At 34.6% G+C, this 72089-nt stretch overlaps 4 protein-coding genes and 2 pseudogenes across 6 annotated transcripts in view; 4 read left to right on the top strand and 2 right to left on the bottom strand.

Moving 5' to 3' along the window:
* Positions 1-1855, bottom strand: part of LOC146930280 (E3 ubiquitin-protein ligase RZFP34-like) — a 4196-nt gene extending 2341 nt beyond the window's left edge. The window contains exons 1-9 of the mRNA XM_085701858.1: positions 1730-1855; positions 1523-1610; positions 1092-1151; positions 974-1006; positions 792-869; positions 645-688; positions 497-537; positions 171-253; positions 1-63 (exon numbers count right to left, since the gene is read on the bottom strand). The exon at positions 1-63 is cut by the window's left edge and continues 29 nt beyond it. Of these exons, the coding sequence (XP_085557984.1) occupies positions 1-63; positions 171-253; positions 497-537; positions 645-688; positions 792-869; positions 974-1006; positions 1092-1151; positions 1523-1610; positions 1730-1788 (549 nt within the window). The 5' untranslated portion in view covers positions 1789-1855. The remainder of the gene's footprint in view (positions 64-170; positions 254-496; positions 538-644; positions 689-791; positions 870-973; positions 1007-1091; positions 1152-1522; positions 1611-1729) is intronic.
* A 12867-nt stretch (positions 1856-14722) lies between these two features.
* Positions 14723-19448, bottom strand: LOC146930279 (increased DNA methylation 1-like). 2 transcript variants are annotated; one of them, XM_085708289.1, is made up of 16 exons: positions 18815-19448; positions 18613-18705; positions 18411-18492; positions 18266-18331; positions 18115-18167; positions 17534-17688; positions 17173-17383; positions 16979-17036; positions 16814-16870; positions 16478-16726; positions 16307-16371; positions 16148-16207; positions 15959-16052; positions 15687-15827; positions 15493-15609; positions 14723-15249 (listed from the first exon to the last, which is right to left on the bottom strand). In XM_085708289.1, exons 1-15 carry the CDS (start codon positions 19219-19221, stop codon positions 15520-15522), a joined length of 1881 nt encoding a protein of 626 aa, XP_085564415.1. In that variant the 5' UTR covers positions 19222-19448; the 3' UTR covers positions 14723-15249; positions 15493-15519. The 2 variants fall into 2 exon arrangements, with proteins under 2 accessions (XP_085564415.1, XP_085564416.1); XM_085708290.1 differs by having other exon boundaries at positions 15518-15609.
* An 18722-nt stretch (positions 19449-38170) lies between these two features.
* Positions 38171-40712, top strand: LOC146930278 (transcription factor FER-LIKE IRON DEFICIENCY-INDUCED TRANSCRIPTION FACTOR-like). The gene is made up of 4 exons (XM_085701855.1): positions 38171-38996; positions 39449-39646; positions 39756-39929; positions 40211-40712. Exons 1-4 carry the CDS (start codon positions 38493-38495, stop codon positions 40313-40315), a joined length of 981 nt encoding a protein of 326 aa, XP_085557981.1. The 5' UTR covers positions 38171-38492; the 3' UTR covers positions 40316-40712.
* Positions 40713-43583: 2871 nt separating this feature from the next.
* LOC146930277 (transcription factor FER-LIKE IRON DEFICIENCY-INDUCED TRANSCRIPTION FACTOR-like) lies at positions 43584-44204 on the top strand (annotated as a pseudogene).
* Positions 44205-44336: 132 nt separating this feature from the next.
* LOC146930276 (transcription factor FER-LIKE IRON DEFICIENCY-INDUCED TRANSCRIPTION FACTOR-like) lies at positions 44337-45843 on the top strand. Its single transcript, XM_085701854.1, has 3 exons — positions 44337-44699; positions 44809-44982; positions 45264-45843. Exons 1-3 carry the CDS (start codon positions 44502-44504, stop codon positions 45366-45368), a joined length of 477 nt encoding a protein of 158 aa, XP_085557980.1. The 5' UTR covers positions 44337-44501; the 3' UTR covers positions 45369-45843.
* A 4700-nt stretch (positions 45844-50543) lies between these two features.
* LOC146930275 (transcription factor FER-LIKE IRON DEFICIENCY-INDUCED TRANSCRIPTION FACTOR-like) lies at positions 50544-54471 on the top strand (annotated as a pseudogene). Its single transcript, XR_015006322.1, has 5 exons — positions 50544-50729; positions 50983-50991; positions 53158-53332; positions 53448-53621; positions 53906-54471. The product of XR_015006322.1 is annotated as a transcription factor FER-LIKE IRON DEFICIENCY-INDUCED TRANSCRIPTION FACTOR-like (transcript).
* The last annotated feature ends 17618 nt before the right edge of the window (positions 54472-72089 follow it).

Below are 72089 nucleotides of genomic sequence, written 5' to 3'. Positions count from 1 at the left end.
CTCAAAGTGTATAGTGTGGCCACAAGGTAAGACACTGATTTCTCTCAATGTATCAAACAGATACTGCAAGGGAGATAAAATGAAATCATCTCAATAAGAATAAGATAGAGTTTTTACAAAAAATTCAGACTAGAATATATATACTAATAGCAGTTGGTTTTGGTCTTTACCTCAAAGCAAATTGGACAGTTATGATGCATTGCCCTTTCTACACAATTATGCCCTTCTTTGATTTCCACAGAATAGCAACATCCTAAACAAAAATATACATGTTTACAACAATCAGGTGATAGTACTAACACTTCACGTTGAAGACGTGTCTAGTGTCTTGACACGTGTGAACTGTGAACTATTCAACAGATATATGTGATTACATTCAATTATATCATCTTCTCAAATTATTAACATTGTCGACATGTCAGATGTTTGTGCATTGCCAATGGTTTATAGCGAGAATCTAAAAGATGCACTTAGAACAATAAACTTAGTAACTCACCGCATTTTTTGCAATGGAAAAAGTTATCTCTGCCACCAGTTCTGTAAAAGCAATTACGTAGAAGAGAAAATCGATCAAAGTTCTATCAAGCAATGTCGAATAGAAAATATTCTGGAATTATCAAATTGATTGGTGAATTTTAATTTACCTGCAGATGCCACATTCATCACAGTGGTATTGCTGCTTCGAAATCTGAAAGATTGAACAAATTTTCAATACAATGTGCACAATTAAGGCCTGAACTAAAAGAAACAAAAATGCATAACTCAATTTCTAATCATTCTAGAGAACTTACATCATCGTCAAAGAATTTACATGTAGCACAAAAGTACTTTCCCAAGCATACTCCACAGTTTATGCAGTTTTGTTGAACCTGCAACATTGAAAAATATTCAACACATTAACACCTACATTCAATACCTATGTATAAAATATATACACATTGATTCTTATATGGTTCATATTTTAGGAACTCACATCTTGTTCTGTGTCACATAAGGAGCAGATAATCTGAAAAGTTACAAATGAAATAGGATTAAGTAAGACAGTGAACAAACAAGGTCTGAAATTATTACAACTCTAATCAAATGCAAACCTTTTTAACTTCATGACGCGGAATATCATGACGATCATCAGGCTTAATCTCATCGGAGTTCTGTTCACATAAGAAAATTTAGTTAAGAATCATATCGATCTATCTATATATGTATATAGACCACTTCTCCAAATTTTTACATGAATTATTTGATATTTCATCGAGATGCACAAAGATTAACATTGTTTAATGAAAGCGCTTAACACACTAATACACTGATGCATTGATCTCAATGACAAGTCAAATGATTTTAAATTTAATTGAAAATGTACGTAAATCATATGTACGACATAAACTTTCAATCCAATTGTGAATTTTGTAAAATATACATAACAAAAAATGTTATTGATCGGTGTAACACTATCCGAATGTTAAGTTAACGAGTCTTCCGCTAAAAGAAGACCAAAGAAACAAACAATATAAATTTGTACCTTAGCTTCATTGTGGCAGTGCCTACAGTCAAAAATTTCATTACAACATGGTGCTATGATCTTGCATCTCCTTCTGTAATGTGTGCATCTAAATTGAAAAAAAATAAGGAGAAAAATAACATAAGAATATTTCCTCCATTTTTCTATTATAAAACCATAAGACTATAGTTCATGAAAAATGAAAGTGATTAAAAAATGAAGACATACCCAAAATTTGAAGAAGAGTGTGTATTAGTGGATTCATATGACTCTGGCATGGTTTCCATAATCTAAGGAAAAAATGACTTTTATTTTTTTGAGGCAAAGATTGACTTATCCGTTTGTTTGTTGTTTGGAGAAGAAAAATGAATAGGAGTATTTATATGATGATTAATTTATGGCATTTAAATATAACAGCTCATAGCTAGCATGGTGACATTATTAGCACATAGTTTCGTGATCAGTCTCATTCAAATTGCTGACTTGGCGACAACTATTATCCTTGTAACAGGATAATATCAAATTCAGAAAGGAAAATATCTACCTTATAAGAAAAAATCAGATCGAGAGAGAATATCTTGATTTTATCTAGTACTTCTTTTTTCAATGCACTTTTTTTTTTTTTTATCGATTTAAATTCATATAAGTTCATCACATTAATGTTTAGTTATGCGATCAAAAGAATTGATTTTAAGAATTGACAAAAAAAAAATTTTTTTTTTAGGTGAATTGATCTTGTAAAACTACAAATGAGTTGAATGTATAATACATAGTTTATACATTTTTCTTTTTGAAGAGGCTAAAATGCGATATATTACCACAACAAAAATGACCTTCCTAGCACAAGGTGTGCCGCAGAAGAAACACCACAATACAAAAAGTATCCGAAACAATATTTACAAGGCACAAGCCTACCACCAACAAGCAAAGAAAGAAAAAAAGACAATTAGCCTATTCCGAGAATAGAAAACGGACTTAGCCACCAACCATGATAATTGAGGGGAAGACTGACGTGTTTCCCCTTCAACCACATGTAAGTTAGTGACTTGATTTTGTCCACCACCTGCGAAATAGAGCAATTTTTGTTGTTAAAAATCCGATTATTTCTTTCTTTCCAAATCTCCCATACTGTTGCAAACCAAATAACCTGAATAATAGAACGCCGAGACGCAGCCACACCACCAATATAACCGAATTGATAATAATGACTTTGCGCATCGAAAGGCAAAACCGCGGTGAACCCCATCCACCTGAGAACATGATTCCAAACTGATCCAAAAAGCATACAATGAAAAAGAAGATGAGAAGATGTTTACACCTCCCCACACCCTCCAATACATAACTGAGCATCAAAGTTAATAACATGACGCCGGAAAAGATTATCTTTAGTAGGTAACCTGTCTCGAAACAAATGCCACACAAATAATACAACCTTCAAAGGTACTTGCTTCAGCCATAGAGATGAAACAGATATCACAGGATCAACATGAACCAAAGCATTAATAAAATTATAAGAGCTCCGGACAATATAAACAAAAGAAGGATCCAATCGCCACGTCCACCTATCACTCCTATCCACCTGCAATGATACATTAAGAAGCAACAACCTAAGCTCCCCCACCAACTCCTCCTCCCACGCAAACAACCTACGACGCCAACTCCAAGCCGCCCCATCCACCCCCCCAACCTAGCAAATGCATATTACACACAGATTCTCCCTTGAACTCAGACAAGTCATATAATCTAGTAAACCGATCTCTAAAACACACTCCACCCAACCAAGTATCCGTCCAAAATAAAGTAGATTTACCATCACCCACTACCTGACTAATATTACCTTGGAACCACTCCTCAGACCGCAAGGCAGAGATAGCTCTCCACCATGCTGAAGCCTCACGACCTCCCTCTCGCACCCGATCGTCCTCCGCACCGTATCTAGACGCCAACACTCTAAACCACAACCTATCTCTATCCACCAACAATCTCCAACACCACTTTGTTATACCCTAATTTTGGACCTAAAAATACTTGTTTTCTTGCATTTCAAGCCATTTGATTTGTCTCTGATCAATTACATCTTTCTCTGCATTTTATTTCAATTTTGTTTGCAAAATTTACATGCAAGGGTATTTTAGTCATTTCCTATGTCAAATGCCTCTCAATCTTTAAAAATTTGTTTATGTCCTTTCAAATAGTTTGAATAAGTCTTCATTTCAATTCTATGTCAAAACCCATTTCAAAAAATTGCATTTGAAGTCATTTTGAGTCAGTTTTGCCCCTAGGGGGCATTTTAGTCTTTTCAAGTGTCAAAGCTCTGTTTAAACCCTTAAAATTGTCTCTAAGCCTGTCAATTTTGCTTGTATAAGTCTTTGCTTTAAACCCTTGTTAAAAATCCATTTTAAAATTCGCATCTGAGTCATTTTCAGTCGTTTTAGCCCCAGGGGCATTTTGGTCATTTCACACGAAATTTTGGCAGAGAGAGGTTACTTTAAAGTACCTCATTTAGGCCATTGGTTCGTTTTAGTCCGTTTTGTCAATTTTTAACCGTTTCACTTTACGTTTAGTCAAATTACCATTTTTTATTCCAATTTTATTTTTTAGTTTTTTTTTTAAGTCCAAAGTGTCCAAAATTACATCCAAGTCCTTTTTAATTTTTCTTTTTTAGGCCTTTTAATTTCGCATTTTTGCATATTAGTCCTTTTTTGTTTCAATTTTTTCTTAAGTCTTAAAAATTGCATATCAGTCCAGTCCCCTTTATTGCAGATTTGTCCTTTTAGTTCTTAATTTTGCAGAAAGGCCCTTGGGTCCAAAATTGGTCCAGTTTCGAATCAGAGCAAGTCCAGGGACACATGTCAACAAGCCATTGGCCACCAAGGCCACATGGCAGCCTATAAAAGGAGCCAGTTCATCAATGCAGGGGCAGAATGAATGATTCAACGCCAACTCATCAAAAAAGTCATAGAAACAGAATCACGTTTTCTCTCTCTAAACGGTTACGATCAAAACACAAACAATTCTCCAGAAAGTTCATCCCCAATCTCAAACCCTAGAATACCAGCATCACAAATTCAGCACGATTACAACAAATTTATTGCAATTCTCAGAGATTCGAGTTCGAATCTTCATCATCAAATTGAAAGAGCTGCAATTCAAGCACAATCCGAAGAAATTGTGCGATCACAGCTCGAAAAAGTGAGAAGAAGAGGGATCGAAGCAGAATCAGACCGGTGAAGAAGAAGAAGAGAATAACTGATTTATTTTCAGTTCAAGACTTACCAGAAGCTTGCGTGGATCTTTTTGTTCGAATCTCCAAATCAAATTCAGGTAAACACGTAAAAACCTCCTCGTTTTCGTTCACAATCATCATCGAAGGTTTGTATTGAAAAGTAAACGGTGAATCGAAGTGAAAACCTTGAAAAGATTTGAACAAATTGAAAACCGAAACCCTAACTCTTAAAATCCTGAAGATTCACCGTTTATCTTTCAAATCAGAGTTCGAATTCAACATCAGAGTAGAAAATAGAGTGGATTAGGGTTTCGTCTCAAGGAATTCCGAAAAAGTTTGAAACCCTAGAAACCGAAGGTTCAAGTTCCGATCTACATTGTTTCAGCCACAATTTCTTAAAAATAACCTTGGATCTGCAAACTGGAGAGGAAGACGAACGTTTCTGGACGTTTAATTTGAAAAGTTAGCATCAGTTCGTCGGAGAAGATGAAGATTCATCGGAATCTTCATCTTCCACCGCCGTCTTCCGCCGTCCTCTCCAGTTTCAGGTGAAGTTAGGGTTTAGAGAGAGAAGAGAGAAGAACGAGTGAAGAGAGAGAATGAGAAGTGAGAAATGAATTAGACCGGTCGCTTGGCATTTATATAAGGCCTTGGACCGGTCTGGTTCATTTGGTTCGCTTCCTTTCGTTTCCTGGCCGTTGGATCTAGGGTTGATCCATCTGGATCAATCCAACGGCCCCTGAGTTCCCTGGGAATCCAAGATCCATGCAGGTTTGGGTTGGGCTTAGTTCTTTCGTTTGTTCTGGATTTTTCTGCTATGTACACCACTAGACCTTGCTTTTCACACCTCCTGCATGTCAAAATTTTGTGCAAAAATTCCAAATAAATTTCTATGAGTTCTTGATATTTTTCTTGGTGTTTTTACAACATTGTTGCATAATAAAACTTGATAAAAAATATGTATGACCTTTTTACCATTCTTGATAAAACTAGTTTTTTTTCTTTTCTTGTGCTTTAGTCCAAAAACCTTTAAAAATTCCTAAAAATTCACATAGATTTCTCGATAATTTTGTAGCATTTTGTGATAATTTTTCATATTAAAATTGGTTAAAAAAAAATAGCGTGTTTAATTTTCCTACTATTTTGTGATATTTTGTGCTAAAAATAAATGAAATTTGTTTGATTTTAATCCCAATTGCTTGGTGAATATTTGTGACCTATACCACTTGATTCCGTAGAGTTTAGCCACTGTTTGTGTTTGATATTAATGCATGAATATGGATCTTGATTAGTTACTTAGCTTACAAGTTAGTTGTATAGTTAAATAATGCAAATATGCTTAAAGTTTGTTTAAAATGCCAAGTAAATCATGTTGCCTTAATTCCCATTCCAAGACTTGATTCTAAGCCTTTAAAAATATATTGAAATGTGAGAATTAAAGGTCATATGGTTCTTGCATTATATGGACAAATTTTAGCCATGTTTGCACTCATTTCCTATCCTTTATGTTCTAGTGTTTCTCTTGCTTTATTTCCTTTGATATTGTCATGTGCTACTAACTCCTTTCATTTCATGTTTCATCATTTCATAAGCATCTCCATTTCATCCCATATTCATCTCTATTCTTTCTTGCAATTTAATTTGTACCAAAGTTAGAATGTAAACACTTAGGAGTTTTGTAATATTTTCCTTTATGCACTTTCAATTTCTTGGCAAAGGGGCCATAGAATGTATCTAGGGTATGATGTAAAGGACAATGGACTCTATAATGTACACCGACACAAGCACCGACACATGCACACACATCACTATATAGTTAGAATATGCATGCTTAGATGTATGTTTAGGATTGTATGTTTAGATGAATGTTTAGGCTTTACACTTAAAAAATCAATTTTCCAAAAAAAACTTGAACAAACTTCACTCAAACCATTTTCAAAATAAACCTTGGGATCAAAATCCCATTGTATTCTCCCTTTTGTTTTCTTAATCAAAAATTCAATGAAGATAATCATATTTGACTTCTTTTGCGAATAACTAATTCAACCCCACTTTTTACAATCTCATGCCCTTGAGGCCTCTTTCTATTCTTCAAAATCCATTTTCAAACTTAAAATCAACCAACAAAAACAAAAAACATTTTTGGAAGAGAACTACGGTGGATTTGATCCCTTAAACGGGTACGTAGGCAAGGAACAAAATTCCTTCAATTCAAATAAAATAAAAATCCAAAAACATTCTTCTCCCTCCAATTCTTCATTTAGCAAACTTTAGGTGTAAATAACATTTCAAAATAGCATTTAAAAATAAAGCGCGCGCGTAGAAATTAAAGACGGTTCCTATAGGATACTATAGTCGTTATGGGTGCCTAACACCTTCCCGTAGCGAAAACAACTCCCGGACCTCGATTCTCAAGGGTTTTGCTTACTTTTTCCCTTCCCAAGAAAAATAAGATATCACCGGTTAAAAGGTTCAAACGTAATCAATGTTTGACACCCTAAAACCAAGATAAAACACACTTCCCTAAAAAAGCTAAATTAAAGTCCCTAATTCTCCTTACCCCCAATCCACCAGCCTCCTGACTCCGACAGATAGACTGCCAATCAATCCAAGAAATTTTCCTGTGGTCTACAATCCCCCCCCCCAAAAGAATTAAAAATAGATTCGATAGAGGATACAATACCTGACGGAGCCTTGAAGAAGGAAAGGGCATAAACAGGTAACGATGACAGGACAAACTTCAATAGGACCAGCCGGCCACCCAATGATAAAAATTTCGATCCCCACACTGACAGCCTAGATTTGATGCTCTTAATAAGTGGTTCCCAAAAAGCTAAACGACGCGCATCTCCACCAACTGGCAAACCAAGGTACACAAACGGAAAAGAACCAACCTTACAATTCAAAACCAATGCCGCTTCAGCTAACCAAGAACTTGGAATATTCACCCCAACTAGAAGACTCTTTGAAAAATTCACCTTTAACCCAGACAACCCTTGAAAAAGGATAAGAACAGCCCGCATAGCACGAATATTAGCCCACGATTTTTCACCCACTATAAGAGTGTCGTCTGCAAATTGAAGATGCGACACCAACACTGAATCGGTGTTGCCCACCTTGTGACCATTGAATAGATTATTAGCAGTCAAAGATTGCATTAAGACATTAAAACCTTCTGCCGCCAAAAGAAAGAGAAAAGGCGAAAGAGGGTCGCCCTGTCTCAATCCCCTTTGTAAAGAGAACTCATCTGTTGGAGACCCATTTCCCAGAACCGAAGCAGTTGCTGTCCCAATACACTCTTTAATCCACTTACGCCACAAAGTCGGAAACCCCATTTTAATCATCACCTCATCTAAATAATTCCAATCTATAGAATCATAAGCCTTTTCAAAGTCCACCTTAAAGAGAAGCAGCTCCTTCTTACATTTACGAGCTTCGTCAACAACCTCATTAGCAACCAAAATTCCGTCTAGGATCTGACGACCTTTAATAGTTTATACTTTATATTAAGAATTATGCTCTTTACCCAACACATTTTGCTCATTTTCAACTGAAATTCCAAAAATATCCCTACGTGAGTTAACTCACGCTAGTGTTAATTCTGCGTGACTTAACTCATGCAGAGAGATTTACACTAACATGAGTTAACTCACGCAAAGATTTACACTAGCGTGAGTTTACTCACGCAAGGGTATTATAGGACTTTCAGTTGAGAACGAGCAAAAACAGTTGGGTAAAGAGCAGAATTCTATATTTAAATGCATGAAAGGTTTGATGTCTCCAAGGCCCTTTTCTCAACCAAGCTGTCGGAAGGAAGTCCCGTAGGACCTCACGTACTCAAGATGATTGGGTATGCTGAGAACCTAGCTCGATAAGGTTTACCCCTTGAGCGGGAACTTGCTGTTGATCTTATCTTGCAATCATTGCCAGAAAGCTTCGACCAATTTGTCAAGAACTTCCTCATGAATGACATGGACAAAACTCTTCCACAGCTTGCAACTATGTTAAGAACTGCTGAAAAGAATATGAAGGGAAAAGGAAAGGCTATTTTGATGGTCAACAATGGAAAGTTCAAAAGACATCACAAGAAGCCTAATAAGTTTAAGGGAAATAACAAAGGCAAAGCTGTTGCTAAGCCATCAACAAAGGCTTTGAAGCCTCCTGGAGGCGTGGCTAAGGAGGGAAAATGCTTATACTACGATAAGACCGGGCATTGGAAGCGTAACTGCCCAAAATATTTGGAGGACAATAAGAATGGAACTGTTGTCTATAGGTATTTTTGTTATAGAAATTAATATGTCTACCTCTACATCATGGGTATTAGATACTGAAAGTGGTTCTCATATTTGTACTGATGTGCAGGGGCTGAGAACGAGTGGAGCATTGGCAAAAGGCAAGGTTGATCTTAGAGTTGGCAATGGAGCAAAGGTTGCTGCTTTGGCTGTTGGAACTTATGTATTGACCTTACCTAGTGGTCTTTTAACTAATTTAGAAAACTGCTATTATGTATTTGCCATTTGCAGGAATATTATTTCCGTTTCTTGTTTAGACAAGTCTGGTTTTTGTTTTACAATGAAAGACAAATGTTGTTCTGTTTATTTGGATAATATTCTTTATGCTAATGCGATTATGATTAATGGACTTTATATTCTTGATCTCGATATGCCTATCTATAACATTGATGCTAAAAGGATGAAACCTAATGAGTTGAATCCGACTTACCTTTGGCATTGTCGTTTAGGCCATATAAATGAGAATCACATTTCCAAACTCCATAAAGATGGAATTTTGGACTCTTTTGATTTTGAATCATACGAGACATGTCAATCTTGTTTATTAGGAAAGATGACAAAGACCCCATTTACCGGTCAAGGTGAAAGGGCTAGTGATATTTTAGGTATCATACATACTAATGTGTGTGGACCCCTAAACACACCTGTTAGAGGAGGTTTTCATTACTTCATTACATTCACTGATGACTTTAGTAGATTTGGATATGTGTATCTAGTAAAACACAGATCTGAATCATTTACTTTATTCCAGGAATTTCAAAATGAAGTAGAAAACCAATTAGGCAAGAAAATCAAAATGCTTCGATCTGATCGAGGTGGAGAGAATTTGAACTTAGAGTTTGACAATCATTTAAAAGAGTGTGGGATCTTATCCCAACTCACACCTCCTGGAACACCACAATGGAGTGGTGTTTCTGAAAGGAGAAATCGAACCTTGTTAGACATGGTCCGATCAATGATGAGTCATGTTGATCTTCCAAACTTCTTGTGGGGACACGCCTTATTAACTGCAGCTTATACACTTAACTGAGTTCCATTCAAAGCGGTAGAAAAGACACCACATGAGATATGAAATGGTCGAAAACCCAATATGAGACATTTGAAGATTTGGGGTTGTGAAGCTTATGTGAAACGACAAATGTCCACTAAGCTTGAACAAAGATCTGACAAATGTTTCTTTGTGGGATATCCTAAAGAAACTTGAGGAAACTACTTTTACAATCCTTCTGAGGGAAAAGTTGTTGTCGCTAGAAATGGAGTCTTCCTTGAAAAGGAATTTGTCTCCAAATGAATCTGCGGGAGAAAAGTAGATCTTGAAGAAATTCAAGACCTATAAAGTAGTGATATACCGATGGAGGAAGTTCCGTAGGACCTCACTTACTCAAGATGATTGGGTATGCAGAGAAACTAACTCGATTGGGTTTACACCTTGAACGGGAACTTGTTGCTGATCTTATCTTGCAATCGTTGCCAGAAAGCTTCAACCATTTGTCCATAACTTCCTCATGAATGACATGGACAAAACTCTTCCACAACTTGCAACTATGTTAAGAACTGCTGAAAAGAATATGAAGGGAAAAGGAAAGGCCATTTTGATGGTCAACAATGGAAAGTTCAAAAGACATCACAAGAAGCCTAATAAGTTTAAGGGAAATAACAAAGGCAAAGCTGTTGCTAAGCTATCAACCAAAGTTTTGAATCCTCCTGGAGGCGTGGCTAAGGAGGGCAAATGCTTCTACTGCGGTAAGACCGGGCATTAGAAGCGTAACTGCCCAAAATATCTGGACGACAAGAAGAATGGAACTGTTGTCTCTACTTATTCAGATATTTTTGTTATAGGAATTAATATGTCTACTTCTAAATCATGGATTGAGACCCTTTAAGTGTGACCCTTATTGCCTCAATACTTCACAAAACTATTCACTTGGGGTGTTCCCATCAAGTTTTGTGTCGTCTTGTCTAATTTCATTTGTTCTAATATCAAACTTCATCTTTCGATCCTTCGTTTGATATTTGAGATGATGAAATAACATCTATTAAACTTCACCTTTCGGTCCTTCGTTTAACACTTGTTACTGAGTTTGAAAAGAATGAAATTAGATTAGAAAATAGAAGTTAAACAAATAGATATTTAGACTTGGTTTGAATAGGATTAAGTCTTTAGATTATTCCAACAATCCCAAGACTAAAAGGGTCTACTCACTCATGGAAAGTAAATTGCTCAATGTGAAATTGCAGAATTGTAAAGAACAAGAAAGTAAAGAACAAGAAATTAGGGTTGCAGAAAATTAAAACCTAAAATAAAAATGCAAACTTCGATTCAATGGAAACAATTGTCACAAATATTCCATAATAATTCTACAAGTCTGATGTCCTCTCTCTATATATAGCAAAAGCCTAGCCTCTAAAAAGGAAATAGTTCCACATTATAAGGCACTAAAAGTGGCATAAAAACAACACTAAATCAGCACATAAGTCAGCACTAAATCAGCACATAAATCAGCGCTAAATTAGCACATAAATTAGCACCAAATCAGCACAGGTCAATGCTTCTTTACCCATGCTTTTGATCAAAGACTCGCTCTTACATCCTTTGTGATCTTGAGATTAAAAATAAAAATTTGAAGTAAAATAGTTCTAAAAAGAAACTAAAACACATAAAATTCTATTAAGATAAACACTTAAAAACCATCTAAATTACGACTTATCATCAACCTCAACCAACAACTCAAACCAGTAATTCATCTGTTATTGATGTGTTATCTAATCACTATAAAGTGAATTACCAGGTTATGAACCTAACTCAGAAATAGCATCTAAGACAACACCTGTCATAGCTGTTTCAGAGACTAACATCATCATCAACCTAACCTACAAAGGACCTCTGAAACATGTACTGAATTGATTATTCATCCTGAATTCAAGCCAGATTCTCCACTTCAATCCATACTTGAGTCATCATCATTTGATCAATCAGTCTCTGATGATCAAACTTATGTTATTCAACCTATCAGTGTAGCACAACCAGAGAACTCACTAAAAGCTACACTTGATAACTTAGCCAACAAAGAAACCATTCTTGAACCTGTCATTCAACCTGCTTTTCCCAAACCAATTTTTGATGGCATTATCACATCAGATTCCGATGAAGAAGATGAGCATGTTATGCATGTTGATAATGTCTTAGATTCTTTTGTTCCATTTGTTCTAGAGTCTGTAAATGACCCTCCTATAACTGCCTCTACCAGTCATGCAATTGAGGAAGTCAATAAAGTATCCATCCCTACACCTCAAACCATCAATGTCTCACCCCCAACTACCCTTTTACTAGATTCTATTGTATTAAGAGAGGTATGTGAGAACATTTTTTAGGATCTGCACAGATTGGTGAAAGCTACAAATGATCCAATTCACACTGAGAAGTATGAAGATAAGTGGACTGCTCTAAGAGAAAGAGTCGACACAATTATGTGTGATTTGCAAAGGCTATCCATTGAAGCTCAAAACCAGTCTCAATAACTGGTTTAAGGAAGTTGTCAAGAGTATGAAAGCAGTGGAAGTCAGAAGGAACATATTATACATTTAAGACTCTCCATTCTTTCTAGATGCCTCTTCAATCATCACTTCAGCTATCAAAGAGGATCTGAACATCTCTTGGTTAACTAAGCTTCATGTCAAGCCACAAATTCCAATCCTTGAGAATCTGAAGAAAACAGAGCCTGTAGAAGATAAAAGTGTTTAGAAATTAGAGCAAGAATTGTTTGAGTAGAAGATGCTTTGTGAAAATTTGAAGAGACAGATGGCTAAGATGTAAAAAGAATACAGAGCAAGAGAAGAAGCTCAAGCTAAAAGATCAGATGTTTTAGAGGAGACCTTGAAGAAGCAATCAGAAGACATGACAACAATGATGAAGGAAATAATGGAGTTGATGAAGAAACAAACCCAACCTTAGATTACACATCAATTTCTTTTGTTGTATTTGTTATATGTTTCGTTTGTTATGCTTCTGATACTTATGTTTCATATATTTTTCTCTGATACTTTAATATTTTTGCTCTCTGACAATATTTTGGTTATTATTCATTGATATATATTTTAACCACGCTCTGATTTGGTATTTAGAAATATCTCATGTTTTTCTTACTTCTCTTTTTGGTCTAATCTTGTTTAATTCTTTTTTGTTGATGACAAAAGCGGGAGTAGATATAGTATACATTTAGGCTCTGAGCCCACTAATTTAACTTACAATTAAATTAGGAGAACCTGTTTCTCATCTATTAGTCTTTAATTTCTTGTGAGATTATTTATGAGTGACGTTTTTAAGTTTAAAATGAATTTAATTAACAGGGATAGAACTCAGGGGGGAGCTTACAAACCCCACCTTAAGAACTATTAGACTCAGGGGGAGCTTACAAACCTCAGACCCTAAAGTTAACTTGTTAATTAGATTAACAACAATTGACCTTCAATACTAGTGTTTGTCATCATCAAAAAGGGGGAAATTGTTGGAACAAAATGTGTTTAACATTACCACCTTAAGTTTTGATGATAACAAGGTATTAAAATGTCAATTGGATATGCTAATATTTGTTCAAGTGTGCAGGACCATAGACAAAAAGTTATATATCTTTAATTCAAGTATAGGTTCTGAAAGAACAAATGAGAGCAGGAATTTACAAAAGAAGCTTGTGTTGCAAGAATGAAGAAAGCGTCTGAAGACACAAGAAGCTTGGTTCCTATGTGATCTTCTAATGATAAGAACTTGCTGTTTTGATTAATATAAGTGCTGGAATAGAATTGAAGTAAGTTTTTCTGAAATATTTGATGTTGTCATGCATGGACTACTGTAGTGATGAACATAGATGAAGCATAGATGAACATAGATGGTTTTGGTAAAAATGTGAAGATAGACAAACTTTGAAAATGTAGACGAACTTTGTGAAATGATGAAATATGGTTTGTTAGCTTACAAATAACTTTATGCTTATGATAATATGTTGAATTATGATTGAATTTATGCTTAATATGCATGAGATATGATGAATTATTTGAAAATGAAAAAGAGAAGAACTTTGAAGAAAAATAAACGGACTTTGACAAATGATGGTTTGTGCTAAGTTAACTTGTAAATGATGTTGGGTACTACTTACATGATGTTTCATGATTATTTTGATGATGAAATGTATTCCCGAAAAGTGGATTAACTTGGGGTAATCGATTGTTCGTCTAAAATGCTATAAATTGTTAATTGATGAGGTTTTACCTCTTTGTTGTGGAAAATATTTGATGATGATCATGATGATGATTTGATGATGAATTTGGTATTGATGAGTGTTTATTTAATGATGTATGAATGTAAATGCTTGATAATGCAAATTTTGTGATAATGATAGGATATATTATATAATGGTCTAAATTATATAATGATGGGTTGTGAGTTATGCATTGTTGAGTCTTTACTTGAAGTTTACGCATTCATAAACATGTTGTGACAATAATAAGATTTGACAATGATGGGGGATCATTTTATTATTTATCTTTTGGAAACATCAACTCATGTTAGATGACAGCTATGATATAATTGTCAATTACTAGATTTATTAGTTAACTTTCCGTGCATCGCACGAGTCCAAGTACTAGTAGGAAAAAATACCTCTTTTCAAGTTTTTTATAAGCAAAAGTTTATTGATGAAAGTATAAGAGTTACATAAAACCCATTATAAAAGAGTTGTATTACACCTAAAAGATAAGATAAAGGAAAATTCCACCAATCCAAGAATACATAATTTTTGTGTCTACCCTCTTAACTAATGAACCACACCAAAGACAATCTCCTAATGCTATCAATCAACTCTTTTGAATTTGTCATTTTCACATTGAGGAGAATGTCATTCTTTTCCAACCAAATGAACACCTACAAGTAGTTAACTATGAATTTGAGATACAATATACTTCTTTTTCTCCTTTACAAGAGAGTTTATGACACAAAATTTTCCATTTTTTCATCCCAAATTCATTTCGCACAAACCATAAAGAGTTGAATGACACAAAATTTTCGACTTCCTCATCCCAAATTTCTTTCGCACAAATCATTGTTGATGGATCTCTATTATTACTCCTCTTTACCATAAATCAACACATGTTTCTAGCCTCCCTTGAAGCAAACGACATCTGATAACGCACACTTTTGACAAAATTCAAGTTTCCCACGCAACATAGTTTTGAAAGCCCTGTGATTAATATCAACAACAATAGTGAATATTCATAAATTCAATACATGAAATGAATAAGGTTTTATAAAAATTAAATGATTTTAGCGCCAAAGTTTGCAACTTTCCAAAAAATCATGTGTGCGAGTTTCCTCTATCTTTAAATCTAATCCCCCTTTTTTCTCATTTTTGTATTGCAATTTTTTATGCTTACAACAAGAATCAATTGCTTTTCTATACATCAAATATAAATCATGTACATACGTCAAATGGGTATTTTGCTCAACACCTTTATTGAGATGGAAGGACCAACTTCTTTTGTAGTAACGACGTCCCTTCAAATATCATCAAATTATGGTAGAATTTCCTAAACTGGTTTATCTGCCATAATAATGATAGTCAGTTTTAATAAGTAATATCAAATGAAACTCCACAAAAAACTTAAAAAAGTTACTCACCAACTCTTGGCTGGGCTCTGTGAACTCGAATTTATCTGTCCACATTGACTTTACTTCATGAGCTGCTGGTAGGACTAAGCTTTCTACTTTTAATTGTCTAAGTACATTCTCTATGCAGGAAAGTAGGCATCGGAAGAAACCCTACAAGAAAACAGTAACATTTTCAGTAAATAAATATTTCACATAATCCTATTTGACTTCAAATAACTATTCAAATAAAAAGAAACACTAAGGAGAAATGTAAAATTCATTTCTAAAGTAAATAAAATAACCTGTTTTTGGTATTCAGCCTTAGTTGCAATTAAGGGAAGCTCCGCCACTTCTTTCCCAAAAACACGGAATATCCCAGCTGATACAACCACTTGGCTATAAAACGATGAAATTCACACCAAAATCAAGCATTGTTTTAAAAGAAATATGCAATTAACAACAAAACATATATACTTCAAACTCAGCCTTACTTGACAATGAGCACTGCACAATACATTCCACCAAAATAATATTTATCTTTGATCTTCCTCCTATAGAAACCCAACCAAACAAAGAAATAAATTACATTCACTTGTCCGACAATGTCCAAAAAGAAAATCAATAGTACAAAAAGAAGTAAAGACTCTTACCCTTTAAGCATTGCTGGAATTAAATCGATATTTGTTCCGGTATCAACTATGGAATCAAATTGTTCCTAGACAACATAGATTCCAGTCCTTAATAAAATTTCACATTCAATTGGACCAAATATGTCAAATATCTATAACTAAAGTAAAACACAAAAACAACAATATACTTACATGAAAGATAGCAACAACATCGGAAAGAAACGAACTAGTAATACTTTTAGAAACAATCAACTTCCGGTTGAAAACCTTCAATTTTATATCAAGACCTAATTCAGTGTTTAAACCTTTCTGTTCCTTCTTTTTAATCAAACTTAGGAGGGAATCTGAAAGAAGCTCATCCCCACGAGCCATTAATTTTTTTAGTTTCGTGTGAATATCATAACAATCCACGCCGCAAAACCAATTATGTTTAGGTACTTTCTGGAAAAAGAAAATTGTTTATCAAGAATGGAATATAATATTGAAGAAAAAAAGTACAAATCACGGTAAAAAGAGGAGATTTGGTACCTCTAGGTTATCCATGTTATGATCCTTCAAACACCCAACATGATAGTCCTTCTCACACTGCAAGAACATATAAACAAGTAATTTAATCTAAACATTTAGTAATATGAGAATTACAACAAATTTACGAATAAGGCAAGACAAACAATGATTTACATGAACCAATACCTGGTCACAAATCATTACTGTCCATGGACCAAACTCGCCATTGTTGAAATGTCGTTCGCTAAAACATTGAGCAAATTTAGGTTAAGCCACTTGAATTTTTTTAACGTTGATAAAGAACAACACAACAAATAGAAAAAAAAAACAATTAAAAATGACCATAACATAACTCACTCATAAAATAAAACAGGAATTACCTGCACAATGCACATGAACTATCCTCGACCTCTTTCTGTTTTACTGAAAGGGTGCATATCTCTGTTATTTGTTCCGAAGGATCACCCTCTACAATCCTTTGAGTTGTCACAACATTTGCTTTATGCTCTCCATTTTTGTCCTTCTGAAATTTATTACAACAATATTTACAGTACCACTTTTCTTTTGGTGGGGATTCAAGAGGAATACACGCTGCAAATGAAAAAGTCCAAACTTGTTATTCTAGATCTTGATGAAATAAAGTATAAACACATGCTATTTGCAAACATTATGATGAATGATGCAATAGAAACCTTAAGTTGCACTACTGCAAAAATATAAATAAAGTAATCAGGACTTCACCTAAGTGAAAAGCTCTTTGGCATCCATCACAACATAACAAATTCCCTCTTTGTTTACACTCACTGCAGTGTTCATCACTATTGGACATAGAAATTCTATGATTAATGGCCAACTTATGTAATGAGACTCCGTCAGATGTGCGTATGTGCAAGTAACTACAATAAAGAAAAAACTTGTTGCTTCCCAAAACACCATACTAGAATTCTTCGTGGCATAAACAAATAAGAGGTAAAACATGAAAATTAAGGAAAAAAAAGAAGATACAATATAATCTGATGAAGATAAAATCCAATATATAAATATAACTAGTCTTTGATTGCAATGACATGCATGTAGTGACAACCCAAGGCTTGTTGAGGAGGGTGTGATTTTCCTCATAATTTCAAGGAATCTACTAGACAAAACTCAAATATATATACAAATAAAACTAAAAAACTAAAAATAAAAATTATGTATGCGCGAGCAGACTTGCGTGACTGATCTATTACAAGTTAGGGCAACAAGTTCATAGGAACTCATATCTAGGGGAATATATGTACCAAGTATCCAACATCTAATATACAGGTTAAATAAAAACTCACGGTTTTCGTCGCGATGCATAGCCAGCATGTGCTTCAAACCTAGAAGGACTGACCTGTTCATCCAGTTTTTTAATTTTCCAAATAAATATCTTAATGTCTACTTGAAGCTAAAAGATGAGATAACATATTCTAAATAATAAGAAAAAATTACCACTTTGTTACAACAACCACACAAAATACCAAATTGGTTTATGTTTATTTCTCCCTGCAATATTTTCTACAAATACATGAAAAACATAATCAGGAAAGTCGAGGGTGAAAAAAATGTATGTAAGAAATTTTATCATCAAACCAACCTTTTCAAGAACAAAATATCCTACTGCAGCTCCATCTTCCAACACATTTTCTTGAAAGACCAACTTATGCAAGCATTGATCCCTTTAAAATTTTAAAAACGTAATAAGAGATAAAACTATAACATAGGAGATTAATACGTCCATAAAAGAATAATTTAATATGATGTAAATGTTTATATTCGACTAACAAAATCAAACGTACTTCCTTGTTAGTCTTCGAAGACTCTTATCATCATATGTGTTGCACTTCATTCCTTTATATAATGAAGTTTGAGGCACAATTGGTTCGGGAGATCTGAAATAATTAACGGACTGCGAATGTTATATCACCATCACAACAAATATATTTTGCAACGTACCATTATATAGTAAATAAAATTACGACTATGAAACAAACAAAATACCTATAATTACTGGTTGTTGGTGAGGCACAACTATTACTAGTCTGAGTTGTATGTTTTGGACTAGGTTGGTGATTCTTTGATTCCTCGCTTCTTAGATTTGACTCCTTCTTATTCTTATTCTTCTTCTTCTTCTTCTTCTTATTTTTCATTTTCTTCTCAACATCATCACCATCTTTTGCGACAGTTTCAAGAACAATATTGTCCTTTAGTTCTTCATGTGAACTGGACAATCTTGTCTTCTTAGGTTTAGGAGCAGAAACCATATTCTGGTTCTTACGAGGTCGGATTTTACTCAATGAGGTCCCGATCTCAAAGTGAGAGTTAAGTGCAAAGGAAAACTCTCTCTTGTGGCATGTACGTCCTTCAGACTTTATCACGAACTGTTCAGAATGAATAACATTCGTCATTTACACTATATTAATAGTTCAATTTAATGAAAAATAATTAATACAAAAAATAGATCGGATCAGAAATATTGAAGCACGCTCCCAATAAGATAATGAAATAAGAGGTTGGAGAAAGTAGAAAGGGGAATTAGGGATTGAAACGAATTTGGGAAATTTGAGAATTGGGTTGAAGAAGGGAGCTAAAGTGAATGAGACAGAGAGAAGAAAAGAATTAAAATGAGACAGAGTTTGTTGTTATGACATCCCGTTTGGTTTGAGCTTATTTTGAGCTTATGAAAAATAGTTTATGTAAATAAATAAGGGCTTAATTGGACTTTTGGTCGCCTAAGTAATTTGTTGTTTTCATTTTGGTCCCATAACTCGTAAAATCAATGTTTTGGTCCCTCAAAAATGTCTCCGTTAGTCAAATTAGTCCCTAACCGTTAACTTTAACTTCAAATGCCTTAAGTAGAATAAAAACAATGTGGTCCACCATAGACCTTATTAATTCTTTTAATTTTAACCATTCAATATATTGTTTTAATCAAAAAGTGATTGTTAGATCATGAACATCTATTGTATCTTACGGTATACCATCAATAGCTAATTTTTTTTTTCGGATTTCATCATCTCCTTCCCTCATCTTCTACCTCATCTTCATGCCCTCTTCATCAAAAATCCAAAATCCAGAAGAAGAAAAAAAAATTGATCTATCACAAATAAAAAACATAACAACACTCAAAATCATGAATGATTTCCAGATCTATCACATGTTTTAAACACAAACTCATACCCATAAATTTCAATATCTATCAACACAAACTTATAAATTCATTCCGGTCATCCATCATAAACAATCGTAACACCATCTTTTCGAATCCTGACTAGGCGTGACAGTTGGTTTGTATTGAGGTGAATTCATGCCAATTATTCATGAACATTTATAAAGGAATTAACAAACCGTTAAATTAACATAGCTAGTTTCATCCTGGATTTGTTAATTTAACGTTAGTTCAACATATTGAAAACTAACAAATCACTATAAATCATGGTTTTTTTATGCTGTTGTTTGGAGGTTTTTTTAAGCTTGTTGTTGTCGGGGTTCTGTCTTGTTGTCGTGAAAATGAAGGTGGAAGAGAAGAGAGAAGGTTTTGTTTTATGCTGTTCTTCTTTACCATTTTCATTTTCAGATCTCTCTTTTTTGTCCCCAAATTCATTCCTACTTCAACTTCTTCGATTTCAATTCCGTTTTCAACTTCTTTGATTTCAACAATAGCCAAGATAAGCCATTTTTTTTTCTTAATTGGGGATTGAATTTGTTGCTTATTAGTGCAGTGAATATGAAATCACACATATTCTTCTAGCACGCACTAGCTAGGTAGTTTCCATTTGTTGTTTTTATTTTTTTTACTTTTTAATTGCATTGGATTAGGGTAATTGAGATTAGGTTCAGATTTTGTTTCTACTTCTCAATTCCCTCACCCATTCGAAATGATTTGTTCCAGCTAGGTCTGAGGTTTTTTTTTTCCTACAATCAAAAATTCCAGAAATTAATCATATTTGTTTTTGGGTCTCACGTGGTGAAATGAATAGTGAAGAACAAGATTCAAGGAGATGATTTCTTGGTTTATTACAATCATGTTGTTTTATTTTGTGTGATGGTTGTTGTTTCTGGAATTTTTTTTATGAGTTTTGTATGAATGTTTATGAATGTGGTGTTGAAGAAGATGAAGAAGGGGAAGGAGGAAGATGAAGAATTGGAGAGAAGATGATGAAAAGTGAAAAAAATTAGGTGCTGACGATCCACTATTAAACACAATGGACATGCAATCAAATGGTTAAAATCAAATCAAAAATTTTAGACATTAAAAAACTAACGGAGGGGACCAAATTGACTAACGGAGCAAAACAAGAGGGACCAAAACGTTGATTTTACAAGTTATGAGACCAAAATGAAAACAACAAATTACTTAGGGGACCAAAAGTCCAATTAAGCCACAAATAAGCTTTTATTTTAATTTATAAGCTCTCACTAACGAAAATTGTACCCTCATAAACTGTTTTTTCATAAACTACCTTAAAAACTTATAAATAATACATAAAAATTTATTTATTTTCATAAGATGTTTTATATAAGCTCTAAAATAAGCTAATCCAAACGGGCCCATAGCACCTTTAAAGAAGATGAAATTTTGTTTTCCTCTGTATAATTTTTGTCATAAGAAATGTGCGTATTTATCAGCGAAAATCCTAAATAAAATAATATAAAATATAAGGAAACCTTAATTAATTAATTAATTTATATAAAAAAATTCAATAAATTATTTTATTATTATGAAATACATTTATATTGTATCATTTTAGAGAATTTAATTGCCAAATGTACTTTGTTTAAATTTTAAACCAAATACATTTGACTTTTTTCATCTCATTTTCTTATATTTTGTTACGAAATTGTAATTATACATAGAAAATTAAATATGTTTAACTACTATTCTTAATCAACATGATTTTTTCCTATTGTATTCTTAATCAAATAAAATAATCGGGATAACCAAATTTTAATTTATGGGTGAAACATTTTTTTTGTCATACTTTAGTTATCTCTCATATGTTCCAAATTATCAGGGTCTCTACTCCTATTTGAAATTTGTGTCAGTGAAAATATTATTATTTTACTTTTGAGCTTTGAAGATTTCTTTCAAATTATTATTTCATTGTGGACATAAGAACATTTCAATCACTTTAATTTAATACATGAAGTACTATTTTAAAAATTTATTATGTACCTAATAACAATATTATTTTTGAAACACTTTGTGTGTGTGAATTAGGTATCCTCTGCACGCAGACACTGTTTGTACGATCATGTCTAATCCTTACTAAAAATAAAATTGACGGAAGACAATTCCCATCGCAACCTTCTAGGCATCCCGCAACTAAATCTCCTCGTCCTAAGTATCTGGGGTACAGACACCATAAATACAACAACAAGAAAGGGGTGAGAAATCCTTCCATAACATAATCGTAGGGAAAAGCACACACAATAAATAAATATCAGAAGAATATAATCTCCATTATCTCATCATCTCAACAATCATTATGTATAATCTCTTTATTTCACATGTCACAACAACACATCATTTTCACACATAAACAATTAGCATAAACATCAACATATACATGCCTATGGACTCTCCTAACGACCTATATGAATGTGGTACCATTTCTACTCACCAATATTGTATGTCAGAGTTATATTACTGAACATGTACGTCATCAGAATCGTCACCAGAATCCTAATTGAAGTTATGACGCATGAAGAAACTCACTAAATACAACACCAAAGAATTTATATATTTACTCACCAACAACGTCACCAGAATTTATATAATTACTCACCAATAACGTCATCAAAATTTATATAATTACTCACACGTCACCAAAATTTATATAATTACTCAACAATAACATCACTAGAATTTATATGTTTACTCACCAATATCATCATCATTAATAATATATATCTCATCAATATTCAGCACCAATATACAATATCTAACTCGTTAATATTCAACATCATTACAATATTTAACCCATCAATTATCGACACGACCACATAACAATACCCTTGCCAATTAACGACATCATTATTACATTTATTCATCTCATTAAAACAACATCACAACCAATTACTTAAACTCATCTATGAAAACTTTATAACATTTTAATTGGTCTCATTATTAATAAACTCATTATTATAAAGGCTTAAATAGGGCCTTCGTCCCTGCAAATATAGATCATTTGAATTTTCGTCCCTAAAGTTACTAATCCTTCCAATCTGCCACTGCAAATATTAATCATTTGACTTTTGGTCCTAATTAGGTTTTTTCGTTGAGGTGGGTTGTCATTAGCGACGTGGTGCCCATGTGGCAAGTGATGATTGGGCGAGGTGGTTGGCTTAAATAGGTCTTTCGTCCCTGCAAATATAGGTCATTTGAATTTTTGTCCCTGAAGTTACTAATCAGATGTAATTAGGACCATTTTTCAAATGATTAATATTTGCAGTGGCAGATTGGAAGGATTAGTAACTTCAGGGACGAAAATTCAAATGACCTATATTTGCAGGGACGAAAGACCTATTTAAGCCTAGTACAAATCATGACCCCCATACAACTTATTCCTCGTCCCCCTATTATCGTCACCTATAACATCGACAGTTTCCATAACTATGGATTTATTCTAAATTAACTTTTTTTTTCTCACATTTATCATTACATATTGCCTCATCAACTTTCCCAACAAAACTTCATTATATTTTAAGGTTTCATTCCTCTCGATAGCGGTTGTTATTGTCCATTGTCTAACCTTATAACTAATATCTCTTATCCTCTTTCCTATACATCTTGCTCTCTTCTAATCGATTCCCGTCTTATTCATCACTATCACCATTCCTATTATCTTTCGTTACTAAGTACACAATTCCTTATCTTCCTTTGCATTTTGTCTTAATGACCCTCTCATCGCCTACGATCATCTAAATTCGACTTCTATAATCTTTATATGTTTCTACACCTTATACGTTCTTACCTAACATTCATCTTGAGTTATTTAACTACCTTTAATCATTTACTCTTCAACTTAGTAATATTCATAAACTCATTATTGGTCTAAGGAGTTTATGTTTAACTTCATTAGTTACCCGGAAAACACCTACTTCATATTCTCTCTCATCATCATCGTTTTCACTTATTTATCTCTTTCATATTTTATACCCACTTAATCGACATACCACCTTAGACCTTTTAAATATCCCAATGGATTACTCTCGTCGTTACCACTCTGTCGTGAACTACCTATCTATATCTCTCTTACTTCTTCTACTACTTGTATTACTCCACCGTTTTAGACTCGTTTCTAATTCGAGGGACCTATATTTACCTTAGTCGTCTATCTTAAATGTACCCCTTTCCCCCTTCCTATCATTGTTTTTCACTCCCTATTATCAGACCATCTTTAACAGTATCAGGTTCTCATAGGTTACTATCTTCATTTCATATTTAGACTTTCTTTCATATTGAGACAACCGCTTCTATTTATGCTCGAACACACTCCCCCATCTAAATATGTAGTTTAGGGATCCTTACTTTTACTTCTCACTCTAACGGCTCTCTTAATCTCCTTACAATTTTGAAAATTGTTTTGGAGTCCATTGAAAAGGTTGTACTGAAATCTTATGAAAAACACAGCATGACCCAAGTACAATAATTTAATCATAACCCAAGTTATAAAAATCTAAATGGAGTCCAACTAAAATAATATGAAATCTAACATTCATATCTACAACTTTCACGAAGACGCTCAAACCTAATTCGGAATATAAAGTGGTAGAAAAGTTGATTTTCCTAAGCTTGGGGAAAGAGCAAGACCTTGCTGACCCCTGTGTAGCATTTTGATTATATCTTGAGTTCTAGATGCTTAAATCGAGTCCCTTCAAAGTCCAGTGAAAACTAACATCCATATCTACAACTTTCGTGCAGACACCTTAAGCTAATTCATAACTTAAACTTGCAAAACTGAGACAGTAAGAAACATGTTGTGACAGCAAAATCACAGTTCTGCTGTGATTCCGTTTTGGGGAACCTTTTTCGACTCCGTTTTCAATCCTATACTCTCAAAACTCGACCTAATCTTTGCGCATTATTACCCTATCATTCAAACACCAATTCTTCGTTAACCTACTTGATTATGCACTTTTTTTAAGGCTAAAAAATCAATTAAAAAACTAAGGCAAAGTCCTAGAGCATAAGTCTTTAGGTAGAAAGTCCTAGAGCAATTTGCAATCAGTTGTGATTATAGTGAAATCCTTTGGAAGTGCAAGGGGACTAGACTAATCCTGAATTGTTGGAGGAACCAGTATAAAAAATTTGTTGTGTATATGCTTTCTCTCTACCTATCTCTTTATCTTTGTGATCCTATATTTACCCGCTGCACTTAGACTCTACATCAGATTCTGATCAGGCTGGTCAACCAAAGAAAAAGAAATCTGCGCGAAAAGCTCACACAGTTCATAGCGAGGATGATTGGGGGAACCATTATAAGCTTTAGTGTTTTCTTTTCCTTTCTCTTTAATTTATGCAATTTACAATTTGATATATGATAATTGTTGATTAGGTTAATTTGTTGAAAATTTAGGTCTTAATAGAAAAACAGATTTCATGAAACACGTTCAACAATTATGAATTGATAGCGGAAGCAAACAAACATCGAACATGGTTATGATCGGATCTACGACATGTTTAATTTATCAAGGATGTTAAGAATTAGGGTATTAGGAATACCTGGATAAAGCTTTCATGGAAGCTCTTTCAACAGCAATTGTAAAGAGGAGGTGATCTGAAACAAACAACAAGGGTTAGCGACGGCTGATTTGGCTCTTCCTCAACCGGTACCTTTATGCCTCAAGTTCTCTTCAGATGGGAAGAAGAGAGAGTTTTGCCGTGTACGGTGTATTGGGGACCATAGCCTCTTTTATATTGGATGACCATTAGGGTTTCCCATTATTCCGTTAATGGGTCATCCGGACATTCACTCATTGAGTCCATATCAACTAATAAATATTTAATTAATTATCTAATTAGAAATCTAATAGCCTTATTACTTAATTTGATCACTAATGCTCACAATTACTATATATGCCAACATAATTGCTATATATGATAAGCAATTGAATGTTTTAAATCTAATTTTCTAGGAATATTTTGTAAAGATAATTCAATCACTTCTCATAGTTGAAGTTAACTTGTCTATACTTTCATCATAGATCAAATCTTGTGGTTTTCTTTTTTAGCATATTAATTGTTTAATTTTAGGTTTAATTTGAGTTTGACATTGGTATTGTAATTGATTTGTGTATTAAGTTTGATTGATCTATAATAATTCAATTGAGAATCTCTTGTTCAACATTGAATTAATATAATAACACATTGTTCAATTAGTTTATCATCACTGAAATTGTACCATTTCAATAGACAAGCGAATACGCAAAAAGTTTTTCAAACCATGTCTCCGTGCAAAGTTTTCAAGAGGAAATCTATTCACCCCCTCTAGATTCATATTATTATCGTCATATCGACCAACAAGTTTGAATGATAAAACATTTGAGTAAAAATTCAAGAGATGGATCTTGAGTATTCTTTGGTGGAGTGCATCCTTTCAGGTTGCCATTGGTAGCGATTAGAAGTTATAGTTTCTAACAAATAATAACTTTCTTGGCTCTGTTTGGTAAACCCAAAAAAAGAGCTTTTAGCTCTTAGCTTTTAGCTTATAAGCTCATTTGACAAAAAAAACTCTGTTTGGTAACACTTTAGCTCTGTTTGGTACAACGAGCTTATAGCTTATTTCAGGAGCTTATAAGCTATTTTTCAGAAGCTACTTCAAGTAGCTTTTGAGCTTATAGCTTCTCATTTTTTCTTCCATATTTACCCTTATTATTCAAAGCAAAAACTATCAGCTAATTTTACCAAACACTTCAACTAGCTTATCAGCTAAAAGCTATCAGCTAGCTTATCAGCTAAAAGCTATCAGCTAGCTTATCAGCTATCAGCTAATTTTACCAAACAGAGCCATAGCATCAACCTTGTTAAGGGTAGTAATTCATTGTAAAAGGTCTTTGTTTAAATACAAACATGTATCCCATGATGAGACATTGTCTCAGTAGCTCTAGCGTTAGCCATATCGATAATGTTAACCAGTGCTACCTTCTATGAGTGAGCTTCTTTTGAGCTGGAAAATGATATGGAAGAAACATAATTTATTTCTCAAATTCATGGAATTCCCAACTAACAAATGAAGAAGAAGGATAAGATGTTCTTTGTGTCATATACACCACCTTAACGGTGGTTGAGGTTTCAAGATAATAACGTTAAAGAAGCGTTTCATGGGAGGCATCCCATCAGAGATAAATTAGCTTTTATTTTATTTTAATTTTAATTTTATTGAGTCTGAATATAATATTGTTGAATGAGTTGTTCACTTCCTAAAATTGATCTGTTTGAAACATCCATTAATGTGTGATTTGATTTTGAAGATCTTATTTGACTCGATTGTTAGTTTGTCAACATTATTCATACTTATTGGTCATATTAGTCTTAGTTAGCACTATTAAACTAATTATAATCTCATCATGTCTAAGGCACTAAAGGGGTTTAGCTCACGAAAACATAAAGAAATTCGAGAAACAATCATTATAGACAAAATGGAGAGACTGGAATGAAAGTAAAGAAGGGACGAATGAAAATATAATAGATGTATTAATAGAAGAGACTAGAGTTAAAGAAGATTACAATCCAAAACGGAGAGGTGAGCTCTTTGCATCACTCAATCGAGTAATCCTAACTCTAGCTTTCTAAGAACTAGACTCATGCTCATATATAAAAGAGATGAGATGGTGAAAAATCTATTGGCTATTAAGTATTAACCATAGCTAGAACTTGGCCATTCAATTCAAACACACAAATTTTAGACCCTTGGCATCACAATGTGGTTATCTTTTAAAGTAGAAGTTCAACCACTACAAGTTGTGACATTTGGTAATTTCTCCTATGATACGTCCTTGTATGATTATCTTGGGACTCAATATATTCTTTTTTATTTATCGTACTACAATCATTAGAGATAATTCATTGAACTTCATCCTCAAGTAAAGGTAAACGAGGGACCCAAGAATTCGTATGAGTGTATGACCCGTACTGGACATCTTTCAACGAAACATCTCCTAAATTCTAACGCAACATCTGCCTACATCGCGAGAATCCTTCCTAACGTTGTATCTTCTTCTATTGCCACGACATATATACAACATGTTCCACAAAACCAACCATAGCAAGCATTACTAGGTCAAAATGACTAAATAACAATTAAAACTAATTAAATTTTTAAATTCCTAAATAGACACTAATTATATGTTATAGGTCATGCAATTACTCAAAATCTCATAAAACATGGAGGAGAAGTGCAAGCAGGGACGAATCTACATGTAACTACCCCCACTAATGTTTTTGTTATATTTGTTGAGTATTTGGTATTTTAATTATTGTCCCCTCTTAAAATAATAGATTGCCCCCACTAAATGGAATCAATACTATATGGGAAATGTTAACTTGTGCCCTTATGGCACAAGATAAGGTACCCAACATAGTAACTTTTTGTTGGAATGTGTGCATTCAATTTAATTTTTGAATTTATAATAAATAGAATGCACAAAATTTGAGGGAATATTTCTACTTTTAGGTTCCTTATCTTATGCCCTAAGGGCACAAGTTAACATGACCCATACTATATATATAAAGTAAGGTTTTTTATGACACGTGTCGCTTCCACGTTTATTCTTAATATTTTTATTATTTTTATATATTTTATTTTAAAACAAATATTTTATTTGACAAAAATATCTCAACAATTATCCAGTAACTATTTTATTTAATTTTATATTGAAGTCCTTATATTTTATGTATCTAAAATATCTCAACAAACTGCATATAATACTTTCAATATTATTCATCAAATTTTCACTTTATTTATTTATTTAAGAAAATAAGCTTCAATTTGTTACTATCTAATATTTTAACACCATATTATTCAATTAGTTTTTCATTGAGAAAAAAAGGCTTCGGTTAGTTTTTTTTTTTTTTATATTATCTTTTAGCAACATATTCTAATGTAAATACTAACTATAAATAAAGGAGATTTTGTTAATCACATAATAACATATTTTGAGTAGAAACTGAAACTTTCTTTTGATCTAAGCTTTTTCTTTCTTCAGGTTTGACAAACACCTATACTATTATTTCTTTTACTTATACTTAGATTTTTATATACTATAAGCAGGAATAGGTCATTCTTGAACTTAAGTTTGAACTAACACCTACGAGTGAGTTTGTGGATTGTTTTTTCCGACTTCGCATGAAAACAGTACCACTTCTCTCCATTTTTATTCATAATCGAGTAGTTTAGCGATCGATATTTACTCTCTTTAGGGAGCAATCGGTATTTGCTTATGTTGATCTTTTCTGTTTTTTGTTTAATAGATGTTGATGTTTTATGTTGTTTTGTTTTATCTCTTATTACTTAAAGTTAACCCGTAAGCAATATTTTGCCCTAGATTTACCCTAATTTATCTGCTTAATTTTACTATATTAACCCTATTTAATTAAAACAAAATGTTAATTGTTATGGAAATCTCCTATTGTTATGCAAAACATCTCTTATATCTTATTACTTAAAGTTAACCCATACGTAATATTTTGCCCTAGATTTACCCTAATTTCTCTACTTAATTTTACTATATTAACCATATTTAATTTAAATAAAATGTTAATTGTTATGGAAATCTCCTATTGTTATGCAAAACATCTCTTATAACTTAAAGTTAACCCGTAAACGATATTTTGCCCTAGATTTACCCTAATTTATCTGCTTAATTTTACTTTATTAACCCTATTTAATTTAAACAAAATGTTTGATTTCTGTGTCAAAATAGACTATGTTTTATTTCATCACACTTATGTAGCACCAATAAAAAAAATTAAAAGCTAACGAGCAATAATGGTATGAATGCTTAGTTGTTTCATTTGTAATAAGTAATGACTCTCAATGAGAGTCAAGGTCAATCAGTGTAGGCGTTTTCGTCCCTCTATTTTTACTCAAACGCAAAATTGATCCCCCATTTCAAAAACACTTAGTTTTAGTCGTTCTTTTAGATTTTTAAACTTAAAAAAATGGTACGACTTATATGTGAACTATCTTTTATTTTGGACTAAACGTTTTTTTTTTTGCAAGTATTATAGACAGACGAATTGGTGTCTTTTTAGTCAATAAGACCCGTGGTTGGTCTAGTTTATTTATTTATTTATTTATGCCACTACATTGACCGATAGGTTTTGTATACATTTCGTTAGGGTTTGTGAATTCATTCGTACTTGATGTTGGTGCGTGCCATTATAGGGGACACCGTGTGCATCCAGTAGTCTGTAGGAACACACACAACTTTTCTAAATAACCAACCAATCACAATCAGTTTTAAAATTATTAAATTATATAATATAATTAAACAAACTTCTGATTTACCCCCCCCCCCCATTTTGATTGATTTGGTTTGCCTATTTTTAAAACTCGATTTTACCTATTTGATTCGAATCTGGATTTTACTATTTCAAAACTCGAATTTACCCCTCTATTTCAGTTTTCAGGATTTTCCCCTATTTTAAAAATAAAATTAAAATACTGAAAAATAGAAACGATGAAAAATATTAATTCAGTAAAAAATAAACAGAAGCGAAAAACAAAAGAAAACAATGAAAATACAGAAATAATTCAATTAAAAATATATGAAAAAACTAGTTTGCTACCTCTAAATATTTTACTATTTCATACTAGTTTTTCTTTGTTTTAGGACATACATGCATTTTCTGGGTATTTTTATTCACCTTACTGTATTATTTTCAGTTTTGTTGCATTTTTAATCAAAATAAATAATAAATACATTTAATATAAATAATTAATTATGTGGATAATAGAGGAGGAAAATCTTGAAAACGTAAAACGGAGGGTAAAATTCCGGGGTTTTAAAATGAAAGGGCAAAATCTAGATTGGATCAAAATTGGGAGGTAAAATTCGATTCAATCAAAATAGGGAGAGGGAGGGAGAGAGAATAGCTTGCATAACACTTGTTTTTTATTTATATTTTTTTAATTTTTAGAGGACAATTTTAAACAACATCTTGAAATTTTCCTAACGAACCAAATTTACCATACCTTCCTTCAAATTTGATTCCTAACAACCAATAAAATTTCTGTGTTTGGTTTTAAGTTTTCTTTAAATTGTTGCTGCATAATTTGACCTCATTGATATATAACCATCAATAATGAAATGTCTGGTCATGGAAATTCAAGTTAGGATCATTAGATGTGATTGTGAAACTTTAAAAATCCGGAGAATCATATTGATTTATCGATATGGTTTTCATGAATGAAAAATTGTGCATGGATTTTTTTCTAATTGCTTTGCAAACTAACATGGTTTATTGTTTAAAGTTATTTTTATATGATCATTAATATTCTGATTTTGTTGTATGTACGTTATTCAGAATTTTTGTTGACTTTTGTTGTTTCTAATATTTTAGAGGAGCAAAATTCAAAGCATTGTGTGGTGTGGAGTGACAAAGTTGAAGAATATCAATCTATGGTGGTTGAGGGAATGTGTTGCGAGATACTCCACAAATATCTCAGTTTCTAAGAACAACTATAAATTTAAACCAACTTGCCATGACTATAGACTATTTTTTAAAGATAAGACCACGTGGAGCCGGTTAATGACTCAATTGTTCCTTTTTATGCATTCAACTTCACATCATATGATGAAATTTTTAAAGATAAGGATGAAGATTCACACCGAATTAGTATTTTTTTAAGGAGTTAATTTTTTTTATATCTATTGCCTATTTATTTGTTATAGTTTTTTTTATAGCATTGGATATTAACTCCACCTTTCCTTTTTGTAAAGATATTATTAGAGTATTAGTTGGAAAGGGAGAACTCGCAAACTATAGAAGCGTTGTCCCATCTACCAGTTATATGCGTCTGGAGTTCGATGATCTTGAGAAAATATTATTTAATGTTTTTGTTCCACATTGATAAACTTATTTGATTTATTATTTAATTTATTTGTAGAGGAGAATAGAAACTCAGGTGCACGCTATGGGAAGAATATGCAAATCAACTTATTGACTTTATGTCTGAAAATCCAGATGTACCAGTCATTTGATATTGCAATTGGCTAAGTTTAAATTATATAGATGTATTTTTCTTAAGAAATTCTTACGTGTTTCAAATTAACGCTTATTGTGTATATTAGAAGTTGTTTGCAAATGTTTAATTATTTTATATTTTGGACTTTTAGGAAAAAATGAGAGTATCAAACACACCCTATAATAATTCAAAACTAATAATTAACGATGATATTCATGAAGTTCAACAACTCCAAAGCAACTATTCACAAATTACTAATCAAACAAATATGATTAATTAGGAGATTCATTTATATTTTATTTCATGAAGAGAAGATTATTTTTCATGTAACACAACAATTGTATAATTTTATTAATTTAATAACGGGTAGTGATTTATGCGAGTCCGAAAACTTAAAAAAAGTTTATTTTATTCTATAAGTATGTGTTAATATTTTATTTGTGGATACCATACATAATATTTTTTTTGTAAGAAGAGTTTATCTCATGAATTTTACAGAGAATCAACTGTGTAAATGAACAAATTCTACGGTAATTATTATAAAGACACCTAAAGAACAATTTTAATTTGTAGGTGTAAATCCTTATTTATTAATTTTGTTACGTCTGCAGCAACTTAACCTAATTTTTTCCCGCTCATTTGCTTTATTAGGTTTGCAATTATTTAACCTAACAAATTCCATCTAAAAAATGCATTCCAAAAGTCGAGTTAATATTTAACAGCATTGCTATTTGTCCCGAGAAATAATTTCCCGAAATCATCCCGAGAGAATTTAACCAATTAAAACTCATGCCTTCCACAATTCAAGGAAACCAGTAGTGTGTGTAGTGGGAAGGTCCATCTCAATTTCCACAATACACGGAACCTTTCCACAATACAGGGAACCGCTTTATAATAATTCAACATGAAATTTTTGTAAAAAAAAAAAAACAGCATAAATGTGTATTCGGGAAACTCTCGGGCAGTGTTTTGTCGTGAGAAATAGCATTTTTCAATATTTAATTTTTCTAATATATAATAGTAGTGTTTATAGGATTAGGGTTTTAGAATTCAATTCAATTGAAGGAATGTTAATCAAAGCTTCCTCCAGGATGAATCTCTCGTATGGCGTGATGCTTCCTTCATCCCCCAGAATGATCCCCTCCAATGGCGTGACGCTTCCTTCCTCCTCCAGAATGAGTCTCTCCAATGGCGTGAAGCTTCGCTCATCATCACATCTCTGCAAATCCATGCATCATAATCTGGATGACCAGGTGCTACCAATTCAACGCCTTAATCGAGTTAGGGATTTGAAGCCGCTGATACCAAAAATCCAAACAATCAATAGGACACCAGATTCTTATGAACTGAAGGAAACAATCAATTCGGTCTCTGATGCCGACTTCTATGAACACTTCGAAACTTGGTGCAAGAAATATGGCAAAACATACTCCTCAGAGGAACATAACCTAATTTTTTCCCGCTCATTTGCTTTATTAGGTTTGCAATTATTTAACCTAACAAATTCCATCTAAAAAATGCATTCCAAAAGTCGAGTTAATATTTAACAGCATTGCTATTTGTCCCGAGAAATAATTTCCCGAAATCATCCCGAGAGAATTTAACCAATTAAAACTCATGCCTTCCACAATTCAAGGAAACCAGTAGTGTGTGTAGTGGGAAGGTCCATCTCAATTTCCACAATACACGGAACCTTTTCACAATACAGGGAACCGCTTTATAATAATTCAACATGAAATTTTTGTAAAAAAAAAAAAAAACAGCATAAAAGTGTATTCGGGAAACTCTCGGGCAGTGTTTTGTCGTGAGAAATAGCATTTTTCAATATTTAATTTTTCTAATATATAATAGTAGTGTTTATAGGATTAGGGTTTTAGAATTCAATTCAATTGAAGGAATGTTAATCAACGCTTCCTCTCCAATGGCGTGACGCTTCCTTCCTCCTCCAGAATGAGTCTCTCCAATGGCGTGAGGCTTCGCTCATCATCTCATCTCTGCAAATCCATGCATGATAATCTCGATGACCGGGTGCTACCAATTCAACGCCTTATTCGAGTTAGTGATTTGAAGCCGCTGATACCAACAATCCAAATTGAAACAATCAATGGGATATTTAATTCTTATGAACTGAAGGAAACAATCAATGCGGTCTCTGATGCCGACTTCTATGAACACTTCGAAACTTGGTGCAAGAAATATGGCAAAACATACTCCCCAGAGGAACATAAACGCTACAGGTTCAATCTGTTCAAGGACAACTATCCCATTAATCCTCCTAACAAAAGTTACCTTTCTCTGCATTTTCTCGATGAATATGCTGCTGATGATCACCCAAATGACAACTCTCATCGTCTAGGCTGCAGCATGGATGAGCGCCACTATGGCGCAATGTATCTGCACAAGATTGGATGCCGACAACCTTTTATAGTTCCATTAGATTCTTCTGATTTCGGAAATATTTTAGATGATTCTGTGTTTTTTGAACGCTATGAGATTGATGCTACTAATTTGAATACTTGGAAAACGAAGGTAACTGAATCCATGACCATACTGAATTTCCCAAGGAGTATTTCAAGGAGGTTTTTGACCCACAAAAACAATCCTTGTTTCATTAAAGTCATTGATCGGGAGTCCGGTACACATTTTCCATGCTTGGTCAAGAATTCTGGTAGAGATGTTCATGATCAATTCATTTATAAAGGATGGTATGATTTTGTTAGATCGACAAGAGTTAAGGAGGGTGATAGTCTGATCTTCACCATGGCAAAGAACGGAATGATGATGTTGGTGCAAAGAATTCACAATGTTTGATCAAGGAAGCTTTCAAGGATTAGGTAATGATGGTTGAATTAAAACATGTTTAAGTTCTAATTTGCTGTTTTTTAATGTCTTTGGAAATTATAAGTGACAGTAGTATTTTTTTTGTGAAACAATGATAATGATGTTATTATTAATTGATCACTTATAGTACATTCCTAAATTTTTTGAATAAATATTTACTATATAAAATCTTGCCCCCATCTGTCTAAATTTACGAATCCGTCACTGAGTGCAATACAATAACCAAAATGTGTAGGTTATCAAGAACTGACTTAAACCTGCCTTTTTACATTTGAAGGCATATTTTGAGTATTATTTTTAAAAAGAGAGTTAGAATGCAAAACGTAATAACAGAGTATGACATATTTCTGTGAGCATAACTTAGTTAGTATATGAACAATGCATTGTTATGTGCAATGGTTGATGTTCGAGTCTCAAACACCTCATTTATTCACCTTAAAGATGAATTCTAGCTTAAGACTAATTGAGAAAAAAAATATGAATAAGTTCTACTTCTAGATGTCCCCGTGAGCATTCATTTCAAATCTAGAAGTAGAACTTGAACTAAAATACCCATTTTTACACTATAGCATTGATGTATGAATTGTGATTATTGTAAATGAGACTAATGGTCAATTAGTAGTAGAATAGGTCATTGAATTTGTTGGGTGTGGTTTGTGGCAAATGAAAAACGAATATGGGAACGAGCACGTGTAAGCTTCAGCCTCATGTTGTTTCCCACGTTCCATTCGTGTGGTCCATATTCTTTTTTAAGTATTGTGCAAAAATAGCTATTGTGACACTTCCTTATGATACTATTCCCTTATTTTGAGAGTAGACCACAAACTAGTTTCCAAAATTATTGATATTAAAAAATTCTCTAATTCTACTAAATTGATAAGTTGGTCTGTCCCCGTGAGTTTAGCTCAATTGGTAAGGATAATGCATAACATATGCAAGGTCCGAGGTTCGAACCTCATACACCACCCAAAAAAACTGATAAGTTGGTTTTTACATATAATCATTTACTACAATTAGATTTTTATATTTTAACAACTTATTATCAATTTGATCAATGTATTTCACCACTTACTTTCAATTTATTATATAACATATTTTTACAATGAACAATATGATAAAATTTTACCGAGTTAAAAACCTTTCTAAAATATTCCTAATCTTTAAGACCTATTTAAGAGCGCTATACAAAGTCATGGATGAATTTAATATTTACTCATTGTCTTGATTGCTAGAAATAAAAACCCAAAATTGTGATTAAAGCATGCTTGCTTACCTAAGTTTATATTGTTTTTATAAGCCAACAATAGTACTAGATGATCTAGAACTTTAGTTATTTGATTGAGTCAACGAGAGCAAAAAGAATAGAATTATTGCATACATGTTTTAAATTGTGGCTATGGTCAATAGCAATTATACAACAAATTAAACCGGATATTATAGCAAGTGAAGGTGAAGCTTGGGGACTTTTACGAGAGCTGCAATTTATTCTGTATTTGTAAGGTTCAATTAATTCTTTACTCTCAACTTGATAGTTTGATTTGGAGTTGGTATACACGCTTTGCATCTACACTTACATTAGTAAATTAAATGAATTAAAACAGCAAAAGGATCACTTGGCTAACTATATATATATAATATATACCTAAACGTTAGTTCCAGCTTGCATGTAGCTCAGCAATTACGTAGTATTAAATTATTAAGTAGTTATTTATTTATTTATTTTGTTACTTGAGTTGCTATCGGTTGCTTTCCTTCACAAGACTTCACAGTTATTTTTATTTGATAAAATGAAAAAAAAAAATGTGATGAATAACGTCATTATGTTCCCTATGATTCTCTTCACACACATACTTTTAATTAGTTTTATACAGGACCGTAAAATAGATAAGAGACCACGTGTCGACACTAGAGCATTGTTATGTGTTCTATATTGAGTTTGAATACTATATTTTAGTCATTAGAGTGTCCCACTTTATGGATTAGTCTTTTAAGTCGGAATTTCCTTGCGAACTTGAATCATTAAAATTAGTACTTTAATTTCATTGAGTTGGATTACGAAAATAGTTACCTATAAACTTTATAAAGGTATACCACAAAATTCAAGATGAGTGAAGTTGTTAAAGAGAAAAAGGTTATACCATCAGGTCGGTGATAAGTTGTGGGTGTAAAATATTAATATGTGTGGCAATGTTATTATTCTTTGTTGCTCTTGATGCTCATTCGAACTCCTCAACAAAATGTAATATTAGAAGTGTTTCCCATTGATTACATCAAATCATGAGACTTATTTACCAATTTAACTACCGGTATCGAGTTTGTATCTAATAATGTGAATGTAGCGCAACGTTATTTTATGGTTATGTATTTTTACTTCATACAATTGATAACTAAGATGTTTATGCCAAAAAAATATTAGAGACGATATTGTCCATCGCTTATATATATGGGGAAGTATATATGGGGAAGTATTATGTGCTTATAGATCAAATTAAGAGACAATTTTTACCAACTTAACAATAGGTATGAAGTTTGTATATGTTGTAATGTATTAAGTGTGAGATAAAGTCTCACATTGATCGGAAGAATTGAGGTTGAACAACATATAAGAAGCGGGAGAGTCTATAAATCCAATGTCTTAAGATTTTTGGTAATATGTGGTGTCTAATTCACTTGTGTCATTGCTCTTAGGCAATATATGATCCAATCCAGTGAGACTTCCCTCATAGCTCATCAATATCCAATAATGTGTGAATGCAACTTGAGTGTTAGTTATTTTATGGTTTATATATTTTTACTCTATCTTACCTGAAGGATTAGTCTTCATAGTTGTCAACCACAAATTTCTCGTTAAAAAAATATTAGAGACCATATTGTCCATCACTTATATATCCGGGGAAGTATTATGTGTTAATGATCTGAAAGTGACCATAAAAGCAGTCCAGGACATGCATGACACCTATTTTAATTAACCACAAAAATTGTGAAAGCAATTATGCACCGAGACATCAATCAGCAAAATAAAATAAGAGTATCAAAGCTAACCAGCATGATGTGAAAGTGAAATTTATGACTACATAAGCAGAATTGCATTTTGCCATTTTTTAAGGAGTTATATAATAATACAGTACTCAGTTTTTATTCAAAAAATAATACAGTACTCAGTTACTCACATTATTTAATCTGTTGAAAGGGTTTATTTATTTGGTTCTATAAAATTATTTGTTTCAGGAAAGAGAAAAGATTCTTTTAAAATCATATGGCCCAAAGAGAAAATTAAAATATTATTATGCTACAAATAGCACTTATCTGGTGTAGGGAGTCTATCTTATTCCATTCACACCAAAATTAATATCATATATAATTAGTCATTAGTTATTCATCATGTCAAATTTCAATAAATTATTTAATCAAGTGATTGAACTCAAGTGGTTAATAAGTTTATAAATTATTCGCGAGAAAAAGTCGAGTTAGAATCTTGACTGAAACAGTATTTAACTAGACGTTACTTGCTTTTCGGTCTAACTCCGGATTAGCAGGACTCCTTACCGAGAGTCGGAGGGTCAAGAACAAAAAAGTTACATATATATACAATATTTAGACCTCTCACTCACCATATTTTCTAACTTTCAACCAAAATAGACACAATGGATTTTTATCCAGTGACACTAGCAAACATTAACCATGACTATGAGTTACATCATTTCATTGATGATCCAAACTTTGATCAATTCATCAACTTGATTCGTGGGGAGGAAAATGAAGATACCACTATTTGTAACTTCAATTCTGACCTTATAATGAATCAAAGTTTTGTTGATAACTCACTCCTTTCATTTCCTCCAAACCCATTTGATCACAACATAGATAATACTATAACTGCTTTTGATCCTACTTCTTCACTTGGTTCTTTCTCTTGTTTTGATGGGGAAGCTAAGGGGGAATTAAGAGTAGAAAATGAAGGTGATAATTACTCCTCTCCTGCAACAACAACAACTACAAGCATTACTACAACAACTACAAGTGTTGATGCTAATAAGCCAAAGTCGAAAAATGATAGATCCAAAACTTTGGTTTCGGAGAGGAGGAGGCGAAGCCGAATGAAGGATAAGCTTTACGCATTGCGTTCTTTGGTTCCCAATATAACTAAGGTACACATTGTTGTTACGGTTACACTGCAAACCTTTATATTGCGCCAAAATGCCGTCAAAATTTCTCTTGTGATATCATTAGGGAGACTTCAAAATCTTTTATATTGCGGCCATGTTGCTGATCGCTATTTAAAATTATGAAAAATTTAGTATCATAAAATTTGTGTCGCGTCTAACTCAATCTTAAAAATATGTTTATAAGATGAAATCGCTTCACACTTTTTTTTTTCGAAGGAGAAATCGCTTCACACTATATGTTACTATCCCCTTCAAAAAAAATGATGTTACTATCCAAAATGGTTAAGATTCATTGTTGATTAGACTAGCCTTGTAAATTTGATACAAGCATAAATGTCTTATTATAATTAAAATGTGATTAATTAACCTTGACTTTGCTTTACATTTGAGAGTTAAGTATATATAATTGATATTATATTTAATTATATGTATAGATGGATAAGGCTTCTATCATTGGAGATGCTGTTTCATATATGCATGAACTTCAATCACAAGCAATGAAACTTAAAGCAGAGGTTGCAGGACTTGAAGCATCATTAGCAGTGTCCAAAACTCAACAAGGATCAATTGAAAACCACAAAAAGATTCAATTTACTAACAACAATGGTTCAATATGCAAGAAAATTGTCCAGGTTTGTTTGATAAATATCTAATTAGCTCATTAAAAAGTTTTATTTAGTTAATTAATCTCTATTGTAAGATATTGTAATTTGTAACATCTTTGAATGTGACTTTGTGTAGATTGATATGTTTCAAGTGGATGAAAGAGGGTTTTATGTTAAAATAGTATGCAATAAGGGAGAAAGGGTGGCTGCTTCATTGTACAAGTCTCTTGAATCTTTGAGAGATTTCAATGTTCAGAATTCAAATTTGGCCACTGTTTCTGATGGTTTTCTATTTACATTTTCATTGAATGTAAGCTATATTCCCTCTATTTAAGGTTAAATATATTTCTATTCGTTATAATTATCTTAGATTTTGTTTTTAGTCTCTGTATCCACTTTTCCGACTCTACAAAACAAAATTACATGCTTTTAGGACTAAAAACATGTAATTTCATAATTCGTAGAGACTAAAATGTGGATCTGAGACTAAAAAAACCTAAATGTTATGGTAATAAAAATATATTTAATCCATTATTCTATTTCATTATCTGTTTACTGATATATTAATTCATGCTTATTATGTGAAAATAGGTGAAAGACTCTGGACCAGAAATCAACCTGCCAAATTTAAAGCTATGGGTGATTAGTGCTTTTCTAAACCAAGGCTTTGAATTCATACCTTCTTTTCACGCTTGACACATCTAATCTATATGGACAAGATACGAACACTGTCACGTCGATATTGCTAATAATTTGAGAGAATTCAGTGTAATTATATGTGTCGTGTCGGTGTCAGACACGACACATTTCCAACACCGAAACACGCATAATCTGAGGAGTGTTCGTGCTTCATAGATTCATGTCTCTTAATGCTAGTTAGCTATGAGCATGAGTGACATAACTCTCCAATTTGAGCCATTATTATCGGCCAATAGCAATGTCAGTGTTTTTCTAAACAATAGGCAAGTGGTAGTATGTGTAAAAAGAGGAATCAAACCCTATATGTAACTCTATTGATAACTATCTTTATCTATTAATGGATCATTTATAAGGTTAATTCAATTTAACTCCGTAATGATTCTCTTTCTTGAGACGATTGTATTGAGACTCTCAATCATAAGTTACTTAATGACTCTAAAAAATGTCAAATGAAATGAACTAATTTAACTAAGCTAAGAAAACATACAATGAAGATACAAACTTGCAACCAGAAGTAAATTGTATTGAAAAATAGAGTTGTATTTGACTTATGTGTGTAAAAAATTTGTACAACTTAATATTATAGACAACAAATTAAAGCACATCTGCCACATTTTTTATACGCAAATTTTGTTGTAGCTGCTCATACTTTGTTTAACGCATAGTAACATTATTCGAGTACATTGTTGAGAACTGCGAGTTCACGGTACTTTGGAGAACGGTTCACATAAATTCCCACGTAAATTTGTCAAATGTTGTGTACCAACATACCACAACACAATAACACAAATTTAAATATTTTTTTGTTTTAACTTATAGCCAATGGAAGCAACTCTTATCACTCCATTTTTGCTCTTTACACACCGCAAAAATACCAAATGTCCCCTACCAAAATACCCCAAGTGGTATTTTGGTATTTTCACAATATACAAGAGCAAGAGGAAGCAGTAAAAGCAATTTCCCCGGCCAACTGAACATGTCAGACATGGCTTTTGTTTTCTCATGAAGAATGTAGTAAGCTCCTTTATTTATAACTCCCTCTTCCCTTCAACATGATGTGAATTACCGATATGGGACATACAAAATATCTTATGTTAATACTATTTGATAATATCTTTTCATTATCATTGTTCACGTTCATATTATAATTTAATTAAAACTACCACAAACCCATAACGTACCGACTATGTATACCCCACATATCCAATTATTTGGAAGTTACGAACCGTAAACCCGAACACGTACCAAAACGAATTGAGAACCGTGTGACTATAGTTTAACGATCATTCGATGGCTAAGACACAACCAACCACAATCCTATTTCTTGGGAGCAAAGTTTCTCTTTTGACCGTTTAAATTTGTGACCGCATCGTCCCTGTTGTTAGTGGTTGGCTGTGATGACGTTTTATGTTAGTGTCGATCCCAGGTTTCAACCCTTTGTACTCCCCATGTGAGTGTATGTGTCGTCACTAGGTCAATCATCTATAATAAAAAATAGTGGTCACATCATCTTGATGAATGACAATGATTAGAAGACTACCTTTGTAATAGTCCTTGAATTTTAGCATAATCGAAGTGAACTGCGATGCAAAAATTTCTCAAGCTGGGAATGGTGTTGCATGCAGTAGAAACTTCTGCTGGGCTTTCTCAACAAATTTTGATGGGGAAGCTGAGGGGGAAATAAGAGCAGCAAATGACGGTGATAATTATTACTCCTTTCCTACAACAACAAGCATTACCACAACAACTACAAGTGTTGATTGATACTAAGCCAAAGTCGAAAAATGATGGATCCTAGACTTTGGTTTATGAGCTGAGGAGGAAAGGCCGAATGAGGGATAAACAGTTCAACTTAGTGCTTATAGAAATCAACTGAAAAAAGCTTATGGACAGGTAGACTATCTCAAACACCTTGCATGTACTTATGTCAGTGATGGTAGATATGTTCAAATAAATCAATCCAAAGAAGTTGTAATTCAATCATAAAAAACTTGTTTATAAGATGAAGACCAACTATTTAGGGCTATATATTATTGAAGATCAAGAAAGTTAAGATTCATTGTAAATAAGGCTAGCCTTGTAAATTTCATACAAGCATAAGAGGCTTATTATAATTATTATGTGATTAATTAAGCTTGACTTTCTTTACATTACACTTGAGAGTGTCCTATATATAATTGATATTCTATTTAGTTATATGTATAGATGGATTAAGCCAAGAGATTCTATTGAAAGTGTTTCCCATTGATTAAATCAAATTAAGGGACATTTTTAACTAACTTAACTGCTGATATCGAGTTCGTATCCAATAATATGATTGCAATGGAGCTTTATTTTATGGTTTATATATTTTTACTCTGTCTTACTTGAAGGATTAGTCTTCATAGTTGTCAACGATAAAGTTCTCGTGAAAAAAAGGTTAGAGTCCATATTGTCCATCACTTATATATCCGGGGAAGTATTATGTGTTAATGATCTGAAAGTGACCATAAAGCAGTCAAGGACATGCATGACACCGATTTTAATTAACTACAAAAGTTGTGAAAGCAATTATGCACTAAGACATCAATCAGCAAAATAAAATAACAGTATCAAAGCTAACCAGCATGATGTGAAAGTGAAATTTATGACTACATAAGTAGAATTGCATTTTGCCATTTTTTTAAGGAGTTATATAATAATACAGTACTCAGTTTTTATTCTAAAAATAATACAGTACTCGGTAACTCACATTATTTAATCTGTTGAAAGGTTTATTTATTTGTTTCTATAAAACTATGTGTTTCCCTTTTTTTTTTTATCTATCATGGACATTTCAGGAAAGAGAAAAGATTCTTTTAAAATCATATGGCCCAAAGAGAAAAATAAAATATACATGCTTCAAATAGCAATATTTTCAAACTTATTTGGTGTAGGGAGTCTATCTTATTCCCTTTACACCAAAATTAATATCATATTAATAATTAATTAATTAATAATTAGCCATTATTCATCATGTCAAAGTTCAATGAATTATTTAATCAAGTGATTGAACTCAAATGGTTAATAAGTTTTAGTTAAAGATAAATTATTCATGAGAAAAAGCCGAGTTAGAACCTTGACTGAAACAATATTTAACTAGACGTTACTTGCTTTTCCGTCTAACTCCAGATTAGCAGGGCTCCTTACGAGAGTCGGAGGGTCAAGAACAAAAAAGTTACATATATATACAATATTTAGATCTCTCACTCACCATATTTTCTAACTTTCAACCAAAATAGACACAATGGATTTTTATCCAGAGACACTAGCAAAGATTAACAATGACTATGAGTTACACGATTTCATTGATGATCCAAACTTTGATCAATTCATCAATTTGATTCGTGGGGACGAAAATGAAGATACTACTATTTGTAACTTCAATTCTGACCTTATAATGAATCAAAGTTTTGTTGATAACTCACTCCTTTCATTTCCTTCAACCCATTTGATCACAACATAGATAATACTGTCACTGCTTTTGATCCTACTTCTTCACTTGGTTCTTTCTCGTTTTGATGGAGAAGCTAAGGGGGGATTAAGAGTAGAAAATGATGGTGATAATTACTCCTCTCCTGCAACAACAACAACAACTAGCATTACCACAACAACTACAAGTTGTGATACTAAGCCAAAGTCGAAAAATGATAGATCCAAGACTTTGGTTTCTGAGAGGAGGAGGCGAAGCCGAATGAAGGATAAGCTTTACGCATTGCGTTCTTTGGTTCCGAATATAACTAAGGTACACTTCATGGTTTTAAATTGTTGTTACGGTTACACTGCAAACCTTTATATTGCGCCAAAATGTCATCAAAATTTCTCTTGTGAAACCATTAGGGAGACTTCAAAATCTTTTATATCGTAGTTGTTGACCGCTGCTTCAAATTATGATAAATTTAGTATCATAAAATTTGTGTCGTGTCTAACTCAATCTTAAAAATCCGTTTATAAGATGAAAATCGCTTCGGACTTATTACCACTATTCAGCCTATATGTTACTATCCAAAATAGTTAAGATTCATTGTTGACTAGAATAGCCTTGTAAATTTCATACAAGCACAAGTGTCTTATTATAATTAAAATGTGATTAATTAAGCTTGACTTGCTTTACATTTGAGAGCTAAGTATATATAATTGATATTATATTTAATTACATGTATATATGGATAAGGCTTCTATAATTGGAGATGCTGTTTCATATATGCATGAGCTTCAATCACAAGCCAAGAAACTTAAAGCAGAGGTTGCAGGACTTGAAGCATCATTAGTAGTGTCCAAAACTCATCAAGGATCAATTGATAACCCCAAAAAAATTCAATTCACTAACAACAATGGTTCAATATGCAAGAAAATTGTCCAGGTTTGTTTGATAAATATCTAATTAGCTCAATAAAAAGTTTTATTTAGTTAATTAGTCTCTATGTAAGATATTTGTAGTTTGTAACATCTTTGAATGTGGTTTTGTGTAGATTGATATGTTTCAAGTGGATGAAAGAGGGTTTTATGTTAAAATAGTATGCAATAAGGGAGAAAGGGTGGCTGCTTCATTGTACAAGTCTCTTGAATCTTTGAAAGATTTCAATGTTCAGAATTCAAATTTGGCCACTGTTTCTGATGGTTTTCTATTTACATTTTCATTGAATGTAAGCTATATTCCCTCTATTTAAGGTTAAATATATTTCTATTCGTTATAATTATCTTAGATTTTGTTTTTAGTCTCTGTATCCACTTTTCCGTCTCTACAAAACAAAATTACATGCTTTTAGGACTAAAGACATGTAATTTCATAATTCGTAGAGACTAAACAGTGGATCTGAGACTAAAAAAACCTAAATGTTATGGTAATAAAAATATATTTAATCCATTATTCTATTTCATTATCTGTTTACTGATATATTAATTCATGCTTATTATGTGAAAATAGGTGAAAGACTCTGGACCAGAAATCAACCTGCCAAATTTAAAGCTATGGGTGATCAGTGCTTTTCTAAACCAAGGCTTTGAATTCATACCTTCTTTTCACGCTTGACACATCTAATCTATATACTTTAATGTTGTAATTCTAATTAATGTTGTATTAGATGGATTTTGATGAGACGTGAACTTTGAAGTACGGATACGGACACCGGACACGATACGAACACTGTCATACTGCTAATAATTTGAGAGAATTCAGTGTAATTATATGTGTCGTGTCGGTGTCAAACACGGCACATTTCCAACACCGAAACACGCATAATCTGAGGAGTGTTTGTGCTTCATAGATTCATGTCTCTTAATGCTAGTTAGCTATGAGCATGAGTGACATAACTCTCCAATTTGAGCCATTATTATCGGCCAATAGCAATGTCAGTGTTTTTCTAAACAATAGGCAAGTGGTAGTATGTGTAAAAAGAGGAATCAAACCCTATATGTTACTCTATTGATAACTATCTTTATCTATTAATGGTTCATCAAATTATAAGGTTAATTCAATTTAACTCCGTAATGATTCTCTTTCTTGAGACGATTGTATTGAGACTCTCAATTATAAGTTACTTAATGACTCTAAAAAGTGTCAAATGAAATGAACTAATTTAACTAAGCTAAGAAAACATACAATTAAGATACAAACTTGCGACCAGAAGTAAATTGTATTGAAAAATAGAGTTGTATTTGACTTATGTGTGTAAAAAATTTGTACAACTTAATATTATAGACAACAAATTAAAGCACATCTGCCACATTTTTTATGAGCAAATTTTGTTGTAGCTGCTCATACTTTGTTTAACGCATAATAACATTATTCGAGTACATTGTTGAGAACTGCGAGTTCACGGTACTTTGGAGGACGGTTCACATAAATTCCCACGTAAATTTGTCAAATGTTGTGTACCAACATACCACAACAAAATAACACAAATTTAAATAATAATTTTTTTTAACTTATAGCCAATGGAAGCAACTCTTATCACTTCATTTTTGCTCTTTACACACCGCAAAAATACCAAATGTCCCCTACCAAAATACCCCAATTGCTGAGGAATTTTGGTATTTTCACAATATACAAGAGCAAAAGGAAGCCAATAAGAGCAATTTCCCCGGCCAACTGAACATGTCAGACATGGCTTTTGTTTTCTCATGAAGAATGTAGTAAGCTCCTTTATTTATAACTCCCTCTTCCCTTCAACATGATGTGAATTACCGATATGGGACATACAAAATACCTTATGTTAATACTATTTGATAATATCTTTTCATTATCATTGTTCACGTTCATATTATAATTTAATTAAAACTACCACAAACCCATAACGTACCGACTATGTATACCCCACATATCCAATTATTTGAAGGTTACGAACCGTAAACCCGAACATGTACCACGTACCAAAACGAATTGAGAACCGTGTGACTATAGTTTAACGATCATTCGATGGCTAAGACACAACCAACCACAATCCTATTTCTTGGGAGCAAAGTTTCTCTTTTGACCGTTTAAATTTGTGACCGCATCGTCCCTGTTGTTACAGCCTAGTGGTTGGCTGTGATGACGTTTTATGTTAGTGTCGATCCCAGGTTCCAACCCTTTGTACTCCCCATGTGAGTGTATGTGTCGTCACTAGGCCAATCATTTATAAACAAAATTGTGGTCACATACATCATCTTGATAAATGACAATGATTAGAAGACTACCTTTGTGATAGTCCTTGAATTTTAGCATAATCAAAGTGAACTGCGATGCAAAAATTTCTCAAGCTGGGAATGGTGTTGCATGCAGTAGAAACTTCTGCTGGGCTTTCTCAACAAATTTTGATGGGGAAGCTGAGGGGGAAATAAGAGCAGCAAATGATGGTGATAATTACTCCTCTCCTACAACAAGCATTACCACAACAACTGCAAGTGTTGATTGATACTAAGCCAAAGTCGAAAAATGATGGATCCTAGACTTTGGTTTATGAGCTGAGGAGGAAAGGCCGAATGAGGGATAAAATTTATGCATTGCGTTCTTTGGTTCCCAACATAACAAGCTTACGGTCATGTTTGTGTTGAGTTTAAGGTCATGTTTTGATAAATAGTTCAATTAAGTGCTTATAGAAATAAACTGAAAAAAGCTTACGGACATGTCATACATAAGTTATTTTCATAAACTATCCCAAACAACCTCACATTGCCGGTAGATATGGTCAAATAAATTAATCCAAAGAGGTTGTAACTCAATCTTAAGAAATCTATTTATAAGATGAAGACGGAATATAAAGGTTTTATAAATCGATATTGAAGATCAAGAAAGATGAGATTCATCGCAAATAAAGGTTAGCCTTGTAAATTTCATACAAGCATAAGAGCAGAGACGGAACCAGAAATTTAGTTTAGGAGGGACCGAATTTAAGAGTATAACTTACTAAAGAAAACACAATTTTTTATATGCATAATATATTCAAGAAATTTAAAAAATCATATGATATATCCAAAAATTATAAGAAATTTCAAATATATATGAAAGATGAGTTTCTTGAGGATCGCTTTAATATGACGAGACTACAGAAGATTTTTGAATAGTAAAGAAAGAAAAAAATGAAACAACAAAATGCAAAGTTAAGAGGATAATTAATTCAAGATAAAATCAAGACACTGAATCGTTCATATGAGATTGCGTAAATAACCCTTCATGCAATAAGTAAAAAAAAAAATCGCGAAATTGATATTCATTGAGGATTATTGTTCTTTTGTAAATTGCAGACAAAATTTTACTTTATTTTTCATTGTTATGCATTCCAAATAGTAGTTACTGTAATTAACTTTAGAAACTTGAATGTTCAAGGCTAAATTGAGTAAAAAAAATTCATTCTATAATATCATATTAAATTCACAGAAAAGAAATATAGTGACAAAAAATATAATAGCATATTAATATGAAAAAAAATTATAAAAATCTAGAGGGATTTGTGGCCTCTATTGGTCCTTCTAGCTTCATCCCTACATAAGAGGCTTATTATAATTAATATGTGATTAATTAATTAAGCTTGACTACATTTGAGAGTTTCCTATATATAATTGATATTCTATTTAGTTATATGTATAGATGGATTAGGCTTCTATAATTGCAGATGTTGTTTCATATATGTATGAACTTCAATCACAAGCCTAGAAGCTTAAGGCTGAGGTTGGCTTGAAGCATCTTTATAATTTAAAGTTATCAGGACTAGAAACTAGATTGACCTAACAAGAAAACAAAGGGATTCAGAAAATCCTAATCACCTTCATTATTTTGTTAACAATTCTCTGGACCAGAAATCAACCTACCAGATTTAAAGCTATGGGTGATTAGTGCTTTTCTAAACCAAGGATTTGAATTCATACCTTCTTTTCACGCTTGACACATCTAATTTATACTTTAATGTTGTAATTCTAATTAAGGTTGTATTAGATGGATTATGATGAGACATGAAACTTTATAATATTCATTTCTCTTGATGCTAGTTAGCTATGAGCATGAGTGACATAACTCTCTAATTTGAGTCATTATTATCGGCCAATAGCAATGAAATCATGTATGAGACCATGTATTGATAACACTGTTATCTATTACCGGATCTTAAAATTATAATATTAAATCAATTTAATTCTCTAATGATTCTCTTTTTTTTCATACCATTGTACTGAGACTCTAAATAGTGTCAAGTGAAATGAACTAATTTAAATACGTAAATTTTGTTGTACTTGCTCACACTAGTAACATTATTCGAGTACCAGTATTTTGGAGAATCGGTTCACCATGAACTCTCGTATAAATTCGTCAAATGTTGTGTACAAACATACTACAACACAATAACACAAATTTAAATAATCTTTTTTTTTTTTTTTGTAACTTATAGCCAGGGCCGTCTTAACAAATTCATAGGCCCCGTTTTAGTTTTATAAGGGAAGCAAAAAAAATTAAATTATGGGCCCGAAAAAAAAATTACACAAGTCATTTAAAAAAAAAAAATTAAAAATTACACTTTGGTGGGACTTGAACACATGACCTCTCATTCACCAAAAGCTACCCGTGCCACAGAAGCACACTTAGTAGATTGATATTATTTGCTTTTAATACATATATAACCATTATTTAGTGTCTTAAATATTTTTAAAAAAAAAAATTTGGGCCCCAAAAAATTGGAGGCCCGGTGCCGTAGCCCAGCCTCGACGGGCTATGGGCCGGCCCTGCTTATAGCCAACGGAAGTAACTCTTGTCACTCATTTTTGCTCTTCACACACCGCGAAAATACCAAATTGTCTAGTATTTTCACAACATGCAAGAGCAAAATGAAGGCGACAAGAGCAATTTCCATAGCCAATTGAACATGTCAAATGTGGCTTTTGGTTTCTCATATAAAGCAAGTAGTAAGCTTCTTTATATATAACCCCCTCTTCCTTTCAACATGATGTGAATGATCGATATGGGACATACAAAATACCTTTTGTTAATATTTGATAATATGTTTTCATTATCACTAATCACGTCCATGTTCTAATTCAATTAAAACTACCACAAAACGTACTGACTATGTATACTTCCACGCACCGAATTATTTGAAAGTTACGAACCGTGAACCCGAACGTGTACCACGTACCGAATTGAGAAGCGTGTGACTATGGTTTAACGATCATTTGATGGCTAGACACTCTTTTGACCGTTTAAATTGACTGCATCGTCCCGATTGTTGCAGCCTAATATGGTTGGCTGTTATGACATTTTATGTTAGTACCGATCCCAAGTTTCAACCTTTTTCCTTCCCATGTGAGTGTATGTGTGGTCACTAGGCCAATCATCTATAAAAAGAAAATTTGTGCTCACATCATCTTGATAAATGACAATGATTGGAAGACTGCCTTTGTGATTATTCTGGACCATTTATGAGGCACTTGAAATTATTCGTTTTCGACAATATTCCTCACTAGTGCGAACAAATTGTAGTGCAAATAAAGCTTCCGCGTGAAGACATTCGAATAGATAGGAGGGACGAAGTCATTCGTACTGCATCCAGTCCCTGCAATAGTAGCTTTAGTATGGATTGCCACTGATCTAGGCCAGATGCTGGCATAATCAAAGTGAATTGTGGTGCAAAATTTCTCAAGCCCGGAACGTTGCTGCCTGCAGTGAAAATTTCTGTTGGGCTTTCTCAACAAATTTTGATGGAGAAGCTAAGAGGGAAATAAGAGCAGAAAATGATGGTGAATTGGTGATAATTACTTCTGTTCTGCAACAACAACAACAATTGTTACCGCAACAGCTACAAGTGTTGATATTAAGCCAAAGCCGAAAAATGATATATCCGAGACTTTGGTTTATGCGCGGAGGAGGCAAGGCCGAATGAATCGTAAGATTTATGCATTGCATTCTTTGGTTCCCAGCGTAACTAAGGTACACGCCACTATCTTCAAATTTGTGTTGAGTTTAAGGTCATGTTTGGATAAACAGTTCAATTTAGTGCTTATAGAAATCAACTGAAAAAAGCTTATGGACAGGTAGACTATCTCAAACACCTTGCATGTACTTATGTCAGTGATGGTAGATATGTTCAAATAAATCAATCCAAAGAAGTTGTAATTCAATCATAAAAAACTTGTTTATAAGATGAAGACCAACTATTTAGGGCTATATATCGATATTCAAGATCAAGAAAGTTAAGATTCATTGTAAATAAGGCTAGCCTTGTAAATTTCATACAAGCATAAGAGGCTTATTATAATTATTATGTGATTAATTAAGCTTGACTTTCTTTACATTACATTTGAGAGTGTCCTATATATAATTGATATTCTATTTAGTTATATGTATAGATGGATTAAGCTTCTATAATTTGAGATGATGTTTCGTATATGTATGAACTTCAATCACAAGCCTAGAAACTTAAGGCTGAGGTTGCAGGACTTGAAGCATCTTTAACATAAAGGGATTCAGAAAATCTTAATCACCTTCATTATTTTGTTAACAATTCTCTTTTATTTTCTTTGCAATAAGCTCTTATGCAAATTCCTCCATTTAACAGTTTTTAATTAAGCAAAATCAAGTGCCGCGTAGAAACAACAATCATTATAGAGACGATTTTACTTATGCGATTTGATACATTTGCCGAATTTATGTCATCATATAGCATAATACATACATGAATATTTTGACACAAAATTTATGAAACAGCAATTAAATAATGACAATGTACGACATAAAAACCAACATAGTTGTTTGTAATATGTCAAATATAACACAAAATTTATAATGTGAATTTTCGCTAGCTATAACACATTACAAAGTAGGAAGCAGTGGTGTTGCAATTTGGATGGGGCTCTCTGCAATGGAAATTTTATCATTGAGCGAGGATCCATTCTCTATTCCAATCTTCTGGGTTCTTTGCATGCTTGCTTATTCATATGAGATCAAATTTTGCTTATAAAATAAAACATACATATCTTGCTGTGAAGCCCCGATACTCCAAAACACGTATCCGATACCGATACGCCCCGATACGTCCCGATACGTGTATCGGTGAAGTATCGGCCAATTAGTATTTATTTTTTTGAAAAAAAAATGACCGATACGTGTCAGATACGGCTAACTTATACCCCGGTACGGCTAACTTATACTCCGACACCGATACTTCTCTCTTACATATTTCCTTTTAAAAAAAATAATAAAAGATTAAGAAATAAAAATACATAAGACTAGCAGTGCTATCCAAAACATTTGTCTCTTCTAACCCCAAAAAATTAGAACCACTGAGAGCGATAAATATCTCATCTTCCATCCATTGCCTCCATCAACACCTCTGGTGAGTTCTACTTTGTTTCTCTTCTCTCTAATGCTATATTTCTTCTGTTCTTCTCTTTTTAATATCTTATTCTCTTCTTTTGTTTTTCTCTCTAATTGGGAAAAAATTGTTTGTTTTCAATCTCAATTAGTGTTAATTATTAAGTAGTCAACATTAAAACATGGTGTTCTTTTTTGATAGTACTAATGATGTTCTCTTTGGATTGTATTAATGATGTTCTCTTTTGATAGTACTAATTATCACTTGTTTTGATCATTTTTCATTAATGTGAATGTTTGTTTATTATCATTTTTAGTTATGTTTATACATTGTGCACTTATACTATTAGTTTTAAATTTAATTTTTTAATAACATATCGAGGCCGTATCGTATCGGGAGTTTTGAAAATTTTCTCGTATCGCCATATCGGTATCGTATTCGTATCGTGTCAGGTATCGGGGCTTCATAGATATCTTGTATGTCAATATTCATCACTCTTTTTATCTATTATCAGATTATAAAATTCTAAGATTTCACACTTATGCAATGCAAGTAATCTAACAAAGGTATTGACAATAGATGTCAGCTAAGCCCACACTTAATGGACAACTCAACAGTTAGTTAGAGGCTTCTTAGAAGTGTTGCGGTTACACTGCAAACCTTTATATTGCGCCAAAATGTCGTCAAAATTTCTCTTGTGAAACCATTAGGGAGGCTTCAAAATCTTTTATATCGCAGTTGTTGACCGCTGCTTCAAATTATGATAAATTTAGTATCATAAAATTTGTGTCGTGTCTAACTCAATCTTAAAAATCCATTTATAAGATGAAAATCGCTTCGGACTTATTACCACTATTCAGCCTATATGTTACTATCCAAAATAGTTAAGATTCATTGTTGACTAGAATAGCCTTGTAAATTTCATACAAGCATAAGTGTCTTATTATAATTAAAATGTGATTAATTAACCTTGACTTGCTTTACATTTGAGAGTTAAGTATATATAATTGATATTTTATTTAATTATATGTATATATTTATAAGGCTTCTATCATTGGAGATGCTGTTTCATATATGCATGAACTTCAATCACAAGCCAATAAACTTAAGGCTGAGGTTGCAGGACTTGAAGCCCAAAACTCAACAAGGATCAATTGAAAACCCCAAAAAGATTCAATTTACTAACAACAATGGTTCAATATGCAAGAAAACTGTCCAGGTTTGTTTGATAAATATCTAATTAGCTCAATAAAAAGTTTTATTTAGTTAATTAGTTACTAGTCTCTTTGTAAGATATTGTAATTTGTAACATCTTTGAATGTGGCTTTGTGTAGATTGATATGTTTCAAGTGGATGAAAGAGGGTTTTATGTTAAAATAGTATGCAATAAAGGAGAAAGGGTGGCTGCTTCATTGTACAAGTCTCTTGAATCTTTGAAAGATTTCAATGTTCAGAATTCAAATTTGGCCACTGTTTCTGACGGTTTTCTATTTACATTTTCATTGAATGTAAGTTATATTATTCCCTCTATTTAGAGTTAAATATATTTCTAATCATTATAATTATCTCAGATTTTGTTTTTAGTCTCTGTATCCACTTTTCCGTCTCTACAAAACAAAATTACATGCTTTTAGGACTAAAAACATGTAATTTCATAATTCATAGGGACTAAAAAATGGATCTGAGACTAAAAAAACCTAAATGTTAGGGTAATAAAAATATATTTAATCCATTATTCTATTTCATTATCTGTTTACTGATATATTAATTCATGCTTATCATGTGAAAATAGGTGAAAGACTCTGGACCAGAAATCAACCTGCCAAATTTAAAGCTATGGGTGATCAGTGCTTTTCTAAACCAAGGCTTTGAATTCATACCTTCTTTTCACGCTTGACACATCTAATCTATATACTTTAATGTTGTAATTCAAATTAAGGTTGTATTAGATGGATTTTGATGAGACGTGAACTTTGAAGTACGGATACGGACACCGGACACGATACGAACACTGTCACGTCGATGCTGCTAATAATTTGAGAGAATTCAGTGTAATTATATGTGTCGTGTCGGTGTCAGACACGGCACATTTCCAACACCGAAACACGCATAATCTGAGGAGTGTTCGTGCTTCATAGATTCATGTCTCTTAATGCTAGTTAGCTATGAGCATGAGTGACATAACTCTCCGATTCGAGCCATTATTATCGGCCAATAGCAATGTCAGTGTTTTTCTAAACAATAGGCAAGTGGTAGTATGTGTAAAAAGAGGAATCAAACCCTATATGTAACTCTATTGATAACTATCTTTATCTATTAATGGATCATTTATAAGGTTAATTCAATTTAACTCCGTAATGATTCTCTTTCTTGAGACGATTGTATTGAGACTCTCAATCATAAGTTACTTAATGACTCTAAAAAGTGTCAAATGAAATGAACTAATTTAACTAATTTAAGAAAACATATAATTAAGATACAAACTTGCGACCAGAAGTAAATTGTATTGAAAAATAGAGTTGTATTTGACTTATGTGTGTAAAAAATTTGTACAGCTTAATATTTTGTTGTAGCTGCTCATACTTTATTTAACGCATAGTAACATTATTCAAGTACATTGTTGAGTACTGCGAGTTCACGGTACTTTGGAGAACGGTTTACTTTGGAGAACGGTTCACATAAATTCCCACATAAATTTGTCAAATGTTGTGTTCCAACATACCACAACACAATAACACAAATTTTAATTTTTTTTTTTTTTTAACTTATAGCCAAGGGAAGCAACTCTTATCACTTCAATTTTGCTCTTTACACACCGCAAAAATACCAAAGGTCCCCTACCAAAATACATACCCCAATTGCTGAGGAATTTTGGTATTTTCACAATATACAAGAGCAAAAGGAAGCCAATAAGAGCAATTTCCCCGGCCAACTGAACATGTCAGACATGGCTTTTGTTTTCTCATGAAGAATGTAGTAAGCTCCTTTATTTATAACTCCCTCTTCCCTTCAACATGATGTGAATTACCGATATGGGACATACAAAATACCTTATGTTAATACTATTTGATAATATCTTTTCATTATCATTGTTCACGTTCATATTATAATTTAATTAAAACTACCACAAACTCATAACGTACCGACTATGTATACCTCACATATCGAATTATTTGAAAGTTACGAACCGTAAACCCGAACACGTACCACGTCCCAAAACGAATTGAGAACCGTGTGACTATAGTTTAACGATCATTCGATGGCTAAGACACAACCAACCACAATCCTATTTCTTGGGAGCATACTTCTGCTGGGCTTTCTCAACAAATTTTGATGGGGAAGCTGAGGGGGAAATAAGAGCAGCAAATGATGGTGATAATTAATCATCTCCTACAACAACAAGAAGCATTACCACAACAACTACAAGTGTTGATTGATGATACTAAGCCAAAGTCGAAAAATGATGGCCAAGACTTTGGTTTATGAGTAGAGGAAAGGCCGAATGAAGGATAAGATTTATGCATTGCGTTCTTTGGTTCCCAACATAACAAGCTTACGGTCATGTTTGTGTTGAGTTTAAGGTCATGTTTTGATAAATAGTTCAATTAAGTGCTTATAGAAATAAACTGAAAAAAGCTTACGGACATGTCATACATAAGTTATTTTCATAAACTATCCCAAACAACCTCACATTGCCGGTAGATATGGTCAAATAAATTAATCCAAAGAGGTTGTAACTCAATCATAAGAAATTTGTTTATAAGATAAAGACCGACTATACAGGTTATATAAATCGATAATGAAGATCAAGAAAGATGAGTAAAGGTTAGCCTTGTAAATTTCATACAAGCATAGGAGCAGAGACGGAACCAGAAATTTAGTTTAGGAGGGACCGAATTTAAGAGTATAACTTAGTAAAGAAAACACAATTTTTTATATGCGTAATATATTCAAGAAATTTAAAAAATCATATGATATATCCAAAAATTATAAGAAATTTCAAATATATATGAAAGATGAGTTTCTTGAGGATCGCTTTAATATGACGAGACTACAGAAGATTTTTGAATAGTAAAGAAAGAAAAAAATGAAACAACAAAATGCAAAGTTAAGAGGATAATTAATTCAAGATAAAATCAAGACACTGAATCGTTCATATGAGATTGCGTAAATAACCCTGCATGCAATAAGTAAAAAAAAAATCGCAAAATTGATATTCATTGAGGATTATTGTTCTTTTGTAAATTGCAGACAAAATTTTATTTTATTTTTCATTGTTATGCATTCTAAATAGTAGTTAGTGTAATTAACCTTAGAAACTTGAATGTTCAAGGCTAAATTGAGTAAAAAAAATTCATTCTATAATATCATATTAAATTCACAGAAAAGAAATATAGTGACAAAAAATATAATAGCATATTAATATGAAAAAAAATTATAAAAATCTAGAGGGATTTGTGGCCTCTATTGGTCCTTCTAGCTTCATCCCTACATAAGAGGCTTATTATAATTAATATGTGAATTAATTAAGCTTGACTACATTTGAGAGTTTCCTATATATAATTGATATTCTATTTAGTTATATGTATAGATGGATTAGGCTTCTATAATTGCAGATGTTGTTTCATATATGTATGAACTTCAATCACAAGCCTAGAAGCTTAAGGCTGAGGTTGCAGGACGTAAAGCTATCAAGACTAGAAACTAGATTGACCCAACTAGAAAACAAAGGGATTCAGAAAATCCTAATCACCTTCATTATTTTGTTAACAATTCTCTGGACCAGAAATCAACCTACCAGATTTAAAGCTATGGGTGATTAGTGCTTTTCTAAACCAAGGATTTGAATTCATACCTTCTTTTCACGCTTGACACATCTAATTTATATACTTTAATCTTGTAATACTAATTAAGGTTGTATTAGATGGATTATGATGAGGCATGAAACTTTATAATATTCATGTCTCTAATTTGAGTCATTATTATTGGCCAATAGCAATGAAATCATGTATGAGACCATGTATTGATAACACTGTTATCTATTACCGGATCTTAAAATTATAATATTAAATCAATTTAATTCTCTAATGATTCTCTTTTTTCATACCATTGTATTGAGACTCTAAATAGTGTCAAGTGAAATTAACTAATTTAAATACGTAAATTTTGTTGTAGTTGCTCACACTTTGTTTAACGCATAGTAACATTATTCAAGTACACTGTTGAGAACTGCGAGTACCAGTACTTTGGAGAATCGGTTCACCATGAACTCTCGTATAAATTCGTCAAATGTTGTGTACAAACATACTACAACACAATAACACAAATTTAAATAATCTATTTCTTTTAACTTATAGCAAAAGAAGTAACTTTTGTCGCTCATCTTTGCTCTTCACACACCGCGAAAATACCAAATTGTCTGGTATTTTCATAATATGCAAGGGAGAAAAATGCAGCCGACAAGAGCAATTTCCCTGGCCAATTGAACATGTCAGATGTGGCTTTTTGTTTCTCATATAAAGCAAGTAGTAAGCTTCTTTATATATAACTCCCTCTTCCTTTTAACATGATGTGAAATGACCGATATGGGACATACAAAATACCTTCTGTTAATATTTGTTAATATGTTTTCAAATATTCTAATTTGAAAACTATACCACAAATCCGTAACGTTCCAACTATGTATACCTCTACGTACCGAATTATTTGAAAGTTACGAACCGTGAACCCGAACACGTACCACATACTGATGTGAATTGAGAACCGTGCGACTGTGGTTTAACGATCTTTAATGGCTAGACACGCTTTCTCCCACCACAATCCTATTTCTAGGGAGCAAAATTTTTCTTTTGACCGTTTAAATTTGTGACCGCATCACCCTGATAAATGACAATAATTGGAAGACTGCCTTTGTGATTGTTCGGGACCATTTATGAGGCGCTTGAAATTATTCGTTTTCGACAATATCCCTCACTCGTGCAAACAAATTGTAGTGCAAACAAAGCTTCTGCGTGAAGACATTCGAAATGATAGAGACGAGGTTATTCCTACTGCGTCCAGTCCCTGCAACAGTAGCTCTAGTAAGGATTACTACTGAACATGGCCAGATACTAAGCCAGGAACGGTGCTGCCTGCAGTGGACATTTCTTATGGGCTTTATCAACAAATTCTGGGGAATCTAAGGGGGAAATAAGAGCAGAATATGATGGCAATAATTACTTCTGTCCTACAACAACAACAAGATTACTTCTGTCCTACAACAACAACAACAAGTGTTACCACAACAGCTACAAGTGTTGCTACCAAGCCAAAGCCAAAAAATGATAGATCCAAGACTTTGGTTAATGCGAGGAGGAGGCAAGGCCGAATGAAGTGTTGAGTTTATGGTCATGTTTCGATAAACAGTTCAATTTAATGCTTACAAAATAAATTGTAAAAAGCTTAAGGACGTGTCATACATAAGTTGTTTTCATCAACTATGTTGTGAATTCGGACAAAATCACACCAATGAATAACAAAGATGTGTGGAGCAAAGGAAGTGGTAATCAATAGATAAAGTGTCTCCAAGCAACAACAACAAAAACAGATCTAAATCTAAGTGTAGAGCAACACCACAAGCATAATCAAAGCAATAAAGATAAGCAATGAAAGAAAGGAACAAACACACCAAGATGGTAACCCAGTTCGGTCCAATATGACCTACTCTGGGGGAGAGAGCAGCCCTCCAATCCACTAAGATGAAAGTGATACAAATGGGTTACAAGAAATTAGCTTAAAAGCTCACAAAAGAACAAGACCTAATTTCTACCCATTTTCATGTCACCCACACTCACAATGAATCCTAAGAGAAAACACAAAAGGAAGCATTTGATCCTTCCAATGGTGAAATCTCACTACCCAAGGTGTTTACAATGTTTCCCAACCCAAGAGATCCTCACTACAAAGACACTCAACCCTAAAGTTACCTCCTTTGTAATCCAAGTTTCTCTCTCTTCCAGCTCTCCTTCAAAATCTGCAAAGAAACACTTATATAGCAGTCTTCAGCTGTCCAAATCGTGTCACGTTTGTCCAAATCGTGACACGTTTGATACGTACGACCCAAGGTACGACCAACCTTATCCTGAAAACGTGCCCAGCAAGCCGAAAATCGTGTCACGTTTTCCCAAAATCGTGCCACGATTATACACCAGCAAAACATGCTTTCGGCATAGCCAAAATCGTGACACGTTGATGAAAACGTGTCACGATTTCTCTGTTTCTCAAAACCACAAATTTGAAGCCAAAACAACATTCTCCACCTTGACTTCTAATTTGGTGATGATGTCAGTTTAACCATCAACCACCATGCTGCTCTCTCCAAAAGGGAATTACTCTTCAACAAACTTGATCAAGTCCAAGCAATGCTTGAACCTTGATCTAGGCAATGACTTGGTAAACACATCCGCCGGATTCTCTTCCGATGCCACTTTTTCCACCACAATCTCTTTTGATTCAATCATGTCTCTAACAAAGTGCAAGCGAATGTCAATGTGCTTTGTCCTCTCATGATACACTTGATGATTCGCCAAGTGAATGGCGCTTTGGCTATCACAATGTATCTTCACACATTCTTGAGTAATTCCTAACTCACCAATCATCCCTTTCAACCATATGGCCTCTTTCACCCCTTCAACAAGGGCAATGTACTCCGCTTGAGTGGTAGATAATGCCACCACGGATTGTTGATTTGCCTTCCAACTAATAGCCGTGCCATAAAGAGTAAACACAAAACCCGATAAAGATTTTCTTGTGTCCACATTGCCCGCATAGTCCGCATCAACATACCCCTCCAAAGCATATTCATCTTGAGCTGCTCTTGTGTATTTCAAACCGCACTTCAAAGACCCGTTTAAATACCTCAACACCCACTTCAAAGCTTGCCAATGCACAATACCCGGATTTGCCATAAACCGACTCACAATGCTAACCGCATAAGCTAAGTCCGGCCTACTACAAACCATTCCATACATGATGCTTCCAACCCCACTTGCATAGGGAGTACTTTCCATCGCTTGCTTCTCATCCTCGGATTGAGGACATTGTTTTATGGACAACTTTGTGTGGTGACCCAAGGGAGTGCTCACGGTTTTAGAGTTTGTCATTCTAAAACGCTCCACCACCTTCTTCAAATAACTAAGTTGAGATAAGAAAAGTTCACCTTTGTCACGATTCCTCAAGATATCAATTCCAAGAACTCTCTTTGCCGGACCAAGATCTTTCATCTCAAATTCACCATTTAACTTTTCTTTGAGCTTCACAATCTCATCCTTGCTAGAGCTTGCCATCAAGATATCATCCACATATAGAAGAAGGTAGAGAATGACTTTCTCACCCCTCTTCAACATGTACACACAAGAATCATACCCGCTTCTCACAAAGCCGGTCTTCAAAAGAAATTCATCAAACCGACGATACCATTGCCTTGGGCTTTGCTTCAACCCATACAAAGATTTCTTCAAAAGACATACCTTAGACTTATCCTCCACAAAACCTTCCGGTTGCTCCATGTAGATTGTCTCTTCAAGGTCACCATGTAAGAAAGCGGTCTTTACATCCATTTGTTCCAACTCAAGATTGAATTGATTCACAATAGCCATAAGTATCCTTATGGAACAATGTTTCACCACCGGTGAGAAGATCTCATTGTAGTCGATCCCCTCCACTTGAGTAAAACCCTTGGCCACAAGTCTTGCTTTGTACCTAGGACCTTCAACTCCCGGAATACCTTCCTTTTTCTTGAAGATCCACTTGCATCCAACTACCCTTTGGTGTTTAGGTAGCTTCACAAGTTTCCAAGTTTGGTTCTTTTCCAATGAATCCATCTCTTCATTCACCGCCTTCAACCAATACTTGCTTTCTTTGCTCTCAAATGCCTCCTTGAAGTTTCTAGGCTCCGAGTCTTGCACATCTTCAGCCGCATTTAGAGCAAAACACACCAAGTCCGCATAACCATATCTTCTAGGTGCCGTAATGGTCCTCCTCTCTCTATCTCTAGCCAAAAGATAATCGGGATCCACTACCGGTTGAGTTCCACTTGTATCCGATGTTGAAGCTTCATCTTCCACATCATCTTTCTCTTCATTTGGAAGCTCCACCTCAAACTGAGTTTCCTCCACCATTGTTTCCGGTTCTAAAGTCTCTAGGTCTTTACACTTCATCCCCATACGGGTCTCATCAAAGGTAACATCCCTACTAATCAAGACTTTTGATCCTCCACAAGAGTCCAATTTCCACAACTTGTAACCCTTCACACCTTCCGGATAACCAATGAAGACACATTTCAAAGCTCTAGGCTCAAGCTTGTCTTGCTTGATATGCGCATATGCCAAAGCTCCGAAAACCTTCAAAGAGGAGTAATCTGCCGGTTTCCCACTCCATACCTCCATAGGTGTCTTGAAGTCTATTCCCGTTGATGGACATCTATTGATCAAATAAGCAGCAGTTGTCACTGCTTCACCCCAGAAACTCTTAGGTAACCCAGCTCCTAGAAGCATGCACCTCACCCGCTCCAAAAGGGTCCTATTCATCCGTTCAGCAAGACCATTTTGTTGCGGTGTTCTCGGTACGGTTCTATGCCTCTTGATTCCTTTTAACCTGCAAAACTCATTAAATTGCTCTGAAACAAACTCCAGGCCATTGTCAGTTCTCAAACCTTTTAGTTTAGTTCCCATTTGATTTTCTATGAGAGTGTGCCATTCCTTAAACTTCTCAAATGTGTCACTTTTGTTTTTCAAAACAAAGACCCACACTCTCCTAGAATAATCATCAATGATGGAAAGAAAATAGGAACCCCCTCCATGAGTAAGAGTCTTGGAAGGACCCCAAAGGTCCGAATGCACATACTCAAAAGGTCTACTAGAATGATGCATACCACTACCAAACTTCACTCTATGTTGCTTGCCTAGTATGCAATGCTCACAAAATTCTAGCTTGTCCAATTTATCTTTTCCTAGCAAACCTTGTTTAGCTAGTTCAACTAAACCTCTTTCACTAACATGCCCCAATCTCAAATGCCACAATTCAGAATTATTATGAGGTACAACACTAGCTACCGATGCATTACCAATTACTATGGAACCATCTAAAATGTATAAACCATTCATTTTAGACCCTTTAACCGTAATCAATGCACCATGCGAAATTTTACAAACCCCATGCTCAATTCTAGTGCTATAACCTAGACTATCAAACATGCTAAGGGAAATTAAATTTCGCTTAAGTTCGGGAACAAACCTCACATCCTTTAAAAGGAATTCACGGCCATCAAACATCTTTAGACGAACGGTGCCCATGCCTTGGACTTTGCACGCTTTATTATTTCCGAGTCGAACAACTCCTCCTTCTTTTAGAGCCAAAGTCTCAAAATATTCCTTCCTAGGACACATGTGATAAGAGCATCCCGAGTCCAAAACCCAACTCTTCTCCGGTTCCCAACTTGTGACCACTAGTGCACCCGCACTCTCATAACCATCTTCATCGGACGCCACCGCAACTTGAACGGAAGAACTACCATTGCCCCCTTTATCCGGGCAATCCTTCTTGTAGTGGCCTTGCTTATGACAAAGAAAGCATTTATACTTTGATTTGTCAAAGCCCTTGGACTTAGACTTGGACCTCGACTTCCCCTTGCCTTTTCCTCTTTGCTCACTTCTCCCTCTTGTAACATTCAAGCCTTCACCACCATCATCAATCTTCAAGTCCTTGAACTTGGTCAATTCCTTGGTTCTCAAAGCCGATTGGACCTCCTCCAAAGTAGTGGTGCCCTCCTTACCATAAAGGATTGTATCCTTGAAATGCTCAAAAGACTTTGGTAATGAACAAAGTAACAACAAAGCCTTATCCTCATCTTCCATATTAACTTCAATGTTGGCCAAATCATCAAGAATTTTGTTAAATTCCGCCAATTGCTCCGAGATTGTTTTAGACTCCACCATCCTAAATGAATAGAGTTGTTGTTTCAAGAGTTGCCTATGAGCCAACGATTTCGTCATGTACAATGACTCCAACTTAGCCCACATCGACGCCGCGGTAGCCTCCCTCGCGAAATCCCTTAAAACCTTATCTCCGAGACATAAAACAATGGCACTCTTTGCCTTGTCTATCATCTCACGCTTCTCCGCTTGTGTCAAATGTGCCGGCATCGCCGCTTCACCCTTCAATGCTTCTACACACTTTTGTTGTGTCAAAACCGCTTGCATCTTAACCTTCCACAACCCGAAATCATTACTTCTGGTGAACTTCTCGATGTCCCACTTTGAACCCATGATACCAACTTTACCAATTCACGCCTATGCCCCACGGTGGGCGCCAATTGTTGTGAATTCGGACAAAATCACACCAATGAATAACAAAGATGTGTGGAGCAAAGGAAGTGGTAATCAATAGATAAAGTGTCTCCAAGCAACAACAACAAAAACAGATCTAAATCTAAGTGTAGAGCAACACCACAAGCATAATCAAAGCAATAAAGATAAGCAATGAAAGAAAGGAACAAACACACCAAGATGGTAACCCAGTTCGGTCCAATATGACCTACTCTGGGGGAGAGAGCAGCCCTCCAATCCACTAAGATGAAAGTGATACAAATGGGTTACAAGAAATTAGCTTAAAAGCTCACAAAAGAACAAGACCTAATTTCTACCCATTTTCATGTCACCCACACTCACAATGAATCCTAAGAGAAAACACAAAAGGAAGCCTTTGATCCTTCCAATGGTGAAATCTCACTACCCAAGGTGTTTACAATGTTTCCCAACCCAAGAGATCCTCACTACAAAGACACTCAACCCTAAAGTTACCTCCTTTGTAATCCAAGTTTCTCTCTCTTCCAGCTCTCCTTCAAAATCTGCAAAGAAACACTTATATAGCAGTCTTCAGCTGTCCAAATCGTGTCACGTTTGTCCAAATCGTGACACGTTTGATACGTACGACCCAAGGTACGACCAACCTTATCCTGAAAACGTGCCCAGCAAGCCGAAAATCGTGTCACGTTTTCCCAAAATCGTGCCACGATTATACACCAGCAAAACATGCTTTCGGCATAGCCAAAATCGTGACACGTTGATGAAAACGTGTCACGATTTCTCTGTTTCTCAAAACCACAAATTTGAAGCCAAAACAACATTCTCCACCTTGACTTCTAATTTGGTGATGATGTCAGTTTAACCATCAACCACCATGCTGCTCTCTCCAAAAGGGAATTACTCTTCAACAAACTTGATCAAGTCCAAGCAATGCTTGAACCTTGATCTAGGCAATGACTTGGTAAACACATCCGCCGGATTCTCTTCCGATGCCACTTTTTCCACCACAATCTCTTTTGATTCAATCATGTCTCTAACAAAGTGCAAGCGAATGTCAATGTGCTTTGTCCTCTCATGATACACTTGATGATTCGCCAAGTGAATGGCGCTTTGGCTATCACAATGTATCTTCACACATTCTTGAGTAATTCCTAACTCACCAATCATCCCTTTCAACCATATGGCCTCTTTCACCCCTTCAACAAGGGCAATGTACTCCGCTTGAGTGGTAGATAATGCCACCACGGATTGTTGATTTGCCTTCCAACTAATAGCCGTGCCATAAAGAGTAAACACAAAACCCGATAAAGATTTTCTTGTGTCCACATTGCCCGCATAGTCCGCATCAACATACCCCTCCAAAGCATATTCATCTTGAGCTGCTCTTGTGTATTTCAAACCGCACTTCAAAGACCCGTTTAAATACCTCAACACCCACTTCAAAGCTTGCCAATGCACAATACCCGGATTTGCCATAAACCGACTCACAATGCTAACCGCATAAGCTAAGTCCGGCCTACTACAAACCATTCCATACATGATGCTTCCAACCCCACTTGCATAGGGAGTACTTTCCATCGCTTGCTTCTCATCCTCGGATTGAGGACATTGTTTTATGGACAACTTTGTGTGGTGACCCAAGGGAGTGCTCACGGTTTTAGAGTTTGTCATTCTAAAACGCTCCACCACCTTCTTCAAATAACTAAGTTGAGATAAGAAAAGTTCACCTTTGTCACGATTCCTCAAGATATCAATTCCAAGAACTCTCTTTGCCGGACCAAGATCTTTCATCTCAAATTCACCATTTAACTTTTCTTTGAGCTTCACAATCTCATCCTTGCTAGAGCTTGCCATCAAGATATCATCCACATATAGAAGAAGGTAGAGAATGACTTTCTCACCCCTCTTCAACATGTACACACAAGAATCATACCCGCTTCTCACAAAGCCGGTCTTCAAAAGAAATTCATCAAACCGACGATACCATTGCCTTGGGCTTTGCTTCAACCCATACAAAGATTTCTTCAAAAGACATACCTTAGACTTATCCTCCACAAAACCTTCCGGTTGCTCCATGTAGATTGTCTCTTCAAGGTCACCATGTAAGAAAGCGGTCTTTACATCCATTTGTTCCAACTCAAGATTGAATTGATTCACAATAGCCATAAGTATCCTTATGGAACAATGTTTCACCACCGGTGAGAAGATCTCATTGTAGTCGATCCCCTCCACTTGAGTAAAACCCTTGGCCACAAGTCTTGCTTTGTACCTAGGACCTTCAACTCCCGGAATACCTTCCTTTTTCTTGAAGATCCACTTGCATCCAACTACCCTTTGGTGTTTAGGTAGCTTCACAAGTTTCCAAGTTTGGTTCTTTTCCAATGAATCCATCTCTTCATTCACCGCCTTCAACCAATACTTGCTTTCTTTGCTCTCAAATGCCTCCTTGAAGTTTCTAGGCTCCGAGTCTTGCACATCTTCAGCCGCATTTAGAGCAAAACACACCAAGTCCGCATAACCATATCTTCTAGGTGCCGTAATGGTCCTCCTCTCTCTATCTCTAGCCAAAAGATAATCGGGATCCACTACCGGTTGAGTTCCACTTGTATCCGATGTTGAAGCTTCATCTTCCACATCATCTTTCTCTTCATTTGGAAGCTCCACCTCAAACTGAGTTTCCTCCACCATTGTTTCCGGTTCTAAAGTCTCTAGGTCTTTACACTTCATCCCCATACGGGTCTCATCAAAGGTAACATCCCTACTAATCAAGACTTTTGATCCTCCACAAGAGTCCAATTTCCACAACTTGTAACCCTTCACACCTTCCGGATAACCAATGAAGACACATTTCAAAGCTCTAGGCTCAAGCTTGTCTTGCTTGATATGCGCATATGCCAAAGCTCCGAAAACCTTCAAAGAGGAGTAATCTGCCGGTTTCCCACTCCATACCTCCATAGGTGTCTTGAAGTCTATTCCCGTTGATGGACATCTATTGATCAAATAAGCAGCAGTTGTCACTGCTTCACCCCAGAAACTCTTAGGTAACCCAGCTCCTAGAAGCATGCACCTCACCCGCTCCAAAAGGGTCCTATTCATCCGTTCAGCAAGACCATTTTGTTGCGGTGTTCTCGGTACGGTTCTATGCCTCTTGATTCCTTTTAACCTGCAAAACTCATTAAATTGCTCTGAAACAAACTCCAGGCCATTGTCAGTTCTCAAACCTTTTAGTTTAGTTCCCATTTGATTTTCTATGAGAGTGTGCCATTCCTTAAACTTCTCAAATGTGTCACTTTTGTTTTTCAAAACAAAGACCCACACTCTCCTAGAATAATCATCAATGATGGAAAGAAAATAGGAACCCCCTCCATGAGTAAGAGTCTTGGAAGGACCCCAAAGGTCCGAATGCACATACTCAAAAGGTCTACTAGAATGATGCATACCACTACCAAACTTCACTCTATGTTGCTTGCCTAGTATGCAATGCTCACAAAATTCTAGCTTGTCCAATTTATCTTTTCCTAGCAAACCTTGTTTAGCTAGTTCAACTAAACCTCTTTCACTAACATGCCCCAATCTCAAATGCCACAATTCAGAATTATTATGAGGTACAACACTAGCTACCGATGCATTACCAATTACTATGGAACCATCTAAAATGTATAAACCATTCATTTTAGACCCTTTAACCGTAATCAATGCACCATGCGAAATTTTACAAACCCCATGCTCAATTCTAGTGCTATAACCTAGACTATCAAACATGCTAAGGGAAATTAAATTTCGCTTAAGTTCGGGAACAAACCTCACATCCTTTAAAAGGAATTCACGGCCATCAAACATCTTTAGACGAACGGTGCCCATGCCTTGGACTTTGCACGCTTTATTATTTCCGAGTCGAACAACTCCTCCTTCTTTTAGAGCCAAAGTCTCAAAATATTCCTTCCTAGGACACATGTGATAAGAGCATCCCGAGTCCAAAACCCAACTCTTCTCCGGTTCCCAACTTGTGACCACTAGTGCACCCGCACTCTCATAACCATCTTCATCGGACGCCACCGCAACTTGAACGGAAGAACTACCATTGCCCCCTTTATCCGGGCAATCCTTCTTGTAGTGGCCTTGCTTATGACAAAGAAAGCATTTATACTTTGATTTGTCAAAGCCCTTGGACTTAGACTTGGACCTCGACTTCCCCTTGCCTTTTCCTCTTTGCTCACTTCTCCCTCTTGTAACATTCAAGCCTTCACCACCATCATCAATCTTCAAGTCCTTGAACTTGGTCAATTCCTTGGTTCTCAAAGCCGATTGGACCTCCTCCAAAGTAGTGGTGCCCTCCTTACCATAAAGGATTGTATCCTTGAAATGCTCAAAAGACTTTGGTAATGAACAAAGTAACAACAAAGCCTTATCCTCATCTTCCATATTAACTTCAATGTTGGCCAAATCATCAAGAATTTTGTTAAATTCCGCCAATTGCTCCGAGATTGTTTTAGACTCCACCATCCTAAATGAATAGAGTTGTTGTTTCAAGAGTTGCCTATGAGCCAACGATTTCGTCATGTACAATGACTCCAACTTAGCCCACATCGACGCCGCGGTAGCCTCCCTCGCGACATCCCTTAAAACCTTATCTCCGAGACATAAAACAATGGCACTCTTTGCCTTGTCTATCATCTCACGCTTCTCCGCTTGTGTCAAATGTGCCGGCATCGCCGCTTCACCCTTCAATGCTTCTACACACTTTTGTTGTGTCAAAACCGCTTGCATCTTAACCTTCCACAACCCGAAATCATTACTTCTGGTGAACTTCTCGATGTCCCACTTTGAACCCATGATACCAACTTTACCAATTCACGCCTATGCCCCACGGTGGGCGCCAATTGTTGTGAATTCGGACAAAATCACACCAATGAATAACAAAGATGTGTGGAGCAAAGGAAGTGGTAATCAATAGATAAAGTGTCTCCAAGCAACAACAACAAAAACAGATCTAAATCTAAGTGTAGAGCAACACCACAAGCATAATCAAAGCAATAAAGATAAGCAATGAAAGAAAGGAACAAACACACCAAGATGGTAACCCAGTTCGGTCCAATATGACCTACTCTGGGGGAGAGAGCAGCCCTCCAATCCACTAAGATGAAAGTGATACAAATGGGTTACAAGAAATTAGCTTAAAAGCTCACAAAAGAACAAGACCTAATTTCTACCCATTTTCATGTCACCCACACTCACAATGAATCCTAAGAGAAAACACAAAAGGAAGCCTTTGATCCTTCCAATGGTGAAATCTCACTACCCAAGGTGTTTACAATGTTTCCCAACCCAAGAGATCCTCACTACAAAGACACTCAACCCTAAAGTTACCTCCTTTGTAATCCAAGTTTCTCTCTCTTCCAGCTCTCCTTCAAAATCTGCAAAGAAACACTTATATAGCAGTCTTCAGCTGTCCAAATCGTGTCACGTTTGTCCAAATCGTGACACGTTTGATACGTACGACCCAAGGTACGACCAACCTTATCCTGAAAACGTGCCCAGCAAGCCGAAAATCGTGTCACGTTTTCCCAAAATCGTGCCACGATTATACACCAGCAAAACATGCTTTCGGCATAGCCAAAATCGTGACACGTTGATGAAAACGTGTCACGATTTCTCTGTTTCTCAAAACCACAAATTTGAAGCCAAAACAACAAACTATCTCAAACAACCTCACATTGCCGGTAGATATGGTCAAATAAATCAATCATAAGAAATCTGTTTATAAGATGAAGACCGACTATACACGTTTTATAAATCGATATTGAAGATCAAGAAAGATGAGATTCATTGTCAATAAGGCGCCTTGTAAATTTCATACAAGCATAAGAGGCTTATTTTAATTATTATGTGATTAGTTAAGCTTGACTTTCTTTACATTTGAGAGTTTCCTATATATAATTGATATTCTTTTTTTTGAATAGCAAATATTATTCTCGTCGAGGAAATGTAAGGGACAATTCTCTCGCGGACAAAAACAACAAATACAAACAAGGTGCCGCATATATACGGAACACCAGTGGCGAAGCCAGGATTTATATAGAGCCTGGGCGAAAATTTTATCGCAAATTTTACCTCGGATTATTGGACTATCTTCCATTCGGTCTAACCACCTTATGCTACTTCTATACATGTTCTCCACAGTCCACACAAATCCTATTCATCTACGACGAGACTCTGTTATCTTTTCTAAACTAGTTAGTTTTCAACTTCCTCTTTAATTATTTCATTTAAGGTTTTGTTTTGTCTTTTGTCACTGCTCATCCATTATAACATTGAGAGTGGCTTACTGGCTTTTGGTTTTTTACTGGTATGCAGAGGTGTTTTTTTCACCCACGTTTATCCTCTTCTGTTTCCAGATTGAACCATTCTGCCCATTTTTTTTTATTTTTTTAAGTGGGAATGGGCTATTGGGTTGGGCTTTTAGCAAACAAAGTAGAAGGAGAGCCTGGGCACTAGCCCAGCCTAGCTGGGGGGTGCTGTCGCCACTGCGGACCACCTAAAACTCCAAATCCCAAATAAAAGGAACCGGTGTTGAGGCCGACATATACATGCGAAAGGGAACCACACGCATACCCCTGCCTCGCCACCATTGTCCCAAAAACAACACAACACCGCCACACAAAAACCGCCCAGCAAGCATCCAGGCTGCAAAAGAAGCTACGGTACCCAGCTAGCAGCAGCACTATATCAGCAAAAACCTGTTGTCAGCATAAAACTGCTGTCATAGCTTCTGGTATACACCAAAAGCGCAGCTGCTACAGCTGCTCCACACCCAGGCAGCAGCAAACACCAACACGCCCCACAAGGACACAATCACAGCCGGGTAGGTGCCCTGCTAAGGCACCATTGTGGGTTCCAACACCACTCGAAAAAGAGGCAAACCGACAAATCCATCCTACACATCACCCATTTCCAAGCCAAGACTTTCACCTCCTCCACAATAGCCTCCACTTCCACATTAACATCATTAAACACTTTATCATTCCGGGACTGCCACAACGACCAAATGGTCGCAAGCCAAACGATTCCCTTACCTTTTAAAACGTTATTTCTCTCACCCCCATGCCAACAAGCCCAATGGATAAATAGATTTGGGGGAGAAACAAAATAGAAGTCCCACCACCTCATTAACTTAAACCAAACCGCATTAGACACCTCACAATGGAGAAGAAGGTGAAGTACAGATTCGTCCACACTATTACACAACCCACACAATGGTAAAACCTCCGGCCCTAACACATTTCTCAAAGCAAGATTAACTTTTGTTGGAATACGACTAAGAAAAGTCTTCCAAGCAAACGCCACCACCTTAGACGGTGCCGGACACGCCCACAACTCTCAAAGACCCCTTTTTCCTCATCCCTCCACAACACCTCACTAAGAATAATCCCCTCCAATTTCTTGTAAGCCGAATTTACGGTAAAAATTCCGGAGTCCTCCAAACTCCACCTCCAAACATCCTCTTGATTGGTCAACCTAACCCCCTCCAAATCCTCCTTAAGGCTCTCAACAACCTCCTCTTCCCACATGAAAAGATGACGCCGCCACATAAAATTCCAATTTGTGCCTAACTCCGACACCAACCCCACCTCCCCCACCCTAGCCTCCTTTTGATTTGAAATTGAGTAAAGCCTAGGATATCTACTCCGAAAACATCTCTCCCCGCACCAACTATCATTCCAAAAGCTCGAAGAAAGCCCATTACCAACTTTCCTCAATACACTCGAGTTGAACCAATTTGGCTCACTAAAGTCACCAATTTTAACAAGCTCCCTCCACCAATAGGATGACATTCTCGTCCCCCCACTTGTTTCGCCCACCAACAAACCCTCCACACAATTCCTATATTTTGCCTTCAACACCTCTTTCCATAAAGCCATATCCCCATCTAACAACCTCCACCGCCACTTAGCCAAAAGACTAACATTCATAAGCCGAATGTCCTTTACCCCCAAACCCCCATTTCTTTTACTTTGACACACCACATCCCATTTCACCCAACTCATTTTATTACCACCTCCCACTCCTCCCCAAAGAAATTCTCTTTGAATGCGCACAAGCCTCTTCCACACATGCACCGGAACCTTTAAGAAGGACAAAAAGAAGATAGGTACTGCATTAAGAACCGAATTTAAAAGGACAATTCTACCTCCAAAACTAATGTATTTATGTCCCCAAGTATTCAATCTCCCACTTAAATTCTCCACCAACGGCTCCCATGTTGACATACTCTTAGAATTAGCACCCACCGGAAGACCCAAATACTTGAATGGGATACTCCCCTCACTAAATTCAAAAAATTACAAGCCATGTTCATGAAGCCACTATCAACATTAATCCCTATCAAAGAGCTCTTAAAGAAATTAATCTTAAGCCCCGACACCATCTCAAAACCTCTAAGGAGCGCTTTCATTTCCCAAAGATTTTCCACCGTTGGTTTCCCAATACAAAGTGTATCATCGGCATATTGAAGATGAGAGACCACCAACTCACAACCACCAAATGCAAATCCCTCAAACAAATTACGATCCACCGCGTTTCTCATCAAGCCACTAAAACCTTCCGCCACCAACAAAAACAAAAAAGGTGCAAGTG

Source organism: Medicago sativa, chromosome 4 (assembly GCF_051527215.1).
Source record: "Medicago sativa cultivar Bolivia chromosome 4, Bolivia_mono, whole genome shotgun sequence".
NCBI lineage: Eukaryota > Viridiplantae > Streptophyta > Magnoliopsida > Fabales > Fabaceae > Medicago > Medicago sativa.
Note: the sequence above shows the minus strand (reverse complement) of the source record. Positions and strands in the feature narration are given on the sequence as shown.

Bases quoted from the DNA above. Each gene is read 5' to 3' on its own strand.
- LOC146930279 (XM_085708289.1), bottom strand. From the start codon at position 19,221: ATGACGAATGTTATTCATTCTGAACAGTTCGTGATAAAGTCTGAAGGA. The intron at 16,053-16,147 runs GTAAGGCTGAGT...ATCGTTTTATAG, and splicing joins TGTGCAGTGCTCATTGTCAA to CCAAGTGGTTGTATCAGCTG. The intron at 15,610-15,686 runs GTGAGTAACTTT...TTATTATGGCAG, and splicing joins CAGAGCCCAGCCAAGAGTTG to ATAAACCAGTTTAGGAAATT.
- LOC146930278 (XM_085701855.1), top strand. From the start codon at position 38,493: ATGGATTTTTATCCAGTGACACTAGCAAACATTAACCATGACTATGAG. The intron at 38,997-39,448 runs GTACACATTGTT...TTATATGTATAG, and splicing joins TGGTTCCCAATATAACTAAG to ATGGATAAGGCTTCTATCAT. The intron at 39,930-40,210 runs GTAAGCTATATT...ATGTGAAAATAG, and splicing joins TATTTACATTTTCATTGAAT to GTGAAAGACTCTGGACCAGA.
- LOC146930276 (XM_085701854.1), top strand. From the start codon at position 44,502: ATGGATAAGGCTTCTATAATTGGAGATGCTGTTTCATATATGCATGAG. The intron at 44,700-44,808 runs GTTTGTTTGATA...GGTTTTGTGTAG, and splicing joins TATGCAAGAAAATTGTCCAG to ATTGATATGTTTCAAGTGGA. The intron at 44,983-45,263 runs GTAAGCTATATT...ATGTGAAAATAG, and splicing joins TATTTACATTTTCATTGAAT to GTGAAAGACTCTGGACCAGA.